This window comes from Mustela erminea, chromosome 7, assembly GCF_009829155.1.
Source record: "Mustela erminea isolate mMusErm1 chromosome 7, mMusErm1.Pri, whole genome shotgun sequence".
Classification (NCBI taxonomy): Eukaryota; Metazoa; Chordata; class Mammalia; order Carnivora; family Mustelidae; genus Mustela; species Mustela erminea.
In genome coordinates, this window is record NC_045620.1 from 104,830,412 (window position 1) to 104,895,606 (window position 65,195).

At 50.0% G+C, this 65,195-nt stretch overlaps 1 protein-coding gene across 1 annotated transcript; it reads right to left on the reverse strand.

Annotated features, from left to right (window-relative positions):
• Nucleotides 1-11,364: 11,364 nt before the first annotated feature.
• FBLN7 (fibulin 7) lies at nucleotides 11,365-59,357 on the reverse strand. The gene is made up of 8 exons (XM_032352762.1): nucleotides 58,898-59,357; nucleotides 36,402-36,561; nucleotides 31,278-31,448; nucleotides 20,473-20,598; nucleotides 17,595-17,735; nucleotides 16,464-16,601; nucleotides 15,469-15,607; nucleotides 11,365-14,139 (listed from the first exon to the last, which is right to left on the reverse strand). The coding sequence occupies exons 1-8, from the start codon at nucleotides 58,973-58,975 to the stop codon at nucleotides 13,767-13,769; spliced, it is 1,326 nt and encodes a 441-aa protein (XP_032208653.1). The 5' UTR covers nucleotides 58,976-59,357; the 3' UTR covers nucleotides 11,365-13,766.
• Between the last annotated feature and the right edge of the window lie 5,838 nt (nucleotides 59,358-65,195).

Genomic DNA, 65,195 nt, shown 5'->3' on the forward strand with positions numbered 1-65,195 from the left:
ATATTTATTTGTGACTGGTATGAAGACTGAATGTATGCCAGCTTCTAGTCCTTTTATTTCAGAATTTCCCTTTCTGCCTTGCCATCCAGGGACAACTCTTTCTGGCAGGATGCTCCTTGTTCCTGAGTATCTGGGACCTTCTCTCCTGTTCCAGATTTGTAACTACCTTTTTTAAGAGTTCCACAGAAGTGGTCTTATTTACCAATTCACATAAGCCCTAGATAAATACAAGTTTTCTATCCCAGCTGTGTCCTATGCAAAAATACTTCAAATTTATTTGCCTGTGTGTGTTGCTTGGCAGGTATATTCGTTACATAATAATATAAACTAGACTTTAATCTTGGACTTCCTGAGCAAATCTGTGCTTCGGCCCTGTATCTGCTGACACACCAGCTCTTTTCAGCTTTCTGTAGGCCCATGGACTGCAAGCCAATTTAAACTTCCTCGCGTAGCTGGACTCTGTTAGGTGAACCCGGAATCAACAGAAATGCTCCTTATTTCAGCCAAACGCGCATAAAACAGTCATTTCAGTCCATGAAGAGGGAAAACCTGGTCCCTGTGAATTCCTGATTGTCTCAGAGGCTGAATGCCTGTCCTTGTGCAGCCATGAAGGGTTCTATGTTCCCCCCAAGCTGGGGAGATGATGTGCGTGGCCCCTCCGGAAACAGAAACCTGCCCAGCCTCCCTTGGCCCATGCCACTCCTGCCTGCCTAGCTGCAGGGCTATGTTCTTTGAGATGCTCTCCAGCTAAAACTGGACCAGGAAAGAGAAGAGAGTCACCCTAATTTTTGAAATGGGATGTGCAGCGACCCCTGCCCCAATCTGGGGGCCAAAAGGCAAGACAGAAGAGGGTGCCCTGTAACAAGTCGGGGGACGCTGCTGGTACCCATGGCTGCTATTTTGTTAAAGCTCAACAGGACACCAGAGCTGTGCCCAGCGTGGTGTGGGAGCTGCATAAAGGATTGTGACACAGGCCTCCTGGGCCCACCCTCCGAACAGCAAGCCTCCTTTCTTCAGCCCCCAGGTCCAATCCCAGGATTGGAAAATAGGGGCTTAGGACCTCAGTCATGCCTGCGGGTGTCATTCTCCTTGCTGACAAGGAGAGGCCTGGCCCACATCTCTGTGGTTAGGGGACAGCTTTAGTGAGCGCCGGGCACAGCGCCCTTCATCCTCGACTCTCTTCTGGGCTCAGCATCCTTGCACTCCTTTTTCCTGATATTCTGGAAGCAACACAAGGGCATCCAATATGTCTGTCTTGTTCAAGGCTGTGACTGCAAGGATCAGGCACATAGAAGTCCCTCACTCAGTATTCATTAAATCATTATCAAAATTTCTTTTTTTTTTTTTTTCTTTTTAAGAGAAAGCATGCAAGCAGGGGCTGAAAAGTCTGGGGCACATGTAAGGGAGGCTGGGCTAAGCTATGAGGTTCACTTGGTTAGGTGTAGTAGACGCATGTTCAACTCAGGAAATTTCCAACCTACAAGGGGTCAGAATATAGGGCCATGAGCCCATCATAATTCAGGGAAGATCTGTATGTGACATTCACATGCACATGTGAGGGGCCTTGGAGGCTTTGCAGCTCCTCCTGAGCTGCCTCCCTTCTTATTTCCAGACTCAGGACTCCTAACTAGCGCTGTCCCCAAATCCCTGCTACACCCAACCGAGTTCTGCACACCGGGGATCCTGGGGCCCTGGTAGAGAGCACTGGTTGCTCGAGTTGGGAGTTGATGCCCATCAGACACCACCCAGGACCCACTTAGAGTCAACAACGACATGCTTATTATTTGCTGTAGTGCGGGAGAGGTTGCAGTTCAGGGGGCTGGGGGCCATCTCAACAGAAGGGATTTAGAAAGATAATTCGAGTTCTTGAGACTAGAGTGAGTCAGGGGATGGTCTTGGCAGGCATGGGTCAGATTTTGTCAACTAGAGAGCTGCTGGCAGGGTCGGTGGTCTTGTCTGTGAGTGAACAAGTGTGAGGAGTTTACACCGTGACACTCTGTGACGTGCGTGCCCTGAAGGGAGGTGGGTTGTGGGGTGTGTGAGGCCTAGAGCTTTGCGTTTCGTCACATTGAGGTTTCTGTTTCAGTTCCCTGGTTCTGCTCCACAGCCTGGCTGACAGAGCAGTTTTTCACTCTTTCTCAAGGGGAGAGTGTGACAAATCCTATGAGAGGGCACACTAGGCAGGGACATGCCTATCTGACCACCATGTCCCCACCAGCCCTGAGAGGGACATCTGCATACAGCGGTGCTCGTGGAGACTGCCTGGGAGATGGCTCGGCTTCCAGGAAGGCCCTGCCTGGCCTCGGAGGAGTTTCTGTGGCATTCCCATCCATGTGTGTTTTGCCTCACTTTTGAGCTAGCTTATAAATTGTATCTTCTGTTTGTATAAGAAGAAACGGGGGGCACCTGGGTAGCTCAGTTGGTTAAGCATCCGACTCTTGATTTTGGCTCAGGCCATGATCTCAAGGTACTGGGATCGAGCCCCACTTTGGACTCCGTGCTCAGCGGGGCATCTGCTTGAGATTCTCTCTCTCCCTCTGCCCCTCCCTCTGTGCGCGCGCTCTCTCTCTGAATAAATAAAATATTTTAAAAAAGAAAAAGAGGAAAAGGAAATGGAGGCCATGTGTTCTGGGTCTTAGGGCACAAGTTGACTGTAATCAAGTCCCCCACCCCCGCATCCCCACCCTCCCGCCCTGCTCTCTAATGTCACTTCATGTTCGTGAAAGCAGAGACTCTCACAGAAGTGCTCGTTCACGGGCAGGCCACAGAGGGGGCTCCCATGGCTGTGCTGTGGGAGTAAGAGCTACACCCCTTCTGCTGTGGGAATCCTGCTGGAGAGGGGAGAAGGGAGGGAAAGGAGGGGCAGATCCTGAAGGGAGAAGGGCTTTGATTTTGTTTCCAGCCTCTAGGCTAATCTAGGGTTAGGATTAAGAGTCCAAATTCCTTCCTTATCCCTGGAGTCAATGACTCTCTTTATGAAATATGCTGATTGAGCCCTCTGTTTCGGCTGGTCCTGCGGAAAGAAGTAGAATTATATCATTACTAGTTACAATATGAGCCAATTTCTCTTTCAATAAAAGAAAGAAAGGGTACAATGTTTGAAAATCAGCCTCTGCCCTATCCCTGCTGTGACTTTGTACTCCTTGCAAATGGCCTTCTTCTGGGACTTTAGCAACAGTTGTTACTTTTTCGGAGATAAAATCTTTATCTAAAGTGTATCTTTCTCACTTTATCACTACTGTCATCTTTATCACTATGCAGTGAGCCAAGATTATTGACAAAGACAAGGATGACGGGGCCAGGATGTGCACTTCCAAAGAGAAGTCTGTGCCTGGCGGTTGGTGGCTGTCCATGATGCCCGGGATTGCCCGGGTTCGAGATGAGCCTCCCCCCAGCAGATGAGATGACTGACCCTCAGCAGCTGCTCCGGAGGGGAGACTGGAATCCTGGGTGTATTTGTTTCCTCAGGCTGCGGTACCAGAGCACCACAAACCGGGGGCCTTAAGACAACAGCAATGTATTTTCTCATCATTCTGGAAGCTGCAAGTCAGAAGCCAAGGTGGGGGCAGGACCACACTCCCTCTGAAGGCTTTATGGCCTGATCTTGCCCTGACTCTGTCTTCTGGTGGTCCCTGGTAATCCTTGGCATTTCTTAGCTGTGACAGTGTAAATCCAACCGCTGCCTCTGTCTTCTCTCCCTGTGTTTGTGCCTCGGTTTTCTCTTCTTATAAGGATACTTGTCATTGGATTAAGGCCCACCCTCATTTTCATTTGACTACTTGCATCTGTGGAAACCCTACTTAAAAGCAAGGGTCCCATTCACAGGTACCAGGTGTCAGGATTGAACATATCTTTTCAGGAGGACACAATTCAACCAACAACCCAAAGCCTACTCTGCTCCAAGGCAAGAGGTTGGGGTAAAGCTGGGTTTGGCTTTTCTGACCTCCTAATACTCTTCCATGGTGCTGGGAAGCCCACCTCAACCTTTGAGACCTACAATTCTAGCCCAGTTTTGCAATTATGATATTGGTCATGATATTAGTCATGTGTCTCTCTGTTCATTTGTTGTAAAGCAGGTAGAAGGAGTTGAATTTATTCCATTCCTCCCTCTACAGCATAATCTCAACATCAGTGATGGAGGGATTCTTTCACGTTTATTTTTTCCCCTTTCTGCACTGACCCAGTGAGGCTATGAACCAGTCAGTTATGCGGGGGTCAGAAACAATCCTAAAATCTCCACGATTTAAAACCACAAGGATGATATGATGCTCATGCTGTTCATGTCGTAGGTCGGCAGTTCGCTGTACTGCTCGGGCACCTGATCTGAAAGGACAGCCTCCACCTGAGTGGGGGCAGCCGCCATATTGGAGGCTAGAGGACTTGGCGGTTCCAACTGGCACAGCCCAGTCTTTGGCCCTGAAGAGACGTGCACCACCACTTGGCCAGGACTGGTCCCACCTCCAGCCACAGTGGAGCCACCCCCAACCCCCAGAGTTGGGAGAATAGGAAAGATCTCACCAAGTTCACCAGTGTCTGCCAGGAACGCGATTTCTCTTATTCTGTGGACTGTCCATCACGTTGTCCACAGGTTTCCATTAAGAATTTCCATTAGGAAGCCCTCACTCTTGTTCCCTTCCTGTTCCTCTAATAATTCCCTTCCCAATCTATTGTCTCAGGGCCCTGCCCTTTACATGCTGAATTAAAGCCGGTTTACGGCAGCAACAGGTGGTCCCTCAGGATTTAAGGTTCTGCAGTTATCAGCTGGTGGACAAGTATTGAGCACCTTCTGTGAGCAGGCAGATGCTGAGGCTGCGTCCTCGGGAGTGCAGAGGAGATGCCTGATCTCATGGAGCTGGGAGTCAGGCCAGTTAGATCCAGGCTGTACTGGGCTACAAACAATAAGAACTCCACCTCCAGCCCACTGACACCACAACCACATTATCTCATATAACAGGAAGTCCAGAGGTGGGAAAGGTTCAGGCGTATTTAAATGAAACTGGAACCCCAGCTCATTTCCCTTGGCTCTGCTTTTAGCCAGGAGGCTTCTTCCTTATACTCTCTTGTTGTCCAAAAAAAAAAAAAAAAAACCCCACAAAGCCTTCCAGCAGTAGCTGTGATGATGTATTTCCTCCCGTTCAGTGGAAAGGAGACCTTTCCAACCATACTGTAAGAAAGCCCTGCCCTTCACTCTGCCTGGGACAATCCCTGGATATAAAGCATGAGCTGGGGACTACCCATTGTCAGCCTAGGTCTCTGACAGTCTTCAGCCAAGGATGATGCTGTGTCGCCTTAGAGCCTGGAGGGTCGGGGGTGCGGTGGCCCCCTTCCCCTAAGACTCAGCCTGGAATAAGGAGTGTATTTGTTGGCTAGTGCTGCCAGAGCAGAGGACTGAACACTGGGTGATGTAACAACAAAACGATTTCCTCACAATTCTGGGGGCTACAAGTCTAAGATGAACCTGTCAACAAGGTTGATTTCTTCCAAGGCCTCACTCCTTGGCTTGTAGATGTGCGTCTTCTTCCTTTGTCCTCATATGGTCTTCCTTCTGTGTGTGTCTCTTCCCTAATCTCTTTTTATTTTTTAAAGAATATTTATTTTTGAGAGAGAGAGAGAGAGAAAGAGAACACGCGCGCGCGAGTGAGCACATGCGCGCGTGAGCTCACGGGCAGGGGGTGGAGCAAAGGAAGAGGGAGGCCCCCCTGCTGCGAATGGAGCCTGATGCAGGGCTCCCTCCCAAGACCCTGGGGTCATGACCTGAACTGAAGTTAGACGCTTAACCGACTGAGCCACCCAGGGGCCCCTAATGACCTCACTTTAACTAAATTACCTCTTTAAAGACCCTGTCTTTAAAAGTATTAGGGATTAGGACTTCAACATAGGAATCTGGGGGGAGGTGCGGACAGAGTTCAGCCCACAACAACAAGAGAAGGTCGTCTTTTTGGAAGGTAGAAAGGGAAAATGAATACTGGTTAGGCAACCAACAGGATCTGTGCTATGGAGAGAGGGAAAAAACCGGGTAACCAATACAGTGATGTCAGATAGTGAAAAATACTTGGAAAGAAAATGCAGCAGAGTCAGGCAATCGAGAGGGACTGCAGAGGGTGAGCAGCGTTGGCGAGGGTGGCTGGGATGGCGTTTCCGAAGACAGGATGTTGGAGTGATGCCAATTGGAAGGCTGAGCGAGGAGAACTGCAGGGAGGAAGCAGCAAATCCAAAGGCCCCCAGGCAGGAATGAACTTGGCAGAGTCAAGGGATAGGGAGGAGGCCAGTGCATTTAGAAGCATCATGAGCAGTGGTCCAGGAGGTCAGCAGGGACCAGACCACTCGGGACTCTGGGTATTTGGGGTTACATTCTACGATCCAGCTGCCTTTGGGGAGACATCTCGGTGAACATGGAGTATGTTGAATTTCCACATGGCCAAATAACCACGGAGATACATCTGTCCTGTGGGCAGACTCCAAACCACCTAAACCCAACACTGGAGTGAGAATGACACCCCCCACCCCCCACCCCACGCCCCAGGGCAGTGTTCTCATCTCCAGCATTCAAGGCCTGGCACGAGGCCAAGTCTGCCACCTCCTACTGGCCAAAGGCAGAAATGGAGAAATTTGTACCTGAATTTCTAACCTGGGATGGGGCAATGGGTGAGGAACAAACTCTTCCTGTGATGGCCCTTGGCACCTTTGGTGGTGAGGACAGATGCGCCCAAGAAGCAAAGATCTTGTCTTCAGAAGCATATCTGACAACTCGGAAAGGGAAGGGAGGCGAGCCATTGTACAGCGTCCCTGTGTGACTGTTGCATAAGCAAGATGGACATACCACAGGGCCGGTTTTCCCCCTAAAAAGTATATGTAAAGATATTCATGGAGATAAAGAACTAGATTGCTAAAATCTAGAGGGTGGTCTGATTCAGAAAATTCTTTTAGCTCAAACCCGCTTTCACCAAGTCATACACTCTCATTTCTAAGTTAGCAGACATTTCCGTGGCTTTGCCAGTGCTGGATTTTGTTGGGGATCCTCCTTTTGAGAGTGGGTATGGCGAGCTGTGGCTCACTTCCCACTTGAGTTCCATTAACAAGAAACATTTTAAGGGCCTCTTTTCCACCAACTGGTCCCAACCCTTCTAGTGGTCTCCTTACCCCCATCTCTGCCCTTGGCCAGCTTGTAGCACCACGCATGTTAGACTTTCTATCCCTTCTACCATCGTGAATGGTACCCCTTGTGAGAGTGAAGATCTGATCTCCCGAGCACCTGGGTGGCTCAGTCATTAAGCATCTGCCTTTGGCTCAGGTCATGATCCCGGGGTCCTGGGATCGAGCTCCCTGCTCAGTGGGAAGCCTGTTTCTCCCTCTCCCACTTCCCCTGCTTGTGTTCCTTCTCTCGCTGTGTCGCTCTCTGTTAAATAAATTAATAAAACCTTAAAAAAAAAAAAAAAGATCTGATCTCCCAACATAAGTCCTATCTCAGGCAGGGGTCACCTGTTGGAAAAGGACAGCCAAAAGAGGTTGAGCAAAGGAGGACAGGAAGGCCGCAGGGCTATCGGATAAAACCCACAGGCCGGAAGCCAGATTTCATGAGGCACCGGAACCTGAAACAGGAAATTAGAAATGGCCCTAAGATCCTTAAAACTTCTCAATTCAACTCAACCCGATTCTGACACTGAGGACTCAGTGGTCCATCTCCATTTCCCTTAACTCAGTGCCTGCCTGTGACTACTTCAACAAACAGTGTGGCTGAGGTGACCCCATGTGACTTCTGAGGCTGGATCACAAAGGTCATGCATACCTCGTTTTCTGGAACACACACCCTAGGAATCCCAAACCACTGTGTCAGAAGTCTGATTATCCTGAGGCCACCACGCTCTTGAGAAACCTGAGCCACGTGAGAAGCCCTGGAATGGCTGTTCTGGTCGTCAGTCCCCATCTTCACGTTTCCCGGCCAGGTCAGACATGCGAGGGAGTGAGTGACCCTTAGGTCACCGCAGCCCTGGCCCTGGAGTCTTCCTAGCAGAGGGAGGTGCAGACTTCGTGGAGCGAACACAGACCATCCCCCTACACTCTATCTGAATTCCCGACCCACAGAATCCATGAGCATAGTTCTATAATGGGATATCTCATACTTCAGTGATAACGAGAACACAGAATTAGGCTCCAAGTCCCCACGGTCTCATTTCCTCTCTTTCCATGTCAGCATCATTGTTCTCTGTGTAGATGCCTTTCTTTTGTGCCCGTAAGCCAATGTGGTCATCCTAGGCCTTGCTTTACATCACTCCTTCATTCAGACACTCGAGATGCCGGGTCATAATTGCAAACACACAATTACAGTGACTGCAACATCTGGGCCCCCTGGGTGATCTGTGTGGGTTTGTGTGTGCATTTACTATATCCTGTCCCCCTCTCGGGGTGCTTTGGTTTTCAGAGCGCTCACCCCTCTTTGCAATTACGTACTTTCCTTGTTTTCGCGTGTATTATCTTCTCACTTGCTGAAACATAAGCCCCCAAAATCAGGATCTCTGTCAGTCTTGTCAACTCTTTTGTCCTAGGCAACTAAAACAGTGCCTGCAAAAGAGTAGACATTCAGGAATATTTTTGCAGCTTATAAACACCCATAGATTTTCACATGTATGAGATAAATTTCACATGGACAAGATGCCATCACGACGGTCCACCTCTCCATCCCTGCAGAGTGAGCGTGGTAAAAGCTGAGACAGCGGCTGGTGGCAGGTGACCCACTCTGGTCTGGCCTCTTCATGACTGACCTTGAGGCACACACTCGGATTCCCAGGAAACCCATCAAGTTTCCTATGACTCTGCAGTGATATTCCGTCCTCGGCTTATTTTCCTTTTTGTTTGCCAGTGTTGGAGATGCTACATTTTAAAAAACATGACTTTTGAACGTTATCCAAAAACTCAGCTAACTTTCCATCTCTCATGAGTCAGGGATCCACTTGGGCCAGTGCCTCATCTCTTTCTGGTGCCTCTTGATGGCTAGGAGCTCAGGTCAGGCAAGGGAACTAATTGTGGAATATCCCTCATTCAAGCCTCTCTGCCCTTCCAAAGGAGGGTCTGGTGGGTGTGCAGAAGTGAGAAATAGGGACACCACTGGGGCCGTCTTTGATTCAGGAGTAGGAACTCCTATACACTGTTGCAGATAGAAAGTAGCATAATCCTCACGGAGGATCATGGACCTCAGCAATACAAAGGCAAAAAGACAAATGTATATTGCCACAATACTTTTAATAGCAAAGGATTGGAAACAACCCCAATGACAGTCAGGGGTGACTGGTTGAATAAACAATGGTATGTATGACTTCAAAATGGAGCATTTAATAGAACATTCTATCTGGTTCTATGGAATGATATTCAACATACTGTTACAGGAAAAAAAGCAAGACCAAGGAAAGTATGAAATAGTGTGCTATCATTTATCGTGTGTGTGTATCTTTTTTTTATTTAATGGAAGGGTGAAACGGAAGAAAAATTATCTAAGGCAGAAGGAAGAATAGGTAGAGGGGACTGGGTCAGAATACAGATTTCTGGGCGCCTGGGTGGCTCAGTGGGTTAAGCCGCTGCCTTCGGCTCAGGTCATGATCTCAGGGTCCTGGGATCGAGTCCTGCATCGGGCTCTCTGCTCAGCAGGGAGCCTGCTTCCTCCTCTCTCTCTGCCTGCCTCTCTGCCTGCTTGTGATCTCTCTCTGTCAAATAAATAAATAAAATCTTTAAAAAAAAAAAAAAAAGAATACAGATTTCTCTGAATGTTGCTCATTTCGTGGATATGACTTTGGAGCCATGTAAATAGTTTACATGATTATAAAAAAATTAAAATGAAAAGAGCAAGGTCTAAAAATTTAAGCAAAATAAAGCGAATAACCATAACCCCGATTCAAGTTTGGCACATAACCACTATTCCAAGTTATTTTAAAATGGTAATCTGACTGAACATCTCTAATGGCAAAAACCCTAAGGACAAAAAGAACTGCAAAAGAAAATTTTAACTGTTCTCAGTAATTATTTTTTATGACAGTTTGGGCATCGTTACTCTGATGGTTTAAAACAATATGTAATTATTTTGGTGATTTTTGAGAAAGAGGTTTTTAGAATGAGTGAAAAAATAGCAGATGTAAAAATCAATAAGGTTACATTAAATATCCTGCAGTCCTGAGTCGAATTGGAAGTACCTTTATAAACTCATGTAGTTAAAAAAACAAACAAAACTCATAGTGCATTATTTCCTAGTTCTGTCCACTAACACCAAGAAACAGTGACCAAACCACTACCAATGAGCACTCCTACCACCCAGATTTTCCCCACTAAGAGGAACCAGGGATCCCTGGGAATCACTGGATGACTGGGTCATAAAACACCCAAGATGAGCTTGAAACATCCTGTCATACAAGATAACTACAAAATGTCAAAGACCAACTAGGGTCACATCAAAAGGAATCAGCCAATTAATGTGATTCCCAAGAGCCAAAGACGCGATAATTTGAGTAACAGTAAACAACTGCAGTGGATTAAAACACACATGAAATATTTTTAAATCAAGAGTGTACGGTGTACTCAAAGAAAAGAAAACAACTCTTGCTGGACAGTTTGGAAGGATGCCAGAAAACCATCTTGGAAACTGATGAAGGAGACAAAGTCAAGAATTTTTGCTGCCTTCCTCTACAAATCAAACTTCAGGGTGACCAAATGAATAATTGATAGAAGTTTGTTTCTCTTTATAAAGTATGCCAGCTAACAAAGAAGAGACATCAGCACTAGAATAGTGTTTGCAACCCCTAAAGAGGTTATGGGTCTATGATAATCACGAATGGCTGCTATCACCAGAAAAGAGAGGCAACTAGAGATTATGTGGCTCCCCGCAGAAGTACCTGTCACCACCAATAAAGTAGTTTTGTACAAATAAACACAACTGGACTCTGACTAAATCTCTCGATAAACTACTGATGTGTAAGAAATGGGACAGAGGAAGATGTTAAAAGACACTGCAGAGATGCACCCAGCAAGACCCAGGCTGTGAGAAATTCTCCAGGATACACCATCCAGTACTGATCTCTAACAAGCCTCCGGGTGATCCCAGTATGTGCTAACCGGTGAGAGCCGATGCTACATTTAAAGGAGACTCAAGAGGCATGACCACAAATTACAGAGCATGGACCTAACTCAGACAAAAACTCCTGAGCTACTCAGAAGTTTGAACAATGACTGAGTTGTTGGATGTATTAAGGAATTATTGCCAATTAAAAAAAAAAAGATTTTATTTATTTGAGAGAGAGAATGAGAGAGAGAGCATGAGAAGGGGGAGGGTCAGAGAGAGAAGCAGATTCCCCATGGAGTTGGGATCCTGATATGGGACTCGATCCCAGGACTCCGGGATCGTGACCTGAGCTGAAGGCCGCCGCTCAACCACCTGAGCCACCCAGGTGCCCCAAATCATTGCTAATTTTTAAAGCGTGATTGGTATGGAGGTGAAGCTTTTTCAGAAGTCCGTGTGGTTTAGAGATACACGTAGACATGTCTAGTGTTGAGATGATATGATGTCCAGGATCTGCTTCAGAATCATCACGGGCTGGGGTGAGAGAAGAGGTGGGGGAAGGTTGGCTGTGTGTTGGTTGTTGAAGCTGGTGGTTTGGACGTGGGAGTCACCATACTATCCTCTACTTCTGTACACGTTTGTAACTATGCCAGATTAACAAGTTTTACAAGCCCCCTGCCAATGATAGGAAGCTCTCTTCTTACCTGGAAAGGGGTACAACTCCTGGCTACTCTTTGTTAACTCCTCCCTCCTCTGGCCTAGTGCGCACCGCAGCTAGGAAAGGACAGGGGAGAAGGTGGTTTCCCCAGGGGAAAGTGAGTGGCGGAGAGAGAGCAGACACAGGGTACTGCCCATGGAGGAAGGGCCCAGGCATCATCCACAAGAGGGCGTCCCACACCACCAGGCATTGATATTTTGGTGCTGCAGGGACTGGGCTGGATGTCAGATTTCATCAACAGGAAGCAGCTTTGATGAAGGCAGGTCTTGGTGATGTAAACCACTGGTTTAGGCTGGGCCTGTCTGGCATCCCAGTTATCGTCAGACACCAGTCTAAGCGGGGAATGTGCTCTGTAGCTCCCCAAGTCACTCCTTGCCTGCTGGGAGGTGAGAGGCTTGCCCTTTGGAACCAGTCCCGCTCCTGGCAGGAAGAATGTACCACTGTAATACTGTACTTTCAGGGTCACAGCCATGCCCTTGGACTGCCCTCCCTGACATTCTGCACAGGGGACCGGATGGCACGCGGGCTTCTAACCTGAGTCACAGCACCGCTTGAAAATGCAAGGCTGTGGCTAGTAGTTTGAAGATAATCTTGTAACAACCCATTAAGGCAGATTTGCAGACCCTCATTCTGTTGTTGGGAGAGACTGCAGCCGAGCTACAGGAGAAGAAACATGTCAAAAGCAGCTCTTGACTGTGTCTCACTCTTTGAAAAAAATAAGACAAGGATAGGGGATAGGTTTTTCCCGGAAAACGTCTTGGTATATGGCTTGGTCACTAAACGGGTGACACACTTCCTCTGGCTCCATCTCATACCAAGACAAATACAGGGAATTTTAAAATAAAATGTCTGATGAAACGTTACCTAGATTAGCATGTATTTGGATACTGAAATCTCCTCTCGGTTTATCTGGCTCGTAAGCTTTTACGTGAACAGTCTCCTCCACCCACCCACCCCCAACCCCCTGTCCCAGCCAGTGCTTGCCTTCCTCAGTCAGCTGGAAGGCACTGCCCCTTGGCTCCTACATCAGGAGTAGGAGGCCCCAGAATCAATGTAAATTCCAGCCTTTTCTTAAGCTCATCACAGCCACGTGTGGCTTTACCAATCTCCCATTTGGCCCAGCCAAGTTTCTATTGTTGGCTCAATCCCAAGGTTGCCTCCGTGGTTTCTTTTTCGTGCATTTATCTCAGGGGGTCCTGCCTAGATCAGAAGAGAGCCAGGTATCCCTTCCTAGAAGGTCCTGAGCTAACTCATGTGCTGGGACAGGCCAGGTGGGCATGGAGGAGCAACAGACTTTATTTCTTCAGTTGCGAGACCAGGCCACATTCTGAGATACGATTTCTCAAAGAGGAATTCATTCCAGCAGAACTTAGGCTTTAATGTTGTTTCCTTGGTCTAGAAGAATCAGTGTGGGCATTCCAGGCTCTGCCATGGCTTTCTGATGAAAAGGCTGGCCGGCGTGTCGCAGAAGGAATGCAGACAAGAACGTTGTGCTGGGCTGTGGCAGAAGACCCACTCCCCATGCCGCACGAGCAGGGCAGGACTGGTCCTCAGCACACCAGAACCGCTTCGTAACATGGCGTGACTCTAACCATACAGAGGACTGACAGGCCTCTCAGACACATACCGTAACACATAGTCCCTCCCCCACCGGTTCAAACTTCCAATGCCATTCAGCCAGCATTTTGAAAAACTGCCCACTTCTCTGTGAAGACTTGAGAAAGTTAGTGCATAATCTATGGGAAGAGCTTAAAGCAGAAAAATAAAAAACAAAAAACCATCACGGCAGCAGCGTGGTCCGGTAGCTGCCCTTCTCTGCCGCTCCCCAGAAGAGTGTGCGGCACTGCCCGAGAAGCCAGGGGGCACGGGCAGGGAGGCAGGTGGGCGAGGACAAGGCAGGACAAGGAGAGACAGCTGTCGCAGTCAGGGCCCACAGCCGGGTCTCTGAGGAAGTAAAAGGAGCCCAGGTCTCCGCACTGCAGTGACCCCCCCTTCCCTGCCCCAACTGCCTTAGAAGTCATAAGGGGACACAAAGATGGTCACCTTGGACACGTGGTTGGCTTGGAAGGAGCGGTCCAGGTATTCCGACATGTCAACATCCACCTCTAGCGTCTGGGGCCCCTCCAGGGTTTGGACCAGGATCAGCTCCCCTGTCTGCCGGTCTGAGCGCTGCATCACGAAGTGGCCCCGGCTGTTCCCGCCCACGATCCCAAAGCGTAGGCTGTTGGGTCCAGGTCGGCCAGGGGCCGAAGCCGTGGCCATGCGGAAGAGCGTGATGGGCGTCTTCAGGTTGGAGGGCAGAGAGAGGTAATGGAAGGAAATGGTCTTGGGCAAGTGGCGGCAGGGTCGGCTGTCCATGGGGCAGGGGTTTCGCTCACACTGGCTGGAACGGAGAGGCCAAAAGGGAGGGAGTCAGCCTTGGGGAGACACGGGAGGGCCTGCTCTGACCTGGCTTGTCTGCCCCACTGCCTTCCTGCAGAGGCCTCCAGGGTGACTTTCCCAGTCACAGTCCCTCAGCACAGAGGCTCAGAGGGTAGTGGGTGGCAGGTGTGGCCCGGCAAGAGGTGCTCCCCTGACCCACTTCTATACGTACACATGTACACATGTATTTATACATGCTGTTACTGGAGTTTTTACAGATAAGCAAAGCTGGGAAGATAAAGCAGGTGCCCCTTCTGCCCGTGCCAAGACCTCTGTCCGTAATGGCAGGAACCCAGCAGGTAGTGGCCAACACCTTCGAATGCAGTGCTCAGTGCAAGGTGAAATTTGCAAACACCCAGCGTTGATTCTTAAACAGGAAACCCTGTCTTTCCTAACCATTTGGAATCAGGATTTTGTGGAAGTGCTTCTGGTATTTCTCTACCTTATCCAACACACAGATAAAATTTAGCATATTTCATGACTCATATAATCACAGTTACGTAGATCAAATATCCCATCTGGCCGATAATCATGGATGTCCCCAGAGGCTATGACGTGGAGTCCCTTCACTGAGTGACTTCGGCCACTGACTTTTTTGATGCTTCTACTCTGCCATAGCTCAAAAAGCAATTGAGGTATCTGAGCTTGGGAAGTTAACTCATCCTAAAGACAATGCTAAGGCTCTTGTGATCTCTTTTTCCAAAGAAAATACATGTACTTTGTGATAGTTATCATTACTCTCCTGAAAGGCCTGTCTCCCACCTTTTGAAAACAACCACCACAAACCATCAGGTGCTGAGGTTACCAGAAATCAAACCTAAACCAGTGGAAAAGTCGATCAATATAATACAAAGTATACGGGGCGTGCGGTGTGACTAGAACTGACCAGTTAGTGGGCACGAGAGCCTGAGATGATCTTCTCCCGAACCTGTAATATGTACCTGCCTCCCGGTCACCACAGTGCTCTTGCAGCCAGTGTCGCCCCACCCCCACAGCGCTGTACCTGCGTGGCTGTAATCCCATCATCCTCCACGACAGCAGAGGAACACTTGGAACAGGAACTCCTAGCAGGGCAGACTGGGTTCCCACTACATAGAGCAGCAATGCATTAAATGCAATCACCAAAGGGGAATGGAAGCTCCCAGAAGCCAGACTCCCAGCTCCCTGCCTTCCTCTTTCCTTGGATCTGACTGTATCTGCTCCTAAGAACCTCCGAATCTGCCCCAGCCCTGCGGGAGGCCAGGGTGAGGGACGTCGGCAACCAGCCGTGAGCGGCCCCGGCTCTACTCACAACGGAGAGGTCTTCACGTAGCTCACGTTGCCACTGCCTTCGGGGCACTCCGGGCTGACGCACTGGAAGCCTCCACCGGTGTTGATGCACATGGTCCCCCGGGGACACACGAGCTGCGGGCTCACACACTCATCGACATCTGAAATAAGGGACAGCCAGGAAGAGTGAAGATCCCCTGGCATCCCTTTCTGTCACAGGACCACATGAAAAACCCAGACAGGCGCTGGAGTGTGGTGGGCTTTCTCAATACCCAGTACTTATTTTTCAAACGGGAAACCCTGTCATCATTCACTATCCGAAATCCAGATCTCGAGGAAGGGCTGCAAAACCATGCTGGGGAGCTCTCCTCCCCGGGATCCTGTGCTTCCACGGGGTAGACAGGTGACAGAGAAGCACAGGAGAGTGACCAGTCCCAGGTCACGAAGCTTCTCTCCGAGCTGCCTCCTCCTCAGCCTCAGGGCCCTGGAGTCTTCCCTCAATGTCTATTTTCAGGCCCTTTAAGAGTCAAGTCTTCTGGAAAGCCTTTCTCCTCAGCCTCACCCTACCCCAAATGCAGATATCCTCACTCTCCTTTGAATGAAGTCTGCTGCCACCTTCGCCCCAGCTGGAGGCTGTTTCTTCCCAGTCTGCAGAGTTCTACCTGGGCCTTCTTGAATACTTATGGATAGAGGGACGGATGGATGGAGGGATGGATGGTTGGGAAGGGGAGGGCGGGATGGATGGTTGGGAAGATGAATGGATGGACGGAGGGATAGAGGGAGGGCTGTGTGGACGGATGGAGGTGTCCTCTCCGGTCCCACGTTACCCATTCCTCTGACCTTCGCAGCAGAATCCCACCAGGATGTCACCAGGGAGCCACCTCTTCTCTCACATTCTACCTGGGCCCACGGAGGAGCCCTCTGCCTTCTCTTCTGCTCCTTCTCCCCGCTGTCTGGGACCAGCCAGGCTCTCTCTCGAGCCCTGCAGCCCCCTGCCTCCGCAGCAGCGTCACTCACCCTCACAGCTCTTCCCATCAGCCAGTGTCCGGTACCCGCTGGGGCAGGCACAGCGGTAGGAGCCCGGGGTATTCACGCAGGTGTGCATGCAGAGCCGGGGGCGTCCCTCCTGCCTGTAGAGTTCGCATTCATTCACATCTGGGGACAGAAGTGCCCAGTATGACCAGGAGCCCTGTGGTGGACATCCGCCAACCATGACCCAGGTTGGCTGTGCCACAGTTCCTGGAGGCGATGGCCACTGTGGCTAAGTGGCTGGGCCTGGGTGGCGGGGCTAGGCAAACCCTATTCCCAGCAGAATGCCCAGAAGAAGAACAAGCATGCTCCCCCTCCTCCGCAGCCAAGGGCCCAGAAAGCTGTGGGGAGGGCTGAGAGGTACATGGTAGATCCTAGCTGGGTTCCTCTGTCTGAGGCTGAAGACTAACAGGGGACCCTGTAGAGGCTGGCACATCAGGCGGACAGCCCAGACTACCAGCCTGCACCCAGCCCCACCTGAACTGGTCTCATCTCTGGGGTTAGAGGAAGAGGGTCTCATGTCTGCTGCTGTAAAATGAGGCAGTTCCACCAGCTGGGCAATTCTCCTGTCTGGGCCCACTTGGTTTGAGCTGTTGTTCTCAGAAGGCACTTTGGTGACCAGGAGAGGTTAGCTAAAGTTGGCTGGGTCCCTAAACCTAAGTGGAGGAGGGGGGCCAGGGAATGGAGTCCTGGAGCCCCGCACAGCGCAGGGGGCCGGCCTAGCCAGCCCTAAGACTCAAGCTCCTCTCTGCCACCGTCCCTGTGTCCCTGTGCCACTGCAGCCGGGATGGGGGGGGGGGGCTCCAGGCTCTTCTAGGTGGGTGTGCGTGGTTGGCACTGCACTGTGGCTGGGTTCCGAGATGGGGGCCAGCCTGGGCACCCCCGACTGCTTTCTCCACGATCTTGATTTCTTAGGATCGCCTCTGATGTCCATGTCTCAGCAACCGTGAGGGTGACGCTTCCCTAGAATGCAACGTGGGCCGGGCTTTCTGAGACTTTGCCCGCCACCCCCGCCCGCTCGCTGGGGCGCCGATAGCAGGAGGGAGGCGAGTGGGAGCCCTGTCCTCTCCTGGGTCCTCCCCTACCCCCCCCCCCCCCCCGGTAGAGCCCGGGGCCTACCCTGGCAGACGCTGTCGCCGGCCGCGGCGCCGCTCAGGTGGAACCCGGCCTCGCAGCTGCAGTGCTGCGTCCGCTCCACCTGCGCACAGCGCGGCGCGCGGCTGAAGGCGGAGTCGCCGGCTACGGTGTCGTCGGGGGCGGCTGCGGGGAGAAGACACCCTCAGTGCCCGGCCCTGGCGCCCGGCCGCGGGCCCGACCTCGGGCAGGGGCCCGGTGGAGAACAAGACGGGGGCGCAGGCCCCTTCTCAGAGCTTACTCTGGAGTAGGGAAGGAAAGACAAGTAAATCACCAGAAACCCGGGGTCGCTCAGGGCCGTCCAGAGGGGCAGGAGCAGGGGGAGCGCAGCCCCAGAGCACCTTGCAGGACCCCGCAGACCGCGCGACTGCCCCCAGCGGGGCCGCGGGCGTGTTCAGTCCACGTTTTCCCTTCAAAAGGCTTAAAAGTGATCCCTGGAACTTGAAACTATGGAATGAAGTGGGGGTGGAGGGTGGGGTGGGAAGGGGTATTTTTTGTTATTGTAATTTAAAAAAATATATTTATTTGAGAGAAAGAGCCCTACAGGAGGTGAGGGGCGTGGGAGAGTGAGAAGCCGACTCCCCTCTGAGCAAGTCGTCCCTTGCAGTGTTGGATCCCAGGACCCCGAGATCATGACTGAGTCAAAGTCAGACGCTTAACTGAGTGAGCCACCCAGGCGCCCCTATTGTAATTTTTATACTTTTCTAAAGTATCCAAGCCTTTTGTCTTTAAACCAGGAACATCAATTTTTTTTCAAAGATTTTATATATTTAGTTGAGAGAGAGAGCGAGCGAGCGTGTGCACACCAGTGAGGACAGGGGTCAAGGGACAAGCAGACTCCCTTCTGAACGCTGAGCTGGATGTGGGGCTTGAACCCAGGACCCTGAGATCATGACCTGAGCTAAAGTCAGAAGCGCAACTCACTGAGCCACCCAGGTGCCCTAGGAACATTAATTTTCTAATACGAAAAAGAAATTTCAAAGTTTTTAACGTATTTAGAGCTCTCATACGTTTAGGGGAGATGGTAAAGGAATTGGTGGCAAAAGTAATGATGCAGAAGAGGACACCCGAGGAGACACTGTGTGATTCCACCTAAGCAAGGTTCTCAGAGTAGCTAAATTCATAGAGCGGGAAAGCAGAATGGTTGTGGGGGCGGGAGGAGGCGGGGGAAGGAGGAAATGGGGAATTACTGTTTTAAGGGCAGAGTTTCAGTTTTGCAAGATGAAAAAGTGGAGGCGGACGGACGGTTGCACAACAGTGTAAATGTACTTAATGCCTCTGGCTTGTACCCTTAAAATGGTTAGAACGGTAAATTTTATGTTATGTATATTCCACTACAATGGCAGGGGTGATAAAGGTGAATGGATTTGAAAAAGGATTCCGAGAGAGGCTCCCCTTTCGAACTGGGCAGACCCGGGCAGAGCTGATGGGAAGGAAAGCTCCAGGCTGGGGGACCAGGACTTGGCCGGGTTGATCGTGGAGACCATGAGGACATCATCTGGCCTCACTGCACCTGCTCACTCCCTGTGCCCCTGGGGAGGTTTTTGTTGTGGGGATACTTGATATGTAAAGCGCCCCCTGGACCCGAGGAGCAGATGCCTAGGTCCTGACCCCAGAAACCCTGACACGGAGGGTTTGGAACGTTCAGGGTCCAGTACCAGCTCATTCGGGTTGAAGGAGGGCCCATGTCTTGTTCCTCTCTGCTTGTAGGTAGAAGGCGAGGCAGTGGAGCTGTCAAGAAGGCCACAGAGAGCAGCCCCCCTCACCAGGGGGTGGGGGGCGGCGGGGAGCTGCATTCTGAGAGAGCTCCCAGCAAGGCTGACTCAGCTGAACGGAACCAAGACAGTTCAGCAGCAGATCTCTGGGGGCAGCGGTGCAAACTGGCCTTGGGTTGGGGCTGGCGCAAGAAAGGCAAGTACTGACAGAGCCCCTATTCTCTGCATCCTGCTGTTAACCGCCCATCCCTCTTCCCACACGGAGATTACACAGAGAAATCCAGACAACCAGACAGGACACTCCAGGGTTTTCTGGCAAGGAAAGAGGACGCCTTTAGGATCTGACTTTTTTATATAGGAAGCACTAGTTACAGCATAGTGTGGGAACCTTCACAGATTACTTATCAGACTGTCTAGCCCTCTGCGAAACAGCCACTTTGTGCCCTCTAGACCTTCTGGCTAGGGCTGTATAGGGACTCAAGATGTAGATAATAAACTGACCACCAGGGGCGCCTGCGTGGCTCAGTCGGTTAACCATCAGTCCTTGGCCCAGGCCCTGATCTCAGGTTGGTAAGGTCGAGCCCTGCATCTCCCTCTGCCCGCTCATGCTCTCTCTCTCTCTCTCAAATAAATAACAATAAATAAATAAATAAATAAATAAATAAATAAATAAATAAAAATTAAAAAAAAATTTTTTTAAATAAGCTCACCACCAGTCAAGTGTCTAGTTGCACAGTTCTGCGGGTACTTGGGCTTGTATCAGTAACTACTGACTTTGCAGAGTGTGATGCGAGCGTTGGAAAGGAAGAGCCATTCTGCTGATCTGCAGAGAAGCTGCGGACCAAATGAAGGTGGAACAAGGAAGCCTCTCGGGCCGATTTACCAGTCTGGGGAGCTTCCACACTGGGAGGGGTCAGTCCCTCTACCTGCATTTTCTTCCATAAAAGCATCAAAACGCTGGTTACACAAAAGGGCCAAATTCCATCCCAGATAATCACCTCGGGGAACTGGAGGGATCAAGGGTCAAAAAGCCTTCTCTCCAGGTGCGGAACTGAGCTCCTGTCACATCTGCATTTGGTGACCCACGACCAGGGAGCTCCTCTCTCGGCAGCGGAACGTCCTCACCCAGCCCCACAGCAGCCACGTACCTGTCTGGGCCAGGTGCTGACAACGGCTCCCAGTCCTCCCTGGAGGACACATGCATTTGTACTGGTTGACTCCTTCTACACAGGTCCCCCCATTCTGACAAGGCTGGCTGGAGCATTCGCTGATGTCTAGGAAAAGAAATCATTTCCAGATACAAATAGGTGAGTTCTGATTCTAACCCAAACCGAAGCTGAGTTATCTTTCTTCACACGGCAGGATGACTTTGGTTTCTACTCACTTGCTTGGCCCTTGCCACTGCCCCAAGCCGCAAGAGCTGGGAGGGGGCTGAGGGCACTGAGCCGCCGTCCACCCACCACTCCGCAAGCCATGGAGCCTCTGGCACACACTGTGCTCTCTCCTGGAGCTCTGCCTGCAGGAGCTGGCCTGTCATCCAGCCATGCACCCCCGGAGGCCCCATTCCCTAATTTATAGGGTAGGCTGCCCCATGTGCCCACAATTTCTTTGAGTCAAACCAGACTGTCCCCCACAACTCTGCCCTTAGCAGCTGACACCCAGGAAGAGCACCTTTTTATTTTATTATTTTAAAGATTTTATTTATTTTTTTAGAGCACATCTGGGGGAGGGGCAGAGGGGGAGGAAGAGAGAGAATCCCCAAAAGACTCCACGCCCAGGGCAGAGCCCGATGTGGGGCTCGCTCCTAAGACCCTGAGGTCATGACTGGAGCTGAAATCAAGAGTTGGACCTGAACCAACTGAGCCACCCGGGCACTCCAGGAGGAACGCCTTTTGAATTAGAACCCAATTCAGGGGAGCTATAAGAAGGAGAGATGATGGTCCATCACAGTTTCCAGAGGAAGGGTAAACGAAGTCTCTCCAAGTTCCTACCCAGGAGCCCTCCCGTGCTCATTTCCTGTGTACCCAAGGAAGTCCTTCTTTGACTCTCGGACACTTCTTGAATGGTGGAAAAGGAAATAGTCCTTGCTCGTACACATGGCAGTCCTGTGGGAAAGCTATATATAGAAAGAGATTATATATTTTAAAAATTTAATAGGTTCCTCTCTGTGTGGTAGGATTCCAGGCAATTTTTCTTTATTTACACATTTTTGTACTCTTCTGTTTTTCTGCAACGGAGCTTTTCCACAATAAATTTTCTAATTAGAGAAAAAAATTTTTTTAAACCCTCAGGCCACATCTGCTTGTTATGAATCCTTAAGCTTTTTTTTTTTCCCCCCCCCAAGCCCAGCCTTAATGCACAGAGCACAGGCCCTTTCTTCCAAAGAGAGAATCCTGTTGGTTCACTGACTTGACCACAGCATCTCGGGAAAGGAAGCTGGAAACCTCTTCTTGCTGGCATAGGAGCATCCTTTCCTGCTGTATCTATCACGAGGAAGAAAGGTGCTTTGCTTCTGATGAGAACAGCAGCCTTGCTGTGGGTGGGTTGGCAGGGACTTCGGCGTCCTCAGCGCCGGGATGCTATATAGACTGTTGTATGGTTTCTGTTAGTCATGAAAGGACCCAGACCATCCAAATGCTGCTTATCCCTGGGGAAGGAGCCTTTTCAGCTTCTCAGTAACCTCAGCCTGGTTGTGCTCTCCCCATCTGTTCTGTTCTCAGATGACCGGTTTCCAGGAATGTGTCTGGAATGACACCGTACCCAAATGCCACAGAGCGTGGAATTTCTGTTTCTGCCCATTGTCCAGCCCCAGCATTGCTCACCTGCAGAGTCTGAGAGTGGGCAGACCACGAGGCCATGACATGGTGAGCCGAGAGCCAAAGAGGTTGAACACAAGTAGCTTTCAGTCTGGCCTCAGTGGGAGCCACACCATTGTCTCTCCCGTCTGGGCTTCCAGTGGAAGGGACTGGGCCTGGCTCTCTGGGGGCTGGGGGGTGGGTGGGAAGGGGGGTTTTGGGGGTAGTGTTACTTGCTCAACAGAGAAATGCACAGGTGCCCCAGGACCTTGGGCTCTGTCTCCCTGACTGGACCTTGTTGCCCAAGATTTTCATCTCTAGACAGGCTCCCCACAGACTCTTATCTCGGTGCGCTGTGAGAGGCAGCCGTTCCATGGCCTGACGTGCAGTCCTGGTGCCCCATCTGCGTCCTGACTGAAGTCCAGTTGTTACCCTCACATCTGTCCCAGGCTGTGCGATTTAGCTAAGTGCAGGGTAACTTCAGAGCTGTAAAGAGGGCGGAAGCTGAGGAGAGGCCGCCGAACTGAAATCCTGGCAAATGATTCTGTTTTAATCTGCTGTTCAGTGAGCGCTTACTGTCTCCCGGGAGCTGAGCTGCGTGTTTCACACGGACAATCTGCTTTTTTTCCCTTTTAGTTCTAATCCTTTCCTGCATTCTGTCATCTCGTTTCAGATTTTCCATTTCTCCAACCACCTCATCGCTGAGGCTTTCTAATTTTTATTTATGCTGTCCTTTCATAGTTTTTATCTTTTCCAAATTTCTTTCTGCTTGTTTGGAAATATTAAGTAATAGGTTTTCATCTGTTTCATGGTCATTTTCTGGCATTTCCTCATTGTCTGTAGACACTTTTTATTCTTTTTTTTTTTTTTCTTATAATTGTACGAGATTTGACAGAAGTCTGTTCCTCCCATTTAGGGGAAACAGGTTTTCCTCGATGGCCGGTCCAGCTTCCCAACGTGGTTGTTTTTAGTCTGGCTCAGGATTTCCCCGCATCAGCCCCCTTTGTGCTCCTCTTCTGCTTTCCCCTGGGCTGTCTCCTGCACTTGCACCAAATTTCTTCCCTGGGCTCCCTTTGGATCTTCCTCCCATTATAATCTCCTCAATACCGGACTTTGTCCTGGAAAGTCTCAAGAGATCCTATGGGCCAGGAGCACGCGCTCCAGCAACTGAGACTTCCTGTTGAAAAGCTGTGGCCTGTCCTTGAGAAAACTGGCCCAAGGAAAGCCAGAACTGGAGCAGATCCTATTAAGATGATTAGATTTCAAAGAAAAAGAAAAAAAAATCCTTTGGGCATCCAGGCAAAAAGACCGAGATCCTAATGATGACAACAGCAGGATCAGCCGTGACAGAAGACATGGAGACATATTTTACGTACTCAGGGAAAAAATATGTGAGCAGAGAGTTGGTGTCCAACCAAACTGGGGTCCGGTGGGGAGGTGGCCCATTTTCTGAAAGGGCAAGAACTCAGGTAATTGCTCCCAGTCCCTCTGGAGGAATAGGCTGGAGAGATGTCCATATGGGGACAGCAGTAGTCTCCCCGACGGCATCACAAGGAGGGCTTCCTGGCAGCGGTGTCTACCGCCATCTGACCAAACAAAACAAAAATCTCCCTTGGATCTGATCAAGGCTCTGGAGTTAGCTACCAGTTTATAAGAAATTCAGAGACCAGAAAGGTCTAAACTTGCAGTTATACAATAAGTAAGTACTGGGGACATGGTGTGCAGCATGGGGACTGTGGCTAACACTGATGTGTTGGTATCTAGGGAAGCTGTTAAGAGAGTAGATCCTCAGAGTTCTGGGGAAAATCCGTTTTCCTTCTTTTTCTTTTGGTACGTCTGTGTGAGAGGATGGACGTGAGCTAAACTTGGCCTAGTCATCATTTCACAATAAATGGAGGTTTGTGTCATTATGCTGCTCACTTTAAACTTAACACAGTGCTGGATGTCATTTACATGTCAGTGAAACTGGAGGAAAAAGAAAGAGATCAGAAGATCGCACTCAGTGACCCCTCAGGGATGTGGTTGGCAAAATCATGGCTGTGGGAAACAAACCATATTCTTCAATAAATAAAATGCAAAGGATTGAGGTGGGGTGGTGGGAGGAAGGAGGAGGAGGAGGAGACTGCATAGATTTTTATAAAAAAGGCATAAGAGACTGGCACTTGGATGGCTTAGTCCGTTAAGCCTCTGAGTCAATTTTGGCTCAGGTTGTGATTTCAGGGTTGTGGGATCAAGCCCTGAGTCTGGGTCTGTGTTGGGCATGGAACCTGCTTAAGAGTCTCTCTCTCCCTCTGCCCCTTCTCCCCTAATAGAAATAAAATAAAAAATTAAAAAAAAAAAAAAACACAAACTAGAGGCACATGGGTGACTCAGTTGGTTAAGTGTTTGCCTTCAGCTCAGGTCATAATCTCAGGGTCCTAGGATTGAAACCCAAATCGGGATCTCTGCTCAGTGGGAAGCCTGCTTCTTCCTCTCCTACTCCCCCTACTTGTGTTCCCTCTTCCGCCGTGTCTCTCTCTGTCAAACAAATAAATAAAATCTTTAAAAAAAAAAAACAAACCACAAACTTAAAAAAAATAAAATGGTGTAAAAGACATGTCAGCCAATTGTAAGTGTGACACTTGCTTGGATCCTGGTTTAATATTTTATTTATTTATTTGACACAGAAGAGAGAGAGATCACAAGTAGGCAGAGAGGCAGGCAGAGAGAGGAGGGAAGCAGGCTCCCCGTGAGCAGAGAGCCAGATGGGGGGCTCGATGCGGGGCTCGATCCCAGGACCCTGGGATCATGACCTGAGCCAAAGGCAGAGGCTTTAACCCACTGAGCCACCCAGGCACTGCCCTTGGATCCTGGTTTAACTGAAGTGTTAAAATCATGTGAGACAGTTGGAGGAATTTATACCCTGACTAGATATATAGATAATAAGGAATTTGCTATATTTGAGTATGTGAGGATCGTTATACTCCTCTACTTTTGTGCATTTGAAATTGTCCATAGTGAACAGTGTGTTAAGATTGCTTGTCTTGGGGGCGACTGGGTGGCTCAGTGGGTTAAGCCTCTGCCTTCGGCTTAGGTCATGTCTCAGGGGCCTGGGATCGAGCCCCGCATCAGGCTCTCTGCTCAGCAGGGAGTCTGCTTCCCTTCCTCCTCTCTCTGCCTGCCTCTCTGCCTGCTTGTGATCTCTGTCTGTCAAATAAATAAATAAAATCTTAAAAAAAAAAAAAAGATTGTTTGTCTTGGCATTATTTATGATTGCGAAAACCTGGACACAACAAAGGGATAGTTCAGTAAAATGTAGAATAGCCTTGGGGACACTCAGGTGGCTCAGTCAGTTAAGCATCTGTCTTCGGCTTAGGTCGTGAACTCAGGGTCCTGGGATCGAGTCCCAAATCGGGCTCCTTGTTCAGCAGGGAGCTTGCTTCTCTCTCTCTCTGTGCATTCTCTCCCTCTCTCTCTTCTCTCTCTCTAATAAATAAAATCTTTTTTTTTTAAGTGTAGAATAGCCCTTAGGAGCACGTGCTTCATAATCATTAAAGTTTATGCTTAAAAGAAAGCGTTAATGAAGATTTCCTTGTGGTAAGATCTATACACGGATGCCCAGAGAGAAGTCTGGAAGGAAATTCAATTTCTTAAACATAATCGCTCATGCATTCATTCGATCATTCAGCGAGTTAGCCAGCCAGTCGCGCAGTAACTACTAAGGGGCTAGCAGAGGAAGCTCTTTCTACTCAAATCCTTTTTTTCAAGTTCTCTGAGGAAGGACCTTGTAAGCAAAATGCCTTTTCGGAGCCCTCCATCCAGAGTCACAGCCCTGCTCTTCCAGTTTCCCGGGGTGCTCCTCCCGTCTCCCACGTCCTCCCTTCCCATCTGACTTCTCTGTGCCCTTCAGGTTGGGGCCACTTGTTTTCTATCTCTCCCCTCTCCTCACCGCTGCTCTTATGTGCATTTCAGTCCTGTCAGTAGGCCAGTAACTCCCAAGTGTGGGTGTCTCTCCTGTCCTCCCACTGTCCACCTGACTTCTCTGTTGGAAAAGGCAGTCTCAGGCCTGCAGTCTGAGGAGCCCCATTGGGCCGAAGAAGAATGAGCCTTGGGCCTGGACCGCTGCCTTGACATGGGGCCAAGAGCCCATGCCGCCTGTGCAGGGCTTACCCTCTCCTGGGGGAAGGGGCGGTCTCCTGTCCCTGATTCATGCTCTACGAGCTTTCTTCTGTTCTGCTCATGTGTGGATGTCAATAACCCTCAGCTTTCAATCTTTCAGCTCCATGAGAAGGGGCTGGAGTGTCCTTCCCTGCAGCACAAGGTGTCCCCCCACCCAGGAATTGCCCTGTGTCAGCTGCTGGCCTCCCTAACCGGCCCCCACTGCTGAGGGTGACCTTGCTCTGTCTCTTCCCTCCGTGAGCCGAGGGTTCCATCCAGTGTCTGACCATGCTGTGTTTTCCTGGGTAATGCCAGGACTAAGATGCCACGGGCAGAAGTGCCCAGAGTCCTCACTGGGACCAGTGACATGGTGTTCTGTTCGTTGCCCTCCATAGGTGGGATTAATGGGGCTCTGTTCCGATGTCCTACAGACGTTTTAACGTAACATGTCCAAAATGGAGTTCTGGTCAACCGCCCTCACACAGCTTGCTTGAAAACAAACCTACACTCATTGCTCAGTCTTCACGGGCTCTATAAATGACACCACGTACCCCAACATTCAAGCAGAGTCGGGGATCCCTGACTTCTCCTCCATGCATACGGCCCACGTGGGATGATGGTAAATTCCATCCGTTCTGTCTCTGGGTGTGCTTTCACTCTCCTCTGCCATCTCTCTCCGCTGGACTTCTGTAGCCCCTAAGTGGTTTCTCAGCTCCCTTCCTGTCCCCTCCAGCGCACTTTCCACACAGCAGCAACACACACGTCCAATTCCACACCTCTCTCCGTACACCTGTCTGTTGTGCTCCAGCTCCGATCCCGCCTCCCGCCCGGTCTCTGAGGCTGCATGAGCTGGCCTGTGTGTCTCCCCACCACTCCTTGGTCAGGCTCAGCTCGCACCTGCCCCAGCAGGAAGGCTCTATGCTTTCTCTTTTTGTTTCCGCAAGCATGCCAAATTCTCCCCTTCCTTAGGGCCTCTGCACATGTTACTCCCCTTCCTGGGACAGCGTCTTCCCCCTGTCATGCACCCCACCCCGCTCATCATGGGATGATGGACCCCGCAAGCCCTTCCACATCTCTGCATCCCATGACCGCCTCAGAGAGGCCCTCCCATGTTCCTGCCCCCACCATATACTTCTCAGCTCCTGCTTAGATCCCTTCAAGGCACGGATCCCAAACTCCTAATTTTTTACTTGCGCATTTGCCTGTCTGTTTTGCTTGTTTCCATCTTAGCAGGTGAGCCCCATGAGGTTGGGCGTGTCTCTTAGATTTGGCGTGAATCTCCAGCACCTGGCACAATCTTTTGTGCATAGCTGGTGCTCAATGAAAACTGGCTGAATGAATGAATAAAGGTCACAAAAAGAGGGGAGGAGGGGATGACTGCCAAAAACAAGTCTTTTTTCCCAGCATGGGAGTAAGGGAGAAAGTTATTTATTTCTCTCAAGTTTTTTCTTTGGTTACCAATGTTGTTAAAGGCCTGTGGCGATGGCTCTCCCAATGCAGAAAGCTTCAGCTCTTCAAAACATGCCCTTCAAAGAAAGAAAGGCGAAGAGGGAAATAATCCAGGGAGCCAAATGGCTGCTTTCCATTTTGGAGCTCTGGAGCCTACCTCTGCCCACAGGGCTTTCTAATGGCAGGATTATGTGAAACTTCCTTTTATGCCAAGTTGGGTTCATCACCTTCTTTCTGAGCAGCTGGCTGGGGATGGGGTGAGGGGCTGAATTGCTGCTAGAGCTTTCACTGGCACTGACATTTGGGGTCTTGAAACAAATCCCCTGTGATTAAGAAGATTCTTTTCCCTCTGTGGTCACGACACAATGACCACAAGACGGCGGATATGGAAAATGAAGCGGAGGCATGCATAGCTAAGATTCTAGGCCTCTCTGAGATGTGTATGCATGTGCGTGAGTGTGCGTGTGCATGTGTGTGTGTGTAGGTCACTGGATTGTTGAACCCCAGCTCATGTCCTGCCCACACTGCTAACACTGGAGGTCACCTTACAGGAGGTCACCCCGTAGCACATGGAAGCTCTCTTTCTCCCTCCTGACAGGTTTGGGTGGCATCCCTTTGAGGCTCTTACTGGAGATAGCATCCAGTAGTTGAGTAAATCCCTGCTGGGGACAGAGGTGTCCACACAGGCACCATCCACGAACCTGGGGAGAGGTCCTATGCTCGTATCTGTTTGAGCCCACCTCAGGGTGAACTCTCATGCTTTGTTTACACTTAAACAGATGACAAATACCTATCTGAGCTCTCCTTGTTCCCTGAGCCCATCTCTCCTGGAGTTTAGATAGTGAATCTGGTCCCAGTGAAAGTCCAGGGTGGGCTGCACCAAGCAGTCCTCAGGCAGGGGGGTCAGGGAAGAAGGACACAGGGCTAAGAAGGAGGCCGAGGGGGAGAGGAAAAAAGAACAAATGCAAATGTGGAAGGAGGTGGTAAGTTCAGGGGCGAGAGTCAGGAAGTGCACCACGTTGGACAATGAGGAAGGCTAGGAGACTTGCTGGTTGCACTTGGCCTTGGTCCTCCGGGAAAAGTCTGCTCTCCACATCTCAGGAAAGGAGACTGCCCAGTGGGGCTGGGTGTCCTGATCTTCAAGCTAAGCTGGCCCTCCCAAAATGTCCATGGGGGTGGAGGTGAGAGTGTGCAGGTCAGTGATCTGGCCGGGGTGGACACAGGCTCAGTCGGGCCACAGCCCTACTCTTGGCTTGCTGCAGGTTCGCATTCTGATTGGTGAGGGCCCAAAGTGCATCAGGGCTTCAAAATTTTCAATATCTTCTCCTTCTGGCAGTGCCAAGAACCAGCAGAGGGGTGTTTCTCCAGAATTAGTTAACGTCAGAATCGCATTGAAAATATAGATTGCCAAAGTCTCACCTACAGAGATCTCACCCAACACAATAGGTCTTTTGAGGCCTAAGTGCCTGCATTTTACAAGCTTTCTCGGTGACTCTGGAGGACCCAAAAATTGGAAAACCACGGCACACAAATCACGATGGGGTAGGACCCTCTTTTCCATGGAGGGGTCCTGCGGCGGGGAGACAAGGCGCCAACAGACACCTAATGCACGCATGAATAGACACCTAAGGCATGCCTGCTCCCGAGGGAGGCTGGCCCAGGATCCTCTGGGGGTGGGGGGCGTCCTAGTGAGCTGCTCAGATGGAGCTGGGCTGCGGGGAGCCTTTTGGGTTCCTAGCCTTATCAAGCCCCTATGCGTTCCTTTAATCAAGCCATTCCTTGTGACTACGTTCCCTAGCGTCTGATGTTTCTTACTCATTTACCTAAAAAGGCATTCTTTCAGCTCTCTCCTCTGATGAACTCATGTTTTCACTGAAACCACATCATGCTCACTGTAAATGCCTATCACGACTGAGGACAGACTACATGGACAATACCCGAGCAAGACAGAAAACAGCACACGGGCAACACGTGTTTGTGTGCACAGCACTGCTGGGGGAAGGGGCTGGGGCAGCCCGGCTGAAGAGCAGCGCGGCAGTGCTCGATTCAGAGGAAGTGAGCATGTGGCCAGCTGCCCTCAACTCCAAACCCAGAGAGACAGCCCCGGTGACAAAGAGGGGAGAGCAGAAGACCTTGCTGGCGCCGTTTATGGTGGTGGGAGTTGGCTGCCATCTGGGCAGCCGTGATCTGGGGCGTGGCCAAGTAGGCTGCAGGGGGCACCCCAGAAAGGATGATGCAGCCATCCGAGCACCTGAGAGCTGTGAGAAAGAAATCAACTGGGGTCCGTAACTCAATCTGTAATTTAAAAAATACAGACACCCAAAGCAATGACCATGAAATGCCATTGTGTTCCCACCTCGGCTGCCATAGCTTGTCCACCTGTAAGGTGATTAGCTTGGATGGAGGCTTTTCAGGGTCAAGGGTAAATCCAGATACTGGCATTTCCCCTGGCGTGCTTGCCAGCTACGCGGCTTCTATTTCTCTGCTGGTTCGCAGCTAGGTCTGAGAGCTGGTTATCGGCAATCAACCTTCAAACCTTTGTTTTTCCCAGGAGATGGGGAATGGAGGTCTAAATCCATGAATGTGGCTCTGGCTGCTGGGTCTCCACATGTCAAGCCACACAGTCTGTCTTTAGAGACGACAGGGGGCAGAAGGAGAGGGAGAGAGAGAATCTTAAGCAGGCCCCATGCTCAGTGTGGAGCCCAATGTAGGGCTTAATCTCACAACCCTGAATATCTTGACCTGAGCCAGAATCAAGAGTTGAACGCTTAACTGACTGAGCCACCCAGGCGCCCCAGATGATATATTTTCTAACGTTCCGTTATGTTTCCAAGTTCTTTATGCTCTCAAATCCTCTCTACGCCACTCTTGACAACATGCTTATTTACGTAACATTTGCATTTCCCTTTCAATTCTTGGGCTAAAATCATGAACATTCTGCCCCAGCAGGCCATCCTGTGAGCCCTGCTCTGAACATGACCGGCATCCATGACTTTCTGACCACAGACTTTTGACAAGCCTCTTTTGGTAGAGAATGCTAAGTCTGATTTTCCTCCACATCAAGAAAGCACAGTTGTTGAACCAAGCACAGACAGAAGAGAAACCTTTTCATGTCTACTCCCCATCCCCGAGGTCTCTCCTGGATCCTGTCTACACCAAGTTCCAGAGCAGACACAAAAGACACCCGGGAATGTCTTGAACCCTACAGGCCATCAGTGCTCTTGCAAACTACCGCCCCAGAACATCAGGAAGATCATATCACCAGTATCCGGAGGGAGGTGTGTAGGAGCACAGACTCTGGGGTCAGAATGTCTGGGAGTGAATCAGCTTAGCCTGCTCCCCCTGCTGGATGCTCCTCCACCTCTCCATGCCTCGATTTCCCCACATGCAAAACAAGACGAAATTGATGAGAGGGTTTGGCAGAGACCATGCAGGCCGGTCCAGGCCTGGCCCGGAGGTGAGTCAGCGGACATGTGGGCCACTATTCCGCAGTCGAGGAATGGCGGAGGAATCAAGCAGAACATGTCCTGTGGAATGACCCTTTTTATCCAGCAGAGAAGGAGGGTCTGTACCTCTACAGTGGGGCTGTTCCCCCCTCCAGGTGCCGTTGGGAAGACACACCATGCTGCTGGGCCCAACCAGCCGGAACCCAGGGTTGCAGGTAAAATGGACTTCATGATCCACCAAGTACTTGCTTCCAAACTTTCTGCCGTCTGGGGGGGCATTCAGAGCAGGGCAGGACACTGCAAGGACAAAACAAAGGACCATGGTCACTTAACATCTCTCTCAGTTCCAAGGCTTCTCATGTGTATGTGCTTCTGTGATGAGTGCCTTTTCCAGGCTGTGCACAGGGCTGGACACTTTTTTTTTTTTTTTAAGATTTCATTTATTTATTTGACACAGAGAGAGAGATTGAAAGAGAGGCAGTGAGAGCGGGAACACAAGCAAGGGGATGGGGAGAGGAAGAAGCAGGTTTCCCACAGAGCAGGGAGCCCAACCCGGGGTTGACCCCAGGACCCCAGGATCATGACCTGAGCCAAAGGCAGATGCTTAACAACTGAGCCACCCAGGAGCCCCAGGGCTGGACATTTTTAATGCTATGACTCACTGAATCCTCAAAGCACTCGTGGGCATGGGTGATACGTGCCCACTAGTGCAAGCAGAGCTGGCGTCTCAAGAGACACCGAGGGTTGGGTGCAGGGCCTGGCAGTGTGGAAGGGTCAGAGTTGGGACACCCGCCCCCCACCCCAGTTGCAGCTGGCCCACCCACTCTTGCCTCCCAGGAGCTCTAGCCCTCCTGGGTTTCTTAGGCCTTCTGAACAGGCCGGGGTCAGGCCCACCTCTAGGCCTTGGCTAATGCTCTTTTCTTGGCCTGGAATATTCTTTCCCCAGAACGTCCTCTCTCTGGCTCCTTCTCACTCTTCAGGTCTCAACTCGATTGCTACCACCTCCCAGAGTGTTCTCTGGCCCCCTCACTTATCTAAAACCTCCTCAGGCCGTCTCTATCCCCTTGAACCTTGCTTTCTTCTTAGCATATGTAATTATGGGAGTCGTCTTCTCGACGTATTTGTTTCCACACTTGTTGTCAGTGTTCTCCCTCCAAAGGCAGCGCAAGAAGGTAGGGACCTCACGTGGCTTTGCATCCCTGATGAGGCCCTAGCACCAGCCCTGAGCCTGACACACAGTGAGTGGCTGATAAATAATTCTTGAACAAATGAACGAATGAAACATTTCTTTATTGAGCAGCTTACCATGTGCCAGGCAGTAGATTAGGTGCTTGGGATAGTGAACAAAACAGCAAAACTCAGCTCTCAGGAAGCCCCCTTCTAACAGGGGTGCCCACCAATGACGAAGATTCTCCATAAGCAGATGGCAGAGTGTGCTAAGAGGTGGTAAGTGTCATACAGAAGATACGGTAGGGAGTAGTGTTGGGGACGCCAGGGGAGGGGGCCCATTTTGAATGTGGTGGTCAGGGTAGGCTTCATGGGGGCAGAGTTGAAGAAATGAAGGCATAAGCCTGCAGATATCTGGAAAGGGCAGAGGGAGCAAGCTGGTGCAAAGGCCCTGTGGTAGGAGTGTGCTGGCAGGTCTGAGGAATATCAAGGGCAACACAATGGCTGCAGTAGAGACTAGCTGGAAAGCAGTTGGGGATGAAGTCAGAGAGGCATCAGGGAGCCCGCAAGGGTGTGAGCCAGGGCAGGAAATGGCCAACTTCCATGGGAACGGCAGCAGCGGGCTGCAGCCTGAGCGTGAAGTGTCAGGTGTAAGGCAGGAAGAAGAGGAGGCAGAAGCCGGAGATGAAGGTAGTGTGGACCAGGGCGGGAGCTGGGAACAGAGATGGGGTGAGGGGGAGGCTGAAACACTGGCTGTGCCACAAAGGCAGAAACGAGTGGATTTCCTGAAGGCATGCCGCTGGCTGCGGGGAGACAGAGGGCCTCCCCACTCCTCCTCTCCCTGCGGCGGGCTGCCTCCCACAACCAGCATTCGTTGTGTCAAAGTCCCAAAGGTGGGACAGCTTGGATTTGGATCTTGTTTAGTTGGCAATTCAGAGCCACTTCTAAAATGCCTTTTTGGTTTTTTTGTTTAAGATTTTATTTATTTATTTATTTGAGAAAGAGAGAGAGCACAAGTGAGAGAGAGCCCACGAATGGGTGGTCAGGAGTGAGGGGAGTTGGGGTGAGAGGAGCGGCAGAGGCAGAGGGAGAAGAAGGCTCTCCCCTGAGCAGGGAGCCTGATGCGGGGCTCGATCCCAGGACCCTGAGATCATGACCTGAGCCAAAGGCAGACGCTTAACCGACTGAGCCACCCAGGTGCCCCTACAATGCTTTAAGGTTAAGTTCCAAGTGTCATTTTGAAAATGCTCTTGGGTTTTAGACTGCTGGGAAAGAGGTGACGGTTGCAGCGAGCTGCAGTGAGTGACGGGAGAATCACTCACCGTCGACCATGAGGGGACCGTCTGATCACCAGACGGTGATCAGGAGGCACCCTGGACCCTGACGGGCTACCCCTGTCCCAGGCAGGCTGGCCTGTGCGGATGGGCATGAGCTGGCCCCTCCGAGGACTCGCAGTGCCCTCTGGTTACCAGGGGACCACTGCCACACCCCTTTCCTTTAGTAAACCTGCAACAGGGCACGCAGTGATAAACACTCTGTGAGATGGAAGCGACTGAGCTCACGTCCCCGTGCGGGCCTTCTCCCAGGCTGCGGCCTCAGTCCCTGCAAATAGCTTCATAGCTCTTTTCCAATAGCAACTACTTTATTGTGCAGAAAGGGATTTCGGATGCTCAGGGTGGCGGGGGTGGGGGAGGCGCTACAGGGAGGGGGTAGTGTCTCTCTGGGGAATGAAAAATCTTTAAAATCTTCCAAAAAGAAATTCTACCTGCTGGAGCAACTCACAGGTGAATCATAACCTGAGTAAAGGCAACAGCACTGGGCACACAGTAGGTGCTCAGTATATGTTAGTGGAGTTAACAAATGGGTACAGACTGATGAAAAATCAGTTTGCAGTCACTTCTCAGGTGGGAGCAATGGGCCTCTGTCCAGTGAAAGGATGTGTCCTTTGGCTGGTTCACAAGGAGCAGGACGTGGTGAGGCTCCAGGGTAGAAGCTCCCTCACCTTCTGGAATGAGGTTACTGTGTAAGGCACGAGCTCAGCAGTGAAGCGATCCTAGAGATTCGGGAACATGGAGGGAATGAGACTGCCGGGGTAAAGCCCTGACGCTGATCGGGTGTGATTTTCCCTAGAGAGAAAGGCTGGGAAAATAGGAGGGCGATTCCCAGAAGCCAGAAAGAGGAAGGCCAAGAATTCTCCAGAACTAGAAAGTATTCTTTCTGGCTCCCTGCATATGCCCTTTAAAAAAAAAAAAGAAAAAAAAAAAGTGAAAGATCATTTGCCTACAACCTGCAAGCTTCTGGCTACTCTGGGTATAGGCCCAGCACCCCCAGCCCCGAACCTGCAGTGGAAACCCTGACAGCTGCTCGCCTCCATGTCCAGCCCAGGGGAGAGGCAGCAGCACTGTGGCAATATCTAAAAAGAGAATTGGCCATTAAAAAAAATCTCATATGGTTCAGGGAAGAAAGACCCTGAATCTGACACTGAGAGGATCAGTAATGTCACAACAGCTACCTGTCTGTCTGTTCCAGCAGACAGAGGTCTCTAACACAGGAGGGGCGGTTTTATGAAGGATCTCTTGCAAGTTCTTCTTGGAAGCTTCCAGGGACCCTAGGAGCTGTGATCCTGAAAAAGCAGAAAGGCTCCATGCATTTGAGCCTCTAGCAGGAACAAAAAAAAAATGCAAATCTAATACCTGGTGCTGCTAACTCAACTTCTCTTGGCCTCAGTTTCTGCATCTGTAGCATAAAGGAAGGATATCCTGCCTGCCTCTTGGAATCTGGCTGCCATGAACCGCCCTGCAGGCCAGGGCCTCAGGTTGCCTTGGAAAGTGTGAGGACACTGGTGGGTCAGCCTAGCTCTGCACCGGGGGAGCCAAGGAAAACAGCAGCCGCCAGCTTAGTGCTGGTGAGACTCCAGATCTGCTACCAGATCCCGAAGGGGTAGGAAATCCACTGTCTTCTCCAGAAAACTTCATCTCACACCACAAACACCACAAGGAGGGCCCTTGATAGATGTGTCTGAAGTGAGTATAGGACATCAGATATTCCCTAGGTTGTCCCCCTGACCCCTGTGACCCTGAGGAGAAGCCACCTGGAGGCCAGGTGGAAGAATCTAGTCACCCGTGCAATGGCCCCATGGTGAAAGCTGTGACTGGGACCACCAGGGAAATGCCCTCTGTCTCTCAGAGTCCTACCCTCTGGGAGGGAGTCTAGGGACCCACAGGAACCTCAACGAATGGGAACTGGCCTGAGCAGCAACCAGTCTACCCACCACCACCACCAGTCGGGGGGCTCACGTCAGAGGACTGTCATGCCTGAGAAACTGACGCCAATGTTGTTTCATGGGCTGTGGCAGGCGTGCCCCACTGGTGCGGGACGTTGGTGGAGGGCAGGTCATGTGTGTGTTTGGGGAGGGAACTCTCTGTGCTTTCCATTCAGTTCTGCTGGGAATTTTAAAATGCTGAAAAAAATAGTCTATGAACTTTAAAAAAAAAAAAAAAAAAGGATGCCTGGGTGGCTCAGTCGGTTAAGCGTCTGCCTTTGGCTCTCAGGTCATGATCTCAGGGTCGTGGGATCAAGTCCCGCATCAGGCTCCCTGCTCAGTGGGGAGCCTGCTTCTCCCTCTGCCTCTGCCTCTTCCCCTGCTTGTGCTCTCACTCTGACAAATCAATAAAATCTTTAAAAAAAAAAAAAAAAGGAACCAACCCAAGTCCACCTGGGTGGGGACAGGGAAGGGGAAAGCCGCTCAGGCTCCAGGAACCGTGGCTCTCGACAGTTCTGTAAGGACATGTGGAGGAATGTTATCAAGCCTAGAACAAACAGGTCTGAGAGGAACTGGGTGACAGTCAGATGGGGGAGAGGAGAACCAGCAGATGCTCTTTACGTCCTCCCCCCATGCTCCTGACCAGCCGGGATGGACAAGTGTCTCCGCCCACCACCACGGGAGGCCAGGCAGGGGAAGGCCTGGGGGTCTACTCCGGGACAGGGGCAGGTGTGGGCGGGGGTGGAGGGGTTGGGGAGAGAACCCACAGGGAAAGGACCTGCATGCCCAGCAGCCCCAGCAGCATCAATGCAGGGACCCACCTGGGGGGGAGTCCGGGCCCGCTCTGGCCACCGAGTGGTGCAGCGCCGCCAGCTGGCTCTTCATGCTGCGGAAGCCCTCGGCGAAGCGGGTCTCCTGCCCCTTCAGCACCTGCTGCAGCTGGCGGATGGCCGTGAGGAGCTGCTGTTTGTTGAGACAGTTCTGGGGAGAGAAAGGGTCAGCACCGCCACCGTTGTGGCTGCTCTCAGCTCCCGGCAGCCACCCAGGCCCCTGGGCCCCCGATGGCCCCCGCAGCCTCACCAGGCACCCCGACACCCGGGGCTGAGTCAGGTCACCGGAACAACGCTCCCCCGGAGCCCACAGATCACGGCGCCAGCTCGCCTCCCAACAAAAACAAAACTCCTGCTTTTCAGAGTCAAGGGCAGAACCCACGATTCTGAGCCACTGGGTGATTCAGCAGTTCATTCCACCCACAGTGACTTATCATCAGTCTGTTCCTTCAAAAGACTCCCTCATTCTTCGCTGGGAATCTGTGCTCTGAGATCTGGGCTTGGTGACCTCGTTCCTTCTTTTTCTCTTGGACATTGTTAAAAACAGCTGGATGATAAAGCATATAAAACGGAGAAACAGGAAGGCTCCATGCTTCCTGTACTTTTAAAAATGGAACAAGGCAAAGATGCAAGAACCTCGGTAAAGGTAAAGAAGCGTTCGGTGACAGTCAACGCCCCGTTCCGACCGTCTGGAAAAAGCTTTAAAACCAGAACAAGGTGGGGCACCTGAGTGTCTCAGTGGGTTGAGTGTCTGCCTTCGGCTCAGGTCATGATCCCAGCGTCCTGGGATGAGCCCCGCATCGGGCTCCCTGCTGGGCGGGAAGCCTGCTTCCCCCTCTCCCTCTGCCTGCCGCTCCCCCTGCTTATGCTCTCTCTCTCACTCTCTCTCTCTCTCTGTGTCAAATAAATAAATGAAGTCTTTGGGGGGAAAAAAGAAAAAATTAAATTATCATGCTTATCATGATAAAGACTACCTCACTTAAAGGAACACCCAGCATCACACTTAGTGATAAATATCTCCAGCTTTCCGGTCTCAATTACCTTTAGGAGCCAGGACTTGAAAAGGAGTAAAGAACGGGGTGAACACAGTAGGCCCTTGGCCTTGGTTGGGGAGGGGGAGTCCCCTGGGGCCCGTGCATTACCTCGGCAGAGCCTTGCCTAACCTGACGCCCATCACCTGCACAGAACGAAGGAGAACATCAAGAAGTTAATGAGGGCAGTCTGCGACAGGCTTATGGATCATTTTTAATTTTCTTTTTTATACCCCATTTTTTTTTCTATGAGTCCTGGTTTTTATCGTGTGTTTTTTTTTTTTTAAGATTTTATTTATTTATTTCAAAGACAAAGATCACAAGTCAGACAGAGATCACAAGTAGGCAGAGAGGCAGGCAGAGAGAGAGGAGGAAGCAGGCTTTCCGCAGAGCAGAGAGCCCGATGCGGGGCTCAATCCCAGGACCCCAAGATCATGACCCCAGCTGAAGGCAGAGACCTTAACCCACTGAGCCATCCAGGCGCCCCAGTTTTTATCATTTTAAAAAATTTTTCTAAAAGGCAGCAGGGTGGCTGGGAGTCACATGGCCGCCGCAGCCTCTGGAGGCTTCCAGGCTCGCCAGTGGGGCACTGCCGCCGCGGTCTCCCAGGGAGGCTGCCAGGCCGCTGCTGCACCTTGGGGATTTCACCAAACGGATGACTCACTGCCCTGATTCAATGGATGCTTTTGACACAGCTGAATCCCCAGTTGCCCCTGGACTCGTTAATCCATGGGGACTCCTTGGCCTCCACCCTACCAGGGCCTGACTGGGCCTAGCCCCAAATGTAACTGCTGGGAAGAGAAGTTTTCTTTGTTTTCCTTCTTTCTCCCCCATTGTGGTCCTTCCCATGCAGGTTTGGGGGTGCCGGGGCAGCGACCTCCTGCCATCTATCCTCTACCGGCCCACCCAGACCTGATTCCCCACATCCACATCCCCTCCCTTAAAGAGGAAAAAAGAAGAAGCTGCTTATACACTTGATCTTAGCCAAAAGGCTGAGATGTGATGAGAAGTGTTTTTTCATAGATGGTTTTGTGACTTGTGTGTAATTTACATTTGTGAGTTCATCACAGTTTACAAAGCTAAGTCTGCTTCAAAGACTACTGCTGGCTGGGAGCAACCCTGTGAGGGCCTGGGGCGGTCTCTCTTTCACAGATGAAAATGTACAGGCTGAAAGTCGAGCGACATTCCCTACCTCACGCCACTTAAGAGTGATAGAGCCGAAATGGGAACCCTAGTGACTTCCATCCCAGAGTCACCAACCCAACCCCCAAACCCCAGTGGGGCTGTAGGGGCCCCAGTGGACTGTCTTAAGCCCTGTCTCATTTGTTCTTCACACATCCCTCTGTGGTGAATGCTCTCACTGATTAATTTGTACTAGCAATTGATAACGGTATGACCCAAGCAAAATATCCCTCAGGCTCAGACTTCGGACTCTTGTGCAAGTGGCAGGTGAGGGAGCATGGCAGTGGGGGCAGGCTGTGGGGAGGGAGTGGAGGACACATCTCTGACCACATTCAGCCAGTCCAGCAGCTGCCTCCCTTTCGTATAAGGTGGCCAGGGCTCTGACAGCTGGGAGTGGGTTCCCTGGGCCACAGTTGCCCTGGGGGACACAGAAGGGCTACATTTTGAAGTGCGGGCTAGGAGACCAGTGCCAAGACCTCTGCTAGGAGCCCAGGGGTGGTGCCATGGGGCTCCAGTAAGTAGAGAAAGAAGGTCAGAGTATGTAGAGGGAAAGAGGCCTAGGTTCCACTTGGCCGCTGAGCAGCCAAGTGTGTCCAACTAGCTCCTAGGCCCAGGCACAGCCATCCTCTGCTTCTAGTGACCCTTTCCCGAGCCCTTCCCAGCCCCCACAGTGGACAATAGGCGCCAACCTCCCAGGGCTCATTACAGGTGAGTTGTGCTTACCCGGCCGGCCACAATGGAAAAACCTTCAAGACCAAGCACAGTAGGGCAGCATCCCAGCTAGGGAGGGCAAAGGCAGGGTTTCAGGCAGACTTGCTGAGGCAAGATCTCAAAAGCCTGGCCCATCCCTGCCTGTAATCTCACAGGGGTGAGGCTCACAGGATTCAGTAGGTGTAAGAAAGAACTTTGTGAGCCCAGAAATAAACCCATGCACTTGTGGTCAATTAATTTTATGATAAAGAAGGTAAGAACACACAATGGGGAAACAACAGCATCTTCAATAAGTGGTGTCTGGAGAACGGGACAGCCACGTGTGAAAGGACGGAACTAGACCTCTATCTTATAGCAAACACAAACACTAACTGAAACTGGATGAAAGACTTGAACATAAGACCTGAAACCCCCAAACTCTTAGAAGTCAACATAGGGGATAAGCTTCTTGACATCATTCCTGGCAATGATTTTTTGAACTTAACGCCCAAAGCAAAGGCAAAAAAAAGGCAAAAATAAACAAGCAGGACTACATCAAACTAAAAAACGTTAGCATAGCAAAGAAACCCATCAACAAGATGAAAAGGTAACCTAGAGAATGGGAGAAAAAAAATTTTCACATCATCTATCTGATGAGAGGTTAATATCCAAAATATGTAAAGAACTCATTTAATTCGATAGCAAAAAAAATCTAATTAAAAAATGGACAGAGGAACTGAATAGACATTTTTCCAAAGAAGACATCTGGATGGCCAAGAGGTACATGAAAAGATGCTCAACATCACTCATCTTCAGGGACACGCAAATCAAAACCACAGTAAGATATCACCTCACACCTGCCGAAGGGCTAGTATCAAAAGGACAAGAAAGAACAAGTATTGGCGAGGATGTGGAGAAAAGGGAACCCTCGTGCACTGTTGGTGGGAATGCAAATTGGTGCAGCCACTGTGGAAAACAGTATGGAGGGTCTTCAAGAAATTAAAAATGGAACTACCACATCACGCAGCGATTCTATGTCTGGGGATATATTCAAAGGAAACAAAATCACTCTCTTGGAAAGACATCTGGAGCCCCGTGTTTGTTGTAGCATTATTCACACTAGTCAAGATATGGAAGCAACCTCAGTGCACACCAATGGATGAAAGGATTAAAAAAAAAAGTGGTATATATAAACAATGGAATATTATTCAGCGATAGAAAAGAAGAAAATCTTACTATCTGAGACTAGCTACGGCTAGACCTTGAGGGCATGATACTAAGTGAAATAAGTCAGACAAAGACAAATGCTATATGCACTCACTTATATGTGAAATCTAAAATACCAAACTCACAGATCACAGCAAACGGACAGGTGGTTGCCTGAGTTGAGGGGTTCGGGGGTGGAGGAAATGCATGGAGGGGGTCAGAAGGAATAAACCTCCGGTTATAAGGTAAATCAGTTCTGGAATGTAATGTACAACATAGTGACTATAGTTAGCTGTACTGTATTGTATTTTTGAAAGTTGCTGAGAGAGTAGATCTTCAAAGATCTCCTCACAAGAGAAAAACAACCTGTAACAATGTAAGGTGATGTTAATGTACTGTGGTGATTATTTCACAGCACAGATACATAAATCAATATATGTCAATATATCGTCGATTGATATAGATGTCAATCATAGCTCAATAAAACTAGAAAAAAATAAAAGAAATAAAGTTCCCAAGAATTAAAAGAGAGAGAGAAAAAGAGATCCTTCTGCTCTTGGCAAGCCAGGGTGCCAGAGTCAGGGCGAGGGAGGGTGCCAAGGAACAGAGAGAATTCTGGCCTTTTGATATGAGGTTTGCTGGGTCTGTGTGGTGGTTGCTACTAACATGGGAGTTCCTTATTCCCAAAGTGCTAGAAATGGATACTTTGAGACCCACGCTCAGGATCCGTCACCTGGAGTGGGACTTGGGCACAGGCTATAACTGGGTTCATCTGCAGAGTGGGGTGCAGTACAGAACCCTCACAGACCGAGTCCTCGAGAGGTCTGCATTGTGGGAACAAAAGAGGTCATTGGAAGGGACTGAGAAGCTACGTGCTTCCCCTTTCCAAACCGAGAAACCTTTATCCTTTTGCTCGATCATAAAAATAAGACACGCTCCCTGCCACACGGTTCAAATCCTGAAAACACACCAAAACAAAGAACAAGTCCCATACTCAAATTGCTAACTTTTGGGTTTTTTTTAAAACTGTTGGATCAAACACGCACATACACATACCAGCCTCATCTCATGAACCCTGGACCACAGAACGAGGGTTCTAGATCAGCTCTTCCTTCTCCCCACCAGGGCGTGGCCTTGTTTCCATGCCAACAAGCACAGTAACTCATAGGACCCAGGGCCTCCATTCCACTTCTGACCCCTGTGCTCTTCCCAGTCTGGGGGAAGGGACTCCATTTGTCACCCCTACCCCATCCTGCTCTGGGCCACCAGAAGCAGCGGCATGGGAAACAAGTCATTTCCTCTTTGTCCATGTAGCCCTTGGTAAGGCTGATCCGAGAGGACCCACAAGGGCCTCCGGGGCTGGGGGGGACAGGAAGCAGGCCCCACCTTCCATATCACCCACCTGTACTGAAGCCTGGTCCTCCCACCGCAACGGCTGGCTTGGGGCAGCCCCTGCCCGTCTCAAGGTCTCAGACCCCAACCGTAACAACCACCACAGGCTCCGTGTGCCCTTTCACAGCCAACCTCCCATTCGGTGGGAAAGCTCACCAAAGCCACGCCTGGGCAAAGGTCAAATCCAGATGGGGCTAGTGAGGTCGCCATGCTAGGAAGGAAGGGTGAAACCCAGAGGCTGACAAAGTTGCCACATCACGGCCCCAACTTTCAAAGGCCTCTTCCAGGGCCCCTCGGGGTGGGGGGCCTCATTTTTAATATTTTTCTTGAAGAGATCCCCTCAACTGGCGTTAAGTTTCCATCCCTTCAAAATCTGGCTCCACGCCTGGCTTATGCCTTTGACAATAAATAACAAAAAATAGTTTCCATTTCTTTGGGTTAATAACCTTCTTTGAAATGGAACCAAGAAGAGACATGCAGTGAAACTCTTCAACCTTTGAGAAGAAAAGACCAGGATTTACGGCGTGTGAGATCAAACCCTTCGAAGGGGCGGGCACTTCACATCACTCAAGGCCCATGGCAATATTTGCAGAGAAGGTGTGAGCCAGTGAAGGAGGTACCAACTGAAGTCACCCCACCTAGACCTTCCCAAGCTGGGGTGGAGGTGGCATAGATGATTCTGAAGCACACGGGCCAGTGCTGAGAGCTGGGAGGGTGGAGGCATTGGTCCAAAGGCTCTTGGAAGTAACACAGTCACAAAATTATGCTCCACACATCCTGCCGCCCCAGGGAAATCTTGCCCACCTTCCCCCCAACCCATTCTCTCATAATATTGACTCCAGAGGATCTAATGGACACTCCTCAGAGCTCACGACTCTCCCTTTCTCGGAGACTACCTAATGCCCTGGTAGAGGTTGCCTTCAGAGCCATTGTAGACCTCAGGACCTTACCTGCCAGGATAGACACAGATGAAGACATTATGCACCCCTTGCCCCAGCTCACTCTGTCACCATGACGGAACCCAGTAGGCCTGACCCCTGCCACTGCACGCAGGCCTTCCAGCTACATGGGTTCAATTTATAAATGAAAGTGAAGACCCAGATTTGGCTCTCAAGGCACCTGAGGGCACGGGCGAAACTCCAGAGTGTGCATGGTGGGGGAGTGGAGGTCCTTGAGGCTTTTGTTCTCATGTGGACCTGGCTTGGTGGTCTTCCTTACAGTGGCAGTACTGACACAGTGACAATTCCCAAGTGCCCCTCAGTGACAGTAGCTTCTGAGACCCCTCCAGGCGACCGCGGATGACCCCTCAGACCTCAGAGGGGCTGTCTCTTGAGCTGGTTTCTTCTAAGCCACAGCTATGTGTCCTGTCAGCATTTTGTTAATGGAAACACAGATGTTTTGATGCCTTTTAGGTCTAGGAAAGGACGGAGCACCCTTGCCAAATGTGTGCCTGCTGGCCAAGGCTCGAAGCCCTCCATGTCTGAGTCATGTCGGGTTCGTGCATGCTTGTTCTCCAGAAGTTATTTTAATTTTCAGCCAAGTCAAAAGCGCCTTATAACTCCTTCAGCCTCTCTCGCCTCCGTGACCTTGACCCAGCACTCAAGAAGAGGAGAAAAAGTGGTTACTTCTGGAGGAAGTGAGAGAATTTTGCCCGAGGACCTGCTCGAGGCCCTTGTATTCGTCAGGGTTCTCTAGAGAAACAGAACCAATGGGATGCGTGTTGTGTATGTGCCCATCCTATTGAGAGGGACGGAGGATAAGAGGCAGATTTATTTTAAGGAACTGTCTCATGAAGTCATGGGGCTGAGAAGTCAAAATCTGCAAGGCATGTGGCAGGCCGGAGACCCAGGGAAGAGCTGATGCAGCCTGCATCCAAAGGCAGTCTGGAGGCAGAACTCCTTCCAGCTTGGGGAGGATGGGTCTTTTGGCTGTGGCCCACCCACCTTGTGGAAGGCAATCTGCTTTACTCAAGAGGGGTTGAGGCTGATCACACCTAAAAAAATACCTTCACGGCAACATCTAGATTCTAGGTGTTTGACCAAATATTTGGGTGCCACGCCCTAGCCAAGTCAGACCTATAAAATTAGCCACCACAGTCCACCAGCTGGAACCTCCTTTGGAGACTCTGGACCCCTGGGGTGCTTAGGGCATTTGGGAATTTTAGGCTGGCTGTCCCGCACTCTCTATTTATACCCCAACTCCCCTTCTTGTGGATCTTTTATAATGACCACGGGAGAGATGCCGACAGAGGGAGCGCGGAGCCTGGACTGTAACCATACCTCATGCCGGTAACTCATTAGATGCTCACGACAAAGTCAGGATGTGGACAAATTATCATACCCACTTTACAGGCCACAGTGACGGTGACACGTCCAGGATCCAAACCCCAGCATGCTTTCCCCAGACCCTGATGGGATGGGGTGGCTGCGTCTGCCTTAGAGAGGGGTCCACGCAGAGCCACCTCTGTCCATCTCCTGACGCCTCTCAGCTTACAGCGCCCCCTGCTGGCCCTGATGGCAGCCTTCTGCACGCACTCCCAGCCCACCTCATCCCTGGCCAACTGGCCCCCCCCTCAAAGCGTAAAACAACCTAGAGATAACTGGTAATCCCTGTTACTGAGCCTAGGATCTGAGTTCACGCTAGATGACCCAGCAAATGAATGGACGAACTGAGGGAGTGAAGGCGTGAACTGAGTGTGAGCCCGGGACAGTCGTGTGCATCTCACCACCCAGACCCACCTTATTCTTCCACCGGTTTGCTGCCCAGCTAAGTTTTGTCCAGTCGCCAACCTTCACCTGCAGACCTGGTTGAACCTTACCAGCATCGGCATTATCTTTAGCAGACACGACGCCCAGGCCAGCGAGGAGCTCAGTTCACACACACACACACACACACACACACACATATCCACAGGACCGTGCGTGACCACAAGTACACACACACACACACACACACACACAGAGCTGTGTTGCACAACCAGCCATGGTCTCCTGCTGGAGCCCACCTGGTATACAGGCCCTCCCCTCACCTCTTGCCACAAGGTGGGGACTTCAGAGCCTAAGAAATGGGGCATGTTGTGCCAAATTTAATATAGTGCACATTTCATTCATTCCATAGTCACGATTCCACAGGTATTTACCTCATCCCCTACGTCATGTCAGGCACTGCTGTAGGAGACAGAACCCTCTTTATTTCCGTTAGTCCGCCTTGCAGCCTCAGCAAGCGGGTGCCATTATCTCCATTTTACAGATAGAGAAAGTGAGGCTAAGGGACACCCGGGGTGGATGGCGCGGCTGCCTTGGGTGCCACGCTGCCTCTGGAGGCCATTCAGAAAGCATGTTCTGCCTCTTTCTTCAGCCTCTGGGAACCAGGATTAGGGGCTCAGAGAAGGCCCCCTGCTGGTCTGCTGGTGGCCACTCTCAGCCCCACAGGCTGTCCCCCGGCACACACACAGACCCTTCCAGGAACGTTCACACAGGCTTAGTTGGCTGCTTCCGTGTGTGGCACACATGGGTGTGCATGTTCCCACATGACCCAAGATTTATGAAAATTGCATCTGGGTTTTACTGGAAAACCGTGTCTCCTGTGGTTGACTGTGAAGAGGGGGAGGAGAGAGGGCAGAGCTGAGGGAGGGCCTGAAGCCAGCAGGCAGCCTGGGCAAAGCTAATGGCATGGATAAAATGGCTGCTTTGAACTTGGGCATGGTGGGAGGTTCGGAATCTTGGGAGTCATCACTCTTGGAATGATAACTAGCCGGGATGGAGGGTGAAGGCTCAATAAAAGATGTGCTATGCTTCTGGATCTTTCTACACCCTCCAGTGAACAGTTCCAGGGGTTTCTGGGTGGGTAGGCACCGGCGACACTGAAATGATCCTGCACTGGCCCACGGCATGTGTCCCACCTGTTCTCCCTGTGTCCTCACCCTCCCCCCTATGATCCATGCTTCCCAAGGTCAGAGATCAGAGCCAGATTGCATCACTTCCTTGCTTAAACCCCGCCAATGGCTCCCCACCTACGGGAATGAGGCCAACTCCTGACCATGGAGCTGACAAGACTGTATTCCTTCCCTACCTGCTGTAACAAGTCAGCATAAACTTGACAACTTATTGCACAGCAAAGAAAACAGTCAACAAACCAAAAGACAACTGACAGAATGGGAGAAGATATTTGCAAATGACATATCAGATAAAGGGCTAGTGTCCAAAATCTAGACCATATGAAACTCAATATCCAAAGAACAAATAATCCAATCAAGAAATGGGCAGAGGACATGAACAGATATTTCTGCAGAGAAGACATCCAGATGGCCAACAGACACATGAAAAAGTGCCCAACATCACTCGGCATCAAGGAAATACAAATCAAAACCACAATAAGATACCACCTCACACCAGTCAGAATGGCTAAAATTAATAGGTCAGGAAACGACAGGTGTTGGCGAGAATGTGGAGAAAGGGGAACCCTCCTACACTGTTGGTGGGAATGCAAGCCGGTGCAGCCACTCTGGAAAACAGCATGGAGGTTCCTCAAAAAGTTGAAAATAGAGCTACCCTATGACCTAGAGATCGCACGACTGGGTATTTACCCTAAAGATACAAATGTAGTGATCTGAAGGGGCATGTGCACCCGAGTATTTATAGCAGCAATTGTCCCCAACAGCCAAACTGTGGAAAAAACCTAGATGTCCATCAACAGAGGAATGCATAAAGAAGATGTGATGCACACACACACACACACACACACACACACACACACACACAATGGAATGTTATGCAGCCATCAAAAATTGAAATCTTGCCATTTGCAACGATGTGGATGGAACTAGAGGTTATTATGCTGAGTGAAATAAATCAGTCAGAGAAAGACAATTATCCTACGATCTCAGTGATTTGAGAAATTTGAGAAACAAGACCGAGGATCATAGGGGAAGGGAGGGGAAAATGAAACAAGACGAAACCAGAGAGGGAGACAAACCATAAGAGACTCTTAATCTCAGGAAACAAACTGAGGGTTGCTGGAGTGGAGGGGGGAGGGAGGAATGGGGGTGGCTGGGTGATGGACGTTGGGGAAGGTATATGTTATGGTGAGCGCTGTGAATTGTGTAAGACTGATGAATCACAGACCCGTAACCCTGAAGCAGATAATACATTATATGTTAATAATAATAAAAAACAACAGCTTAAAACAACATGAATTTATTTTCTTATAGTTCTGTAGGTCAGAAATCGGACATGGATCTCACTGGGCTAAAATCAAGGTCAGGGGGCACCTGGGTGGCTCAGTGGGTTAAAGCCTCTGCCTTCGGCTCGGGTCATGATCCCGGGTTCCTGGGATCGAGCCCCGTGTCGGGCTCTCTGCTCAGCGGGGAGCCTGCTTCCCCCATCTCTCTGCCTGTCTCTCTGCCTACTTGTGATCTCTGTCAAATAAATAAATAAAATCTTAAAAAAATAAAATAAAATAAAATCAAGGTCAGGTTTACTGGTTTCAGGGATGAGAATATAGACCTCTTTGGGGACTATGACTCTGCTTACAGACCTGATCAAGCCCAGCCACTGCCAGCTGTGCCGAGATTGAGCACCCCACTCTGTCCACTGAACTCCGGTATTTGGACCTCCTCTGAATCTCTCCACATGCCTCAGGAAGCTCGTTTCTACCTCAGGGCATCTGCATTGCTCTGCTCAGAACATCTGCCCCTGGTCCTCAGAAGTCAGGTCCTGTGCTTCCACTTTCCCTGAGAAGTCCCCTCTCGGAGAGCACCTGCCTGCTCAGTGTTCAGTAGCCTCCTGACCTTCCTTCAAAAGAGCACCCCAATTCAGTTGTCTGCCTTTGGATACTTTTTCAGTTTTATCTTGTTTTCCTCTCCCTGCTTGGTAAGCTCCATGACAGCAGGGCCTGTGTCCTCCTCAGCTTTCCCTCCCCTACCACATACTGAGCACTTACAGTGAACACGTTCTCTGAATGGCGTTTCCTCATTACTACAGTCCTCGAGATGTGTGTGTGTCTCTTACCCTCAGTGTTCATAGGAGGAAACGGATTCTTTAAAGGCAGAAACTTGCCCCAGGGCACTCAGCCAGGAAGAGTGGGAGCCAAGACACCGATCAGGTACTGTGAGTCTTTTCCACTTGCTATAGTGCCTGGGACCCTGCAGCCTCCCCAGGCCGGAACAACACTGGGCCCGGCAGCAGAATGGGTTCTCAGGACATAGTTGTGGAATGAGCACAGTATCTTATGTGTTAGCGTCCTTCTGGGAGGGTAAAATCTTGAATCAGGCAATCAGACAAAAGGCCCAAATCACAGGAGCCCCTGAGGTGATACCAACATACTCCGAGGATTCTCACTTGCTTTTATGTTTTCTCACTACAGTGTAAATGACTGCTACTTCTCTGGAAGCAGCTTCTCTTTGTTTCTTTTTTTTCTCTGATACTACAGACACCCCTCCCTTCCCTGAACTCTGCGGTGCTTTCCCTTTCTTCAGAGAAGCTGGGAAGCATCGATGCCCTCGGCTCCCTGGGCCATGTGCCCAGTTACAGCTGATGCTCTCTGACTCCAGCCCCTCCTGCGGAGATGGGGGACACAGCCCAGGTGTGCAGAGGGAAGAGTTCCTTTGGGGCTTGCAGGGTGCCTCCTCTTCTGTTGAGGTTCTAGAGGTACATTAATCTCCAGAGTAAAGAGAAATGTCTGAGTCACTGGCCGAACCAAAAGGCCGCAGGGGGCCCACACACAGCTTGGGGGCTTTGGAGTTGCCTGGAGTTGCCGCTAGCCTTTCCCCAGCTCTCCCCAGGATTTGATGTGTATACCTGTCGTGTCTCCATCTTACGTGGAAACCCAACCCCAGGATGAGTGGCTTGGGCCTTGCTTCCCATTTAGCCTCCCCCCAAGGGAGATTCAGGTGCCCAGACTGCCAGAGGGGCCCACATCTTCCCACACACAAGGAAAAAAAAATGATTACTTCCTTGAGGTATAGCTTTTATTTACTGGAGTGGGTAGATGTGGATTCTGTCAAAGTATAGGGACTTATTTTTTCTTTCATGAAAATGTAATGGCCTAATTTTAGGACCTAGGCAGTTACCGAAAAGCATGGAAGACTCTGGTTGGGGGTTTGAAAGAATGTAGAAAGTTCTACCTGCCCCAATGTTCCCATGTCCCTTCAGGCTGCACGAGCCTTGAGAAGGTTGGCAGCTGTCCAGCAGTCCCGTCACTGTCCCGGCGGATCAAGGGAGTGACTAGCACACTCAGGCTTCTGTCAACAGTCTGGAGACTTCGGGAGCACGGGCAGCTGGCTGGGAGGCAGGGCTGGTGGCCATGGAGGGAGGGCTGGTGTCCAGACGGTGCGGGGAGCAGCTGCGCAGACCAAGATGGTCTGGTCTGCCTGGAATTCGGTGTGGTGTCAAACACGACTGCTCCTCTGGTGTGAATGGGCCTGTCCCATTCTGTCCACACTGTCCCCGCTGTCCCCACTGTCAATACCTACTACCCAATACCCACTTCCCACTACCCTTGGGGAGCGAAGGGGCCTCCATTCTTCTTTGTAATCAGGACTATCCTGGATAGGACTTGAGGCCCATTCCTGAAGGTGCCAGAGAGAGGATGAAATTGCTGGAGAAGGCCCAAGGTGCCAGGAAGGCCTCTCTGTCCCCTGTCCTCACTGCACACCTTTGCCTGGAGTACATCTCTGGGTGACTCTGTGGGAAGGTTGACAGAAACAGCTACAGTCCACCCCCCACTCCCGCTCCAGCCATCCCCATCATCCGCAAGGAGACTGTGTGGCTGGCCCCATAAAGATGGAAATCTGGGCACCTTGGTGACTCAGTGGTCATTTAAACATCTGCCTTCAGAGTGGGTCACGATCCCGGGGTCTTGAGATGGAGCCCCATGTAAGGCCCCCTGCTCATCGGGGAGCCTGCCTCTCCCTTGGTCCCTCTGTCCTGCTTGTGCTCTCTCTCACTCTCTTGCTCATGTTCTCCCTCTCATAAATAAATAAAAAAATCTTAAAAAAAAAAAAAAAAAGGTGGAAATCTGTTTTCTCGCCTCCTGGATCTACGCTGGCCTTGTGACTTGCTTGTGACTTGCCTTGGCGAACAGAATTAGTGGGAGCGAAAGACCAGCTCCAAGGCTGGATCTGGATTAGCCGTATTGTCTAGTTTCTGTATCTGATGTTTTGACATCTGGGGCCTTGCCGACTTGGCTCGGACTGCCCCTCTCAGGGCTAGCACACTCCTAGAGGCAGCAAACCCCCAACACCCTGCCCCCACCCCCAGCACAGCCAACGAGTCCAGAATCATTCCCCTGCTTTCTCTGGCTCTTGCCTGTGTGAGGCACTAACACCCCCTCAGCCTCCCCATCTCTCGCACTGCCCCCCTCTAAAATTAGTCAAACTAGCCAATCCCAACTTGGCTAGCCTCTTTACCCTGTTTCACCCCTTCCTTCACCATACCTGGACAACTCCCAAATCTCAGGTTCTTTTTTTTTTTTTTTAAGATTTTATTTATTTATTTATTTATTTAGAGACAGGGAAAGACAGCACAAGGAAGGGCAGAGGGAGAAGGAGACACCCCGCTGAGCATGGAGCCGGAGGTAGGGCTCCATCCCAGGACCCTGAGATCATGACCTGACACTTAAAGGACTGAGCCACCCAGGGGACCCAGGCCAGATTCATTTTAGAACATGATCTCTAGAAGTCTCGTGCATTGTGCGCAGCTTCAGCCCTCTACCACCACACCATGGGAAAAGGCCAGGCTAGCCTGCTGGAGAAAGAGAGTCTGTGTGGGCAGAGCTGAGAGATGCATCCCACAAGCCACCCGAGACCAACCCGCCCTAGCTAATGTGGCAACTGCCCACAGATGGAGGAGGGTGTCAGCCCCGAGGGGCCGGATCTGGAGCAGAGCAGCAGAACAGCCCAGCTGAGCCCAGCTCCACTTACCTCACTGGACTGACGAATTCAGATCCAGGACAGCTCTTTCAAAACCAAAAGCAGGGTCCCTGTCTGTTTTAATCCTGGCACCTGGGCTTCTGGAGGCACCGAATACTTGTTTTGTGAAATCTGGGTCCGTTCACCCCCAACCCCTCCACACCCTGTATCTGAAAGTGGAGCGTTCCTCGGAAACCTTTTTGTAAGCCAAAGTGGGGTAAAGCAAAGATGCAACTACCATTAATTTATATGGAAGTTTATTTGAATTTCCCCAGACAAAGCACAGATGCTCCCAGACCCCATTTGGCGGCCGGAGGCTGAGATGCTGAGTGCAGTTTCCGGGGGAGGCGCTGGGTGGCGCCACTCTCGCCGCTCGCTGTGCGGCCGCGGCTTTACCCGCTCGCGGCAAAACTAACGCGGATCGCTGTTTTTGCTTTGCGCCTTTTTTCATAAAAGCGAAAATCCTCTTGGGATTTCCTTCGGAGAGCGGGAACGGGTCCTCATGTAGGTCCTCCTTAAAAGTGAAGTGACCCCATGCAAACTCTCAAAAAGTGGGGAATCTGGATGGCTTCCCGTGTGCCTGTCGCTTCAGCCCATCCCCATGCATCCCTGCAGACACCCCTCGTCAGTCGTGGTGTCCTTCCACTCTGAGCTCTGAAGTGACCAACGAGCCCTGTCAGCCTAGACGCGGGGCAGGGCCCGGCGATGGACCCGAAGCAGCAGCGCCGCTGACCGGGCTGAGCTGCCCCCCGCTCTGCTGGGGACAGACAAGCTCCTCGGGTTTTCCGCCTTTGACCCTTCATGCCATTCATCGCAGACCAAGGACTCCGCCTCGGATCCCCCCTTCCTGGACTCAGTCAGGAGGGGACAGTGGTGGGGCAGCGGTCCTCCCCTAACTTCTTACTGCCCGTGGCCGTGCTCCCCACGAGAGGATTCCGCGGCCACTTTCCGGGGCGCCTCAAGACCCCCATGGACAGCCTGGGGATAGCGGTGCTACTGCTGACTGCTTTAAAGGGTCGGTGTGGAAAAATGGTAATAGCTACAGTAGGAAAGTGGTCTGGGAATGCCTAACGATTGCAAATTAAAACATCATTTTCCTGGGGATGCGTTCAAAAAAACAAGGGAGGAAGCCAAGAAAGAGGAAGAGGTATGATCTATAAAACATAGACTCCAGCTCAGAAGAGCAGGCAGCCAAAGTCAGGGTCAGCGGGACTGGGGAATACAGGCTCCAAGGGAAAGCAGCCCGGACAGAGCGTGGAATAGTTAAGAGCTAGAAACCACTGTGCTTATGTATTCAACTGAAGGCAAAGAGGGAGAAACTTCAAGACAACCACAGAGTTGCACAAGAAAGAGCGTTAATCCTAGTAGACTATTTGGCTCTGTGTGAACAATGGAACAGAGTATCTATCTGTCATCACAGGAGACTGGCTGTTCAGAATGTGGAGTAAACTCCAGGGCATTCAGAAGCAGTTGTCTCAAGAGAGAGAGAACTACAGATCAATGTTTTGAAAGCCACAAACTACCAAAACTTACCCAAAGAAGAAAGCTAACCCAAACAGTTCTGTATCTGTCAAAGAAATTGAATTCATAGCGCAAAACCTTCCAGAAAAGAAGTCTCCAGGCCCACATGATTTCATTGGTAAATTCTACCAAACATTTCAAGAACTGACAAATCGTACACAATCTCTTCCAGAAAACAGAAGACAAAGAACACTTCGCTCATTTTATGAAGCCAGCACTACCCGGGTAACAGGACCCTGCAAAGACGGGACCAGGGGTCAGCAAACATTATCTGCAGAGGGCCAAGAAGTACATATTTCCTTTTTTGAAGCCCATATGGCTTCTGGTGCAACCTCTCAAGTCTGCAATTGTAGGGCAAAAAGCAGCTGCACAAATATATAAATATATGGGTGTGGCCAGATTTGACCATGGGGGCAGGGGTGGGGGTGGGGGTGGGGTGGGTGCTGGATGTGGCCACAGGGCCACAATGTGCAGACCCTATACCGATGTCCCTCAGGAAAACAGGCAAAAATTCTCACAAAATATTAGCAAATGCAATCCATAAATACAGAGAAATATATATATAAATAGAGAAATAAAGCCACAACCAGTTAGGATTATCTGGGACTGCAAGGCTGGTTTCAAAATAGAAAATCAACCAAGGTCGGGGCACCTGGGTGGCTCAGTGAGTTAAGCCTCTGCTTTGGGCTCAGGTCATGATCTCAGGGTTCTGGGATCAAGTCCTGCATCTGGCTCTCTGCTCAGCAGGGAGCCTGCTTCTCTCCCCCCCCGCCCCCCACCCCCGCCTTCCTCTCTGTCTACTTGTGATCTCTGTCTGTCAAATAAATAAATAAAATCTTAAAAGAAAGAAAGAAAGAAAGAAAATCAATTGGTCATCCATCTTTTTAACAGACTGAAGAAAAACCACTGGATCATATCAATTCAAGCAGAAAAAAAGCACATGACAAAATTCAACATTCATTCATAATACTCTCCCAAATTATGTTTTGAAAGAAATCTTAACTTGCCAAGTGACATCTATAAAAAACCTACACTTAACGTAACCCTCCCCAAAACTGAATGTTTTCTCCCTAAGTTCTAGAACAAGGCAAGGATGTTCACTTCCCTATTCAACATAGTACTGGAGGTTTCGGTCAGTGTAATAGGGCTAAATAAATAAACCAATGGCACATAAATTAGCATGGAAGAGATTAAACTGCCCATATTCACAGATGACACAATTGTTTATGTAAAAAACCTAGAGAGAATCTACAAAATAAAAAATAAAAACAAAACTCCATAATAAGTGAGTTCCACAATGTCACAGGATACAGGGTCAACAAAGAAAAATCCATTAGATGTCCATATACAAGGAATATACCACTGGAAATGAAAATTTAATAAAACAATACCATTTAAAGGAGCTCCAAAAATGAAACACTTAGGTATAAATCTAACAAAGCATATTTATTTTTAAAAATTTTAAATGTTGATGAAAGAAATCAAAGGTCTAGATAAATGGACAGATGTATTATGTCCACAGACTGGAAGACCCAATATTGTTAAGATGCCAATTCACCTCTAATTGATCAATAGCATTAATGTAATCCCAATCAAAATTCCAAAAGAATTTCTTGTCTAGAAGAAATAGACAAGCTAATTCTAAGATTTTAATGGAAAGGAAAAGAAACTAGAATAGTCAAAACAATTTTGGAAAAGAATAACAACATCTTAAAACCTACCTGATTTGAAATCTTACTAAGGAATTACAGTAATCAAGATAGTGGGTTACTGGCAGAAATAGTCCTGTACCTGCATGACGAATTGATTTTTGTCAAAGTTGTGGTGATAATTCAATGGCAACTCAACCATCTTCTCAACAATGTTGGCACAGTTGGAAATCTATATGCAAAAAGCAATCCCCAACAGAAAATTCACACTTTGTGCAAACATTAACTCCAAATAGATCACAGATCTAAATGTCAGAATGCAAAACTATACAAAAAATTGGAATAAAATACAGAAGAGAAATTTCAGGACCTGGAGCGGGGCAAAGAGTTCTCAGACTTGACATCAAAGGCATGATCCATAAAAATTAAAAAAAAAAATGATCAGTTTAGATTCACCAAAATTTAAAATGTTTGCTCTGGAGTGGACAAGCTACCGACTGAGAGAAAATATTTCCAGTTCACATACCTGAAAAAGACTAGTAATGAGACTATATAAAGAACACCCACAACTGAACAGTAAGAAATTAATCCATTTCTTAAAGGGGCAGACACTTTACCCAATAGACCACTCATGGCAAATAAGATTCTCAATATTAGGCAAAAAAGATTCTCAATTTTAGTAGTCCTTAGGGAAATGGAGATGAAAACCATAATAAGATACCACTACATACCTATCAGAATGGCTTGGAAACAAACCAACCAACCTGACATTATTAAGTGGTGAGCATGTAGAGTGACAGAGTCTTTTTATCCATTGCTGGTGGGAACGTAAAACGATGCAACTAATATGGAGGACTGTTTGGCAGTTTCTTACCAAGTGAAGTTTACATTTACTGTATGACCCTGCAGTCTCACTCCTAGATATTTGCCTGAGAGAAATGAATATTCGTATTTACTCACACACATAAAAGCTGCATGAGAATGTTTATAGCAGCTTCATTCGTGATCACCAAAAAAGAGAAATGACACTAGAGGTGTCCACTCCGTTCAGTGGGTGAACCAATGCACAGACTGTGGTACACCTAGCCCACAGAATCTGATTCCGTCACACTATGAGTAAAATGACTGTGCAGACCTGGAACAACACAGAAGACTCTTCTCTTCTGCATTATGCTAAATTTTAAAAAGCCAGACTCAAAAGGCTATGAGTTTGTAGATTCCATTTGTATGATATTGTGGAGAAGACAAAACTATGGCAATGAAGGACAGATCAGTTCTGGGCAGCGGTGCAGTCTCCTGACTGTGGGGGCGGTTACCACATATGGAACATAGTTCTATGCTACAAATCATGGCAATGTGTTCCAAAAACTGGAGGTTTTCTTCATTCAACTGTAAAAAGCCAATGGGAGAAGCCCACCAAAAGAATGAACCTCTAATGGTAGAATTTGAAACCCTGTGACATCTGTTCACAAGGAGAAGTTTTGGGGAAGGGAAAGCCTTCTGAACCACCCCCCAGGCAAGGAGGAAGCTGAGACCCTGCCTTCCTTGCCCGCCTAGAGCTGTTGTGGGGAGGAGAAGGGGGGGTTGTTGCATTTCCCTTTCTCGTCTCCCCAACAGGGCTGTTTCTCTTCCAGTGGGAAGGCCACAGAGTGGGCAGTACTTTTAAGAAAGGGCCCCCATTTGTGGGATCCCCACGCTGCTCAACCTGCCCTCCTTCCTCAACACCACCTGCTCCCATCCAGCTAATCACAAAACCACTGCAAAGTGACTCAGGACACTGGCGCTGACAAGAGGGACAGAAGTGGAACGCCACGGAGGACGATGGCAGGAGAGGGGATGATACTGTCCATTCCCATGAGACTACTGCTCCAGACTCTTCCAGAAAGCAGCCTCCCCCTATCCTGTAACACACACACACACACACACACACAGATATGCACGCACATACACACCCCGTAGCAAACACAACCACCCATTCATGCAGACACAGTTATACTCACAGGCCCTGGCACACAGACACATGCACACACTCACAGACACACACCTATCATGCTTCCTTGGACTTACACCTAATGGAACAAAGTGAGCACATTTCCTGGTTAACAGAGGACCCCCAGTGGGGGCTACTATGAGGAAATCCCACTGCCTAGAGCTAGAGGTCCTTGGACGGCCATGGACTTTGCCCATCTCCCTGAGGCAGCCGATGGTCCCATGAGTGCCATTTACTCTCCAAACACCGGCTGCGTCTCCACCAGCCAGCAAGCCTAATTGTTGGGTTCAAGAGCCCCAGGCTCATCATGTGTTCAGATCAGGTCAACTCCAGCTATGCCACAGCCCCTCAGGTCCTTGTGATCCCAATTCTTTGTCCACTCTGAACCACGCCCCCTTGGCCCTTTCCTAGGTCTGCAGCTGTCTCATGCACCTGTCTGATTCAAATGACTAGGGACACTTAAAAAAAAAAAAACAAAACACTGATGCCTGAGCCCCAACCCAGACCAGCTGAATCAGATTCTCTGGGATAAGGCTGGCATCAAGATTTCTAGAAGATTCCCAGGTGACATGATGTGCAGCCAAGGTTTACCCTGAGACCGCCCAGCTCTGTCCTGCTCAGAGAAGCACCAGCATGACCACACTCCCTTCATTCTGCTGAACTCCAGCTATGTGGGGTCCCTGGGTAAAAATCCCAGATATGGTCCCTGGCCCTGGGGCCCTGTAGTGGAGCAGACAGACAGTAAATTCAAATTCTACCAGAAGAAACTATTACAAATGTGATCCTATTCCAGAGCCTTTCATGGAACCAAAATAGGAAACACAAGGGCAGGGAGGAGACCCATTTAGCATGGGGTTGGGAAGGCCTCTGCAAAGAGGTGCTTATTAGAGCAAGGACCGGAGACATGAGAAGCAGCCCAGTAAAGAGTGTTCCTGGGGCCTTCTTTATGGTTTACCTATCAGGCTCCCCCAGGTAGGGCCTGGGTGGGGGTGGCCCAGAGACTTTGGATGAAGGACGCCTTCACAAGAACTTTTTAAACCAACTTCTACAGACAATCCCTTTTGTTCCCTTGCCCCCTCACAAAGCCCAAGGAGGCAGGGACTGGGGACCAGAGCCTGAGAGCGCTCATTTTCTGCCTCTGCAGCAGCCATAGACATCTGAGAGCTGCCAGGGTCCCTGCTGTTGTCTGGGCAATCTGGAGATGCAGTGGCAGAGCCAGGGACCCAGAATCTGCTGGTACGTCCTGTCCATTCTCCCACTCTGAGGGCTCCAGCTAGATGTGCCCACCCTATGCTTCTGGCCTTTGCCTCTGGGCCTGGTGTTTTGTTTTGTTTTGTCTTCTGCAAAGTGGGTGGGAGATCCCTTGCTCTGTTGGTGGTATCGCGTGGCCTCAGACTAGCCCCTGCTGCCTGGTGGCTGAATGGCTTCCTGCTGACAACTTTTTTTTTTTTTTTAATTTTTGTAGAAGATTTATTTATTTATTTATTTATTTATTTATTTATTTATTTGAGAGAGAGGGAGAAAGCGCATGCATGCAAGTGGGAAAGGGCAGAGGGAGAGCCACTTAAGCAGTTTTGCGCTGAGCACGGTGCCCCACCCAAGGACGATCTCATCACTCCGAGATCAGGACCCTGAGATCACTACCTGAACCCAAATCAAGAGTGGGGCCCTTAACTAACTGCGCCTCCCAGGCGCCCCCACTCCCAACTTCTGCACTCACACCACCCACCTCCGGTCTCAACTGCGTTCTCCCTGCCTGGAATTCCTTCCTGCACCCCGGGGGCTTCTAGGTGGCTGTGAGTGTGCCCGCCTGCTTCAGGAATTTAGACGATAAACCAGTGTCGGCGGGGAAGGGGGAAATGTTTGAAATCCAAGGAGAGGGACTGAATTTTCTCTACTCCTTGGCCATGTGACCTTAAGTAAGTCACAATCCCCTTGGGCCTTCCTTCTCTCCTTTGCAAAATGGGGATGACAGTGCTCCCCACCTCATAGGGCTGCTCTGAGATTTAAGGGTGTGGATGACGCTTAGCCAAGACCCGGGCACTCATGGGGCTTTCAGTGAGTCAATGCAGGCTTTCCTTCTGCCTCCGCCACTGGTACCGCTTAGGCTGGTGATGCTGGGCCGCGGGCCACGCCAGCCACAGGGGAGGGGTCTCCCGCCGCCAGGGCCAGTCTGGCGGTTGCTGGCTCAGAGTTCAGCAATTCCAGTTCCACCTTCCACCTATGGGAAGATGTATTTATATCTGCATTCTTATCTCAGTTTTAACCATCGGTTCTTACTGGTGAGTATAAAAAGTGAATCTGGTCCAATAAATAAACCCAGTGAGACTCCAACAAACACAAACGGCAGGGAGAGAAAAACGAAACGGCAAGCTGTCTGTCGGGGTGGGCAAGAAAATGCAATCCCAAATCTAAGGCCCCCTAAGCGCGCGATGCGACGGCTTCAGAGACCTCCCGGCCCGCGTCTGCCTGCGCAGCGCAAACGCAGCTCGCCGACTCCGCGCGCGCTTAAAGTCGGCGGCGGTGGGAAAGAGGTTTCAGTTAGAAATTTGAATGTTGGGAGCTGGAGGGCGGGGACAGTCTCCACCCTCACGGGGTGACCAGGAGCTCCAGGGGGGAGCCCCACCAAAGCCCGGCGTCTCATACATCCCAGGGACACCTTCCTCCGACCCACGGTCGTCACGCGGAGCCCTGTCCCCCGCGGACCGAGGCTGTCGCCCAGACGGCGCCGCTGGACCAGCCCGGGTCTTCCCAGGCGCCCGGATCGCGATGCGGCTCAGGTGACAGGCTGGGGGGGGGGGGTCCCAGGAGCCGCTCCGCTCTCCCTGCCCAAGCCTCCAAGCGCCGAGCCACGAGCCCAAGTCCTTGGCGTTGCCTACCCGGCGAACCGGACGGGCGAGAGGCGGGAGGGCACTGACCTGGGAAGCCCGCGACGCGGGGCAGGCGAGGAGCAGCAGCAGCGGCAGCAGGAGCGCGCGGGGACAGCTGGGCACCATCTTGCCGGTGGGAACCGCGCGGCTGGGGAAGGGGAGACCCCGCCTCGGGCCGGCCCACGCCGCGGCCCGGCAGCGGCTGGCGCAGGGAGGGCGGCGGGAGCCCCGGAGCGCGGCGGGCGCCGTCTCGGGTCCAGGTGCGCCGCGCGCGGGCCACGAGCGTCCGCAGCCGCCCGCACGAGACAGCCCCGGCGAGGCGGGGAGGCGCCAGCCCCCGGGCCGAGGCCGAGGAGGAGGGGCTGCCCGGCCAGGAATGCGCCTGGGAGCGCGCCCAACCCGCGCGGCTCCCCGAGGAGGCCGGGCGCGACGCCGAGGACGAGCGCGGGCATCCGGAGGGCCTCGCGGGCCAGGGAGGCCGAGGCCGCGTGGCCGGTGCCCCGCACGCGCGCCCGGCCGCCAGCCCACCCCGGACGGGCCGCCCCCGGCCCTTGGCCGTCCCCTGGCCCCGCTGGGGAGCCCGAGACGCGCGTCGCCGGCCGGGGGTGGCGGAGTGGCGATCCCGCTCCAGCTCGGCGTTCAGAGAGCAGCACCGGCCCGGCCGGGAGACGGGCTTCCTAGGCTAGACCAAGTTCTCCATCGAGTGGACAGTGCCCTTCTCAGTCATGCTAGTGGGGAATGAGAACACACATGACGGGGACCAAGAATCTCCTCTCCTCATTGATAATTCTCCCTTCCCCAACCTGAAGGAGGAACTCCATTTAAAACGAAGGCCAAGGCCGGGTTATCAGATGCCTTGGATGCTTTGCTGAAGTCGGTGGGAAATCCCGCTGGGAAGGACAGACACGAGTGGTCTGAAGTCCCCTGCATCCTGGGGCTGTGGAAGGAATCAGATGACTTCAGCCCCAACCTCTTGGAAAACATTATTTAAGTCCTTACTGGAGAATGTTTTCAGAAGGCAACACTGCAGATGTCATGGTGCACACCAAGTCTGGCCAAGCCTCAAATCTATTTTTCCTTTCCGCATTTCATTTAGCAGAGCCCACTCAGAGCTCCAGGAAGGGAGCTCAGAAGACTGTCGTCTCAGACCAAGAGTTCCACTGGAAGGCAGAAAGGAAAGTTGGAGTCCCCTGGAGAGCGAGGGTGTGGTGAAGGCTGGCCACCTGAGCATTCATTATCCAGGAAGTCCTACTGTGCTTCTCCCTCCGCTTTCCTGTCACAGGAAGTAGAGCGGGGCCATGTAATCTCAGTTTGCACTCCTGGAGACTGGGCAAAACCTTGCTTTTCCCAGTCCAAGTGGAGGGACCAGGCAGCGGTGGTCCCAACCCAGGAAGCCTGCGGAAATTATGCTTTTCTGCCTCAATCTATCATGTGTTTGCCCTTGATGCCAAAGCCAGTGCTCCCTCAGCCTCCGTCACTTACCCTTCTCTCTCCCTCCCACTAATGAAAGATTGGGTTCTGGCTGGTGTGGCTGTGTTTCGTGTGTATTTTATCCCACCTCCTGTTTACATGGTGACCTCCCCTGGAGGCCAAGACTTCGCAGCCTGCTTCTGGCTGTGAACTGGGAGCCAGACTTTGGCGCATGGAAGGAAGCGTTCTTTTTTTCCTCTCTTGCCCTCTCTGTGGATTCCTAAGGCTGAATCTGGGCATGGTTGAGTGAGTTGCCCACGGTATGTAAACCCCAGACTCAGGCCTTTCCCAGAGCTGTGCTGTCTCCAGCATAGGCTACCTTCCTAGCACCTTTCACTTAAATACACATGTCCAGGATTTCAGGAATTTAGTTAGAGTTACAGAATTTTTTTCTTCTGTGTTGTCTTTTTCCTCTCCTCTCCTCCACTCCCTCCCCTCCCCTCTCTTCTCCTGTCTCTCTCTCCCTCCCTTCCTCTTTCTTTTTCTATTTTTTAAGCATTTCTGAATTTCAACAGGGATTTTTTTTACCCCCTATCTACTAATTTGTTTGTTGCTCTTGTCCTATGGCCATCTTCCATTTAGTGCTTGGTGTCTGCTCTGAATTAGCTTTCTAAGGTTCCACTGCCCCAGCAGTACTGCCCCTTTTCTCTCTGTCTCCAACTGCCCTTGACCCAAAGGGGTCAAGGCAGCCCAGAACCCATCAGGGCTGTCTGAAAGCAAACTGTGAAAATAAGCTCAATGTGCTATATATTTGGGTCTCCAAAAACCAACCTTTGACTTATACAAAGTGGGTCCATCCTCTATATGACTTCTTCTGTTTCCTCTATGTTTAGTTTTCAAGAGAACATTCCTGAATGTCAGGGATTGCCTGGGCTGGGGGGTTGGGTATCCACACATCTAAAGAAAATATTTTTAAAGTTTTTTGACAGAATCAATGATCATCTTCTGGGATCAGTGTTTTTGCTGATACACTTGTGTTCCCTGTGTAATGTTGGGGTGGAAACAAGAAAGGAAGATTTGCTGCAGAAATCTGTTTAAAGCCCAATCAGAAGTAGCACTCAGCCTGAAACAACCATTCCAAAGCTGTCCTGTAGGGTTCTCTGTCCCCTGTAGTGTCCCACACCATGTTGCTTGCCCTGTGGGGTTCATATGCTTATTTTTTGCCTGTTGGCTCATTTGGGGTTGCTTCTCTCCCTTTCCCACCTTCACCCCTTATCTGTGATTCTAAATGTCATCAGCCTCCCCCCACCCCCAAACACCAACAAAGGGTCCTGGGAACAAAGCCCAGCATGTTAGCCTGACCCAGCATAACCAGGTAGAAACAGGGGTGGGGGGTGATCTAGAAGGAGTGCAGTGATGGTCCAATTCACTCATTACACAAAATTTTTTTTGAGTGCCACCTTGGGGCACAGCCCTGCCAATTTGGGGCACTACAGCATGCTTTCACACTACATCAAGAAAGTGAACGAGAAGCTTGTTCTTTGAAATGATTAACCGGGGTTATAAACCAAAAATATATTGTCTTTTGTAATTATCTACATAATTACCTTTACTGGTATCACTTATGGCTTCATTCCAGTTGCCGTTTAGTGTTATTTCATTTCAGCCTAAAGCACTCTCTTTAGCATTTCTTGTAGGGCAGGACTGTTAGCAAAGAACTCTGGTTTTGTTTCTCTGGGAGTATCTTTATTTTTCCTTCATTTTTGATGGATAGTTCTCCTGGATATTAAATTCTTGATTGATGGGTTCCCCCCCCTTTCACTACTTTGGATATGTCATCCCCTTGCCTTCTTGCCCCCATGTTTTCTGATGAAAAGAGAACTTTTAATCTTATTGAGTATGCCTGGTATGTGATGAGTCACTTTTCCCTTGTTGCTTTTAGAATTCTGTCTTTGACTTTTGCCAGTTTGATTATGATGTATTTCAGTATGGATCTGTATAAGTTTATACCACTTGGAGTTTGCTGATCTTCCTGGATGTATAAATTAATGTTTTTTTTTCACCAAGGTGGGGGGTTTTCAGCTGTTATTTCTTCAAATATTCTTTCTGCCTCTTTCCTACTCTCCGCTCTTTCAGATTTTCCCATTATGCGTATATTGATGTGTTTGATGATGATCCACATGCCTCAGAGGCTCTGTTCGTTTTTCTTTTCTCGATTTATTTGCTATCCCCCAGACTGACTAATCTCAATTTACCTATATTCAAGTTCACTGATTCTTTATTCTGCCTAATTCAGACTGCTGTTGGGCTTCTAGTAAATTTTTCATTTCAGTTACTGTACTCCTCAACAGAAAACTATTTCTATTTACTATTTGGCTCATTTTTATTCTTTAAAAAAAAATTTATGCATTTATTTGACAGAGAGAGAGATCACAAGTAGGCAGAGAGGCAGGCAGAGGGGGAGGGGGAAGCAGGCTCCCCACTGAGCAGAGAGCCTGAGGTGGGGCTTGATCCCAGGACCCCGAGATCATGACCTGAGCTGAAGGCAGAGGCTCAACCCACTGATTTAAAAGATTTAAAAAACGATTCTTAAAAATTTTTTTTAAAAGATTTTATTTATTTGACAGACAGAGATCACAACTAGGCAGAGAGGCAAGCAGAGAGAGAGGGGAAGCAGGCTCCCCGCTGAGCAGAGAGCCCGATGCAGGGCTCAATCCCAGGACCCTGGAATCATGAACTGAGCCGAAAGCAGACGCTTAACAACTGAGTCACCCAAGTGTGTGTCATAATTTTTCTTTGTGTGTGTCATAATTTTTTGGTGAAAACTGGATAAAAAATGTGGCAACTCTTGAATTCAGTTTTTTCCCTCTTCCCAGGGTTTTTGTTGTTGCCGCTTGTTGTGATGTTTATTTAGTGACATCTCTGAACTAATTCTGTTAACAACTCTATCTTCTAATACGTGGCCATTGAAGTCTCTATTCAGTTATCTGGTGGTCAGCTAACTACTGGACAGGATTTTCCTTAAATTCTTGGAACCAACAAATCTCCTGGTGTTTATCATGGTGCTTGTGTGTAGGGTAGGACACATGTTCAGCTCTCATACAGCCAGTTTACAAGTCTAACTTAAACTTCACTTCCTGCTTATACTCTGCTGTGCAAAGCCGTACATAAGCATGTGGCCTTTTAGATTCCCAGAACTACACTGGAGCTTTTCTTTTTAGTTTTACCTTTTGAGGCTTTTGGTTAGTCTATTGTTTGCTTCCATTGTTATTTATTGCCTCGGGCAGCAACATTGGAACACTTCACCGAGAATATTTTTTAACAAACTTCCCCAAGGAAGAGGTTTTTAACACTGGGCAAGCTCTGGCCCAGGTCAAATAAAGATAAGGCTTTCTAGTTGTGAATTCCAAGGAATGAATGCCCCCTGCAGAACTGGGAATGTGGGCCCTTAATTTAGAAGGCCACTCTTATGCTGGGCAACAGGGTAGGGGAGTAGGACAGATGGAAGGGAAACTTGGTGTTCTTACTGAAATTCAGGCATTTTATTCTTGAGTAAATTTTCCTTAGGTTGCTGCAAGACTGGTTCATTTCCAGAGTTCTGAAAGTTAATTCTGAAAGTTTTTATGAGATTTTCAGTTATTGTTATTGTTATGAAGGGACAAACTTCCAGAGGTCCTTAGTCCCTCATTATCTCTGACGTCACCCCCACATCATTTTTGTAAGCAGGCGGTTTACTGGGTTGGACTCAAGTCAAACTTGGTCCCGTGTTAGCAGAAATCTCAGTTCTACTTTCTTGGCTTTGGAAGGGGTAGCGTGGCGTCTGTCCCACACACGCATCGTCCAGGTTGAGGATGTGATTTGGGAGGTTTCTCTTCTCTTTCTCTTCGCGGCTACTGCAGTTCAAATCTCTGCCTTCTTCCAATTCAGCAAGGAAAAGATCAGGGTTTATATCCAGGTTTAATCTTTATATTTGACAAGAACTATGGTCGGCTAGTGGTGAAAAGGCCCTAAAAAAATGGGGAAATCACCCAGTGTAGTCCCCTTCATCCAAGTGTTGTTGAGTCCCTTCCTATGCCCCCCTGCTTTGTGTCTGTTGCCAGTGTCTTCACGTAGTTGTCATTGAAATTTTGCCTAGAGTTGTTATTTGTAGGGAAGTTTGGTCCTATTCACAGATCTCGAAATCCACAAATGCATTTGATAATAATATAATTCATTGATTATTTTTTTCTGGGGATGGCAGTGCTCTTTGTGTCCACTTTCACAAAGCTTTTTTTGTTTGTTGGTTTTTGTTTTTAATTTCATCTCTAAATTTGTTTAATGGCATTTGGAAAGTAAATTAAAGAAAATTTTAAAGGCAAGATTTACAGACCAGAAGTCTTCAGAGGTATTACTTTGGCACCATCTGCTGGAGAGCTTTTAAAAGTTTTCTGGTACATCAACTTCCATGCAGTTTCTTACAACCTTTTCAGTGTTTTTCAGAGTGTTTTATATTGCCCAAATTATTTACATCTGAATTCAGTACCATACCAGCTTATATTAATAGGAATTTAGCAATGGTAGTAAATAGTAAAAAGTAGTTAAGTAGGGGCGCCTAGGTGGTTCTGTGGGTTAAAGCCTCTGCCTTTGGCTCAGGTCATGATCCCAGCATCCTGGGATCGAACCCCACATCTGGCTCTCTGCTAGGCGGGGAGCTTGCTTCCCCCTCTCTCTCTGCCTACTTGTGATTTCTGTCTGTCAAATAAATAAGTAAAATCTTAAAAAAAAAAAAAAAAGTAGTAAGTAGTAAATCCACTACCACTTAAGGGGCAATAGCTTGCCCTGGGAAGCTGCCATTGGAACACATGTAAATAAGTCTTGGAATGTGAGTTTCATATGGAGGACTTTAAGCCAGCTGGGTCTCTGTAGCCTCCATGACAATCGCCAATGCGTTTTTTGG

Coding starts and splice junctions, on each gene's coding strand:
- FBLN7 (XM_032352762.1), bottom strand. CDS start 58,975: ATGGTGCCCAGCTGTCCCCGCGCGCTCCTGCTGCCGCTGCTGCTGCTC. Junction 31,449..36,401: donor GGGCCCGGACTCCCCCCCAG/GTGGGTCCCTGC, acceptor TTGTCCTTGCAG/TGTCCTGCCCTGCTCTGAAT. Junction 14,140..15,468: donor TACGTGAAGACCTCTCCGTT/GTGAGTAGAGCC, acceptor TCTCCGTTCCAG/CCAGTGTGAGCGAAACCCCT.